Raw genomic sequence first — 72,089 nt, forward strand, 5'->3', positions numbered from 1 at the left:
GGTCGGGTCTTTTTTCAGAGATCTTATATTCAACCTGAATCCACCTGGTGGTTTCTACTTGTTAATCAGTCTTCCTGCTGGCTCCATGCACTTTATTACTACAATTTATGCAGAGTCAGAAGTGGACTGAATTTCTGTAACAAGGCAAAATTTCTCTGCAGTCCAACATGATTTTTCTCATTATATTTCCAGTATATTTATCCCTTGACCTTACAGTCAAGCTTTTTTCTTTGTAGGACTGATGTGTGCAGAGAAAGTCTAATCAGTGAGACCACAGCACTGTTGCTTTGCCTGTCCCCAGATAGCCCTAGGTTTATTAGTTTTATTCTGTTTGTTTTTAACATTTGATGCCTTTATTTTGGAATCTTTTTAACCCAAATGCTAAAGTGAAAATCATAAATTGAAATGAGTATTTGGATATTACTGGCCAAGCTTAGTAGCAGTAGGAAGATTTTAGCCTCTGAATAAATAGGAAGTTTGGGTTTTAAACTTCCCATTATGTGGACACGTGATCAAAAGGGCACAGGAAGTTCATCCTGTTCTCTAAGGAAGATGTAGTCAAACAGATTCCACGACAGCCATTCTGATAATCCAGATGCCATAAAATCCAGGCTGCCAGCCAGCCCTGAATTAATAATCTCAGTGAACAGGTCAGGTCTAAAAATGTTCAATATGGTAAATGGAATATGGGTGCATGCAGATTCAATTTGTTCTTCCTGTCTTGTTCCTTTGGACAGGAAGTATTTTGAAGTTTCAGTGAATTGTGAATCATTTGAGAATATCGTGGTGTTATATAAACCAGCTTTTCTATACAAACTGTGTATTGGGTGTAACTCTTCGAAAGGCTAAACTGCTCCAAGGATCTGAGGGAGTCTATGTCAGGACTGCCTTGGACTTAGTGGGCTGGAACTGAAATAGAAAGGTTCTTCACCATCTTATTCTTAAAAAAAAAATCACTCTAAACGTTATCCACTCAATAAGTGCTTTCCAATAAATGAATGAAATTAATGAATGTAATTAAAATAAGTAAATATTTTTTGCCTTAATTTTCTTTCATCCTTTTTTTTAATAAATTTATTTATTTATTTTCGACTGTGTTGGGTCTTCGTTGTTGTGTGTGGGCTTTCTCTAGTTGCAGCGAGCAGGGGCTATTCTTCGTTTTGGTGCATGGGTTTCTCACTGCGGTGGCTTCTCTTGTTGCGGAGCACAGACTCTAGGCATGTGGGCTTCAGTAGTTGTGTCACCGGGCTCAGTAGTTGTGGCTCACGGGCTCTAGAGAGCAGGCTCAGTAGTTGTGGCGCACGGGCTTAGTTGCTCCGTGGCATGTGGGATCTTCCTGGACCAGGGCTCGAACCTGTGTTCCCTGCATTGGCAGGCGGATTCTTTTTTTTTTTTTTTTTTTTAATTTATTTATCTATTTATGGCTGTGTTGGGTCTTCGTTTCTGTGCGAGGGCTTTCTCCAGTTGCGGTGAGCGGGGGCCACTCTTCATCGCGGTGCGCGGGCCTCTCACTATCGCGGCCTCTCTTGTTGCGGAGCACGGGCTCCAGACGCGCAGGCTCAGTAATTGTGGCTCATGGGCCCAGCTGCTCCGTGGCATGTGGGATATTCCCAGACCGGGGCTGGAACCCGTGTCCCCTGCATTGGCAGGCAGATTCTCAACCACTGCGCCACCAGGGAAGCCCCAGGCAGGCGGATTCTTAACCACTGCGCCACCAGGGAAGTCCCTTGCCTTAATTTTCTTAAAGCAAAGAGTTTTTGGATTTTTTAATGGCAGAACTTGAGTCATTCCGTTAACCTGGAAATTACTACTGTGTTTTGTGTAATTATTAGGAAGTGACTGAAATAAGTTTGTTCAGACCATGATTTTTAACCCCTGAAATAGTAAATATTATAAAGTTTAAAAAGAAATCTTTATGGAAATTTTATGTGCTTGGAAGAAAATCTGTAGGGAACATCTACTCTCAAACTATATAATAAAGAAATTAACAAACAGGCTGATCATGGGGGGCTAAAGAATAGGTAAAAGAAAACTCATGAATTTTTTACTTAAAAAAGTGCATTTGGCAAAAGCCTAAGTATATTAATAATTAAAAGTACTAATCTGTAGTTTCAAATTAAGAAGTTAGCACTTTGCTAACCTTCAACAATGCATTTTTAAAATAGCTTCAAGAAAGCCACCAAAGAGTGAACCATTTTCGCCTTTCATGTTCTATGTGAAAGTCCCCTTGCAATTTTGAGAAATAGTCTTCACACCCTTTTTACAGTACAGCAACATACTTGCGTTATACCCTAAAAGATGTTAAAACCATGCACGGGCAAAATTAGATCTAACAATTTTTTTTTTTAGCCGTCATTCCTAAAAAAAAATGATACTGAAGGTTAAACTGTTACATGTCATAATAGGTTCCAGAGACGCTGGGGGTTTAAGAAATCTGGAGTTAGGTTCAGGCTAGGTCATTTGGGGCCAATCTGATCGGGATGCCCTGATGCTCAAACCCCCTCTCCCTCCTTTTCATTATTCCTGGGTTAAAGATCCAAGTCCTTAACCCAACTTCCTGGTGCTACAGTCCAGCCCCTTTTCCTTCCCAGCCTCCTGTTACTGCACACCCCCTGCTTTCTGCCTTGCTGCTGTGACTATTACTTCTGTATATGCAATCTCCCCTTTCACTTTCCTGGCCTTTTGCTGTGTTAACTCCTACTTATCTTTCAAATCTCTGTTGTCTTTTTCTCAGGAAACCTTTTTCTGACCCTTTGACTAGGTCAAACCTCCCTTGTTCCTCTCCTGACCTTCTCTGCTGCAAACATACATATAATTGAGTGATCATTTATTAACCGTCTCCTTCGCTGTATTCTAAGCTCCATGAGGGCTGGAATCCGAGTCGGGTGTTGCCTGCCATTTTACCCCCAGCACTGAAGGCTCTGGCACATATAAGTAACTCAAACATTTTAAAGTAAGATGAATGAATGAATGAATGAGTCAGGCAATTAACCTTAGTGCCCAGCTGTAAAAGAGTTGCTGTTAGGATTGGATGATATGAAGTATCTATGAAGGCTAGCATATGGGAAGCTCTCAATAAGTAGCAGTGATAATTTCAGTTAAATTGGGCTTGGTAGTTTATTTGGTAAATGAATATGGTAAATGAATATTTAAATATGGTTTTGCCTCCATATTTTCAAAAAGTTTTAAAATTACATAGTAAGCACAATTTGATTTATGTATCTTATTTGTTTGTGCTTATGTAGGGATAAAAATAGAGATTTAGAACACGTTTTGATTGTTATTAGCTATATTCAACTATTAATAGTATTTCAAAGAAACCTTAACCTTACACTGATTTTTGTTTTCATGTGACCTTCTCAAAGTAGGTAGAGAACTTTAGGGAAGATGGGACTTATTTAGCTGATGTTGTTGTTTCTGACTGGAATGTCTCCTCATTGAATTACTTGTTCAGGAAACCTAGAGGCTTGAGAAATGTGAGTTCCTTCTTATTTGAGAGTGGATTTGACATTTGGGCTCTTACCAACACTGAATTTTTAAGTGTATATTTTGGGGATGGAGCCCTGTGTCTGAAATGGTATTAAAGCTCTATCCCCCGTTAGGAAGAAGATGCACATTCACTTACATTAAATGGTGTGTGGCAGAGGTACTTGCTGTACACTGGAAGGCTATGATGTTCCATTGTTCTAAATTCTTCAGGTTATTATGATCCTGTGAAGGTGAATGTGCGATGACTCAGAATAATAATATTTAAGAGTCTTGAACTATATAACAAATCCTATTCTCCAGCATTCTGGGGAAACACATGTCAACCACTCTTTCTTATTGAATATCAACATAGCGTGGCCTTCTGGGGGCAGAATTCCTCTCTTCATGGCCTTGGCCTGGGAGCCACTGGTTCTATCACTTTGCTCAAGGGTTTGAGATGAGAACTAGCTAGTTTCTGACTGCAAGGAGCTGACAGTCTAAATGGCAGGTGAGACAGATAGCCATGAAAATACTAGAAAGCCATTCAAGGGCATCTACTAAGTCAGTTTTCAACTGGCTGCTATTGGTGCTTGAGGGTTTGTTGGCTCAGCAGAGTTAGGGAGGATCCCAAAGGAGGCAGCCACTGAGCAGGGCAGTGGGCCAGTTGTTAGCTGTCTTTGGGCCTCAGTGTACAGGTCTATCATTCTCCCATTTTGGCAGTACATTTTGAGTGGTTTATTAAGAAGCTAAAACTCTCTGAATATATACCTAGAGTGTGGGTACAAAAGACCTTTATGTCTCTAGTACTGTAACTTTATAATGGAATTCAGATAAGATAGCTCTAGACAGAAGCTGAAATATTTGAATTTCCCTAAAGAATTCTATAAGTATATTCAAGACATCATAGGAACAGTGTCAACCTCAGGCAGGGCCAGGGTCTGTGGCAACAGACAAATGATGTTCTTCCCATTATTTGGCATCCTTTTCTCATGAACTTTACACAACTGTTAAAATAATTTGCTTTTATTCCTTACCTTTTAAACTACTTTTCAAGTTATTAGTGGATCATGATACTTCTGAAACCTAAGATAATACCAAATGTCCTGGGCCCATGGTGCCTAAGAGGCAAAGGGCATCTTCCATGTGGCAATCATTAGCATTACAGTTCAGCAGGCATTATAAATCAAATCACCCAGGATTGGGAGGGATTTAACATGCTTTCAGTAAGACAGTAGAGATTTTACCAAAGGTACTGTTACCCTACTTATTGAGATATTTAGGTTATTCAGAATATATTTTTTAGAAAAACTCTATCACGTCCTAAAGATGACCCACATTCTAATTTGATCTCCACAAAGGTTTTTTTTTTTTTTAATTAATTAATTAATTAACTTATTTTTATTTTTGGCTGCATTGGGTCTTTGTTGCTGCACGCGGGCTTTCTCTAGTTGCGGTGAGCAGGCTTCTCATTACGGTGGCTTCTCTTGTTGTGGAGCACGGCCTCTAAGCGCGCAGGCTTCAGCAGTTGTGGAGCGCGGCTCAGCAGTTGTGGCTCGCGGGCTCTAGAGCGCAGGCTCAGTAGTTGTGGCGCACAGGCTTAGTTGCTCTGCGGCATGTGGGATCTTCCCAGACCAGGGCTCAAACCTGTGTCCCCTGCATTGGCAGGCGGATTCTTAACCACTGCACCACCAGGGAAGCCCTGCACAAAGGTTTTTTAATGTATGATGCGTGTCTACACAGCCGAGTAGAATTATGAATTGAGCCTTATCCAAGATCTAACATACAGTTAACCTCATTCAATTGGAAAGTTGTATTTTTTTTCAAATAGCAAGGGTTCTTGCTTTATTTTCTAGATCAATGGTTCTCAACCCTGGCCATACATTAGCATAACTTGGGAGATTTTTTAAAAATTAGATGACAAGATCCTTCACATAGAGTCCATTTTAGGTTGGTCTGAGAGGGGGCCTTATATAAATTTCTCAGTCGCCCACTGCCTTAGTTTCTTCACCCATAAAGTGGGGATAAAATTATTTTCTATGTCCAAGCATCATCATGAGGGTTAAATGAATAATGCATGTGGAGTTTTAGAAGAAGTCTGACTTGTAATAACTCTTCTATAAATGAAAGTCATTATATTATTATAATGAAACCATAATAGAGATTCATAGCTCACTGAGAACAAGAATAGAAAATGCAGTAGACACTAAACAGAGCATGTTTAGTAGATGAAAATGCTAGAACAGGCTCACGCTTGCATGCAAGAGCTGATTATGGGTATCTCTTCTCATCTCCACATTTAGTGACATTAGGTTTGAAAATCAGTCATGGTGAGTTTATTTACAACACAGAAATCACCAAATGCTGAAATCAAGGGGCTTTGTTTTGTTTTATTTTGTTTGTTTTTTTTTTTTTTGTATCCCAGAGATCCAGTTATTAACAATATCACCGCAAGAGAGGATTGAGACAGCTGGCAGGGAGGTCTGGGGTGAAAAACATCATACACTTACTTCATGATTTAAATGGCCTGGGCTTGGACCAGGCCAGTCATGGCCATCTGTCATTCATGGACCTGGGGCCTAAGTTTTGAATCAAGAATCACCAGAGTGTGATTGAACTCTCAATCAATCATTAGTTCTAAGTGTTGGGGCAATTTATTTAATCCTGCTCTCAAATCTTAAGGATTTGAACTCATAGAAACAGAGAGTAGAATGGTGGTCGCCAGAGGCTGGTGGAAATGGGGAGAGGTTGGTCAAAGGGTATAAACTTTCAGTTATAGAATGAATAAGGATTCTGAGGATTTGATGTCCAGCATGGTGGCTATAGTTAATAATACTGTATTGTATACTTGCAATTTGCTAAGAGAGTAGACCTAAAGCATTCTCACATGCACACACACAAAGTAACTATGTGAGGTGATAGATTGTTAATTAACTTGGTTGTGGAAATCATTTCATGGTATATACGTGTATCAAATTATTATGCTGTACACTTTTAAATATATTACATTTTTAGTTGCCAACTGTACCTCAATAAAGCTGGAAAAGAAAAAGCAACTAGGGATTTGCGGGGATATAGCAGGGGCATAGGAAGCCACAAGATAAACCTGGTCCACCTAACTTTATTTAGATTCATGTACATTCTTTTTTTTTTTTTTTTTTTTTATTTATTTTTAACATCTTTATTGGAGTATAATTGCCTTACAACGGTGTGTTAGTTTCTGCTGTATAACAAAGTGTATCAGCTATATGTATACATATAATTTAAAACACTCAAGTGATATGAACACATTTGAGACCACAAACTAACCTGGTACTATAAGGTTAGCTTTTTTTTTAATAAATTTATTTATTTATTTATTTTTGGCTGTGTTGGGTCTTCGTTTCTGTGCGAGGGCTTTCTCCAGTTGTGGCAAGCGGGGGCACTCTCCATCGCGGTGCGCGGGCCTCTCACTATCGTGGCCTCTCCTGTTGCGGAGCACAGGCTCCAGACGCGCAGGCTCAGTAGTTGTGGCTCACGGGCCTAGCCGCTCCGCGGCATGTGGAATCCTCCCGGACCGGGGCACGAACCCGTGTCCCCTGCATTGGCAGGCGGACTCCCAACCACTGCGCCATCAGGGAAGCCCTCATGTACATTCTTAAAACCCAAGCCCAAAATGATGATGATGATGAAATCCCCCTGAATTCTACTTTAGGTTAGTTTTGGGATGCTCCAGGAGCGCGTTCAGCATCCTTTGCCTTTGTTGCGTACTCAGGTGGAAACAGATGGAAAGCACTGGAGGGTCTCCACACCTCAGTTTCCTCGTTGGTCAGAACAGGATGGTTGTCAGACTGATATGAGATAATGGATTTTAACCACATAGAGATTGTAGTTAGTGCCTCAGTTTTCAAGAACGTTTGCTAGGTCAGTTTGTGACTTAGGAACTTAGAGCTAAGTAAGCATCCAGCCCAGAGTCTGAACTTTGACCTTGGACCTCAGTAGCCCTAGAACGCCCTCAGACCGCTAGTCCTAATACAGTAGTCTCCAACATTTTTGGCACCAGAGACCAGTGTCGTGGAAGACAATTTTTCCACGGATGAGGGGCGGGGGGCAGCGGATGGTTCAGGCAGTAATGCAAGCGATGGGGAGCGATGGGGAGCGGCAGATGAAGCTTCACTCACCTGCCCACTGCTCACCTCCTGCTGTGCGGCACAGGTTCCTAACAGGCTGAGGACCGGTATGGGTCCTGGCCCCGGGGTTGGGGACCCCTGTCCTAATAGACTCAGTGGAGGCTGAGCTAGAGTCCTACTACTTGACAATTTATTTTTGCTGATCTCTAAGTAAATCAGCATTTGTTATTCTTCACTTTAACTTTTATTTGACTTGCTTTAACAAAAGAGACATAGTAAACATTTTCTGATAACGACTGAAACATTCTTCACTTATAGAATTACTTTCGTTTTGCATTAGATTAAAATGTGCAACACTGTTGTTTTGGATTATTTTCTATGATCTAATGTATAAAATCATGCATTAAAAATTCAATATGATACTTTTGGGGACTTCCCTGGTGGCGCAGTGGTTAAGAATCCGCCTGCCAATGCAGGGGACATGGGTTCGAGCCCTGGTCCAGGAAGATCCCACATGCCGCGGAGCAACTAAGCCCGTGCACCACAACTACTGAGCCCGTGCTCTAGAGCCCGAGAGCCACAACTACTGAGTCCATGCGCCACAACTACTGAAGCCCGCGCGCCTAGAGCCTGTGCTCCGCAACAAGAGAAGCCACTGCAGTGAGAAGCACGCACACCACAACGAAGAGTAGTCACTGCTCGCCGCAACTAGAGAAAGCCCGTGTGCAGCATCGAAGATCCCACGCAGCCAAAAATAAATAAATTTAAAAAATTAATATGATACTTTTAATTTCTTAATTTAAAAAAGCCAAACCACAATTGTATTATTTTAGCAAGAAAAAGAAAACTCATAATACTTAGCTATACAGTTAAGTTAAACCAGAAATTGATATTTGTACAATTTCTCCTCCTTGGAAGCAGCAGGTGTATAACATTATTATACATTGTATTTATGCTGCATGCACAGAAAATTGACTAGAGACCCTGAAAGTAGGCAAGATCTTTGGAACCCAGACTGGATTACCAAGCTGAGTACCCCTGCAAAACAAACTCTCTGTCTGAATATATGAAAGGTACTAAAAGAGAGTGAAAACCAGTTTTACTTTTTCTTTTTTAATTATTTTTTTAATTTTTGGAGGAGAATCAGCAGTGGAAGAAAAGATCACTTCCTCTGTAGACACTATGGGTTTCGGATTCTGTAAACTCTGTCATGTAACTTGACCCCAAAGCTAATGAAATCCTGTTAGACTTTCCCTGCCCTCCTTCCTGCTTCCACCTTTTTGATTGTCTCACCTTTGAAAACCTCGATTTGTACTTGTATACATGTGTGATCCTCCCGCCATTGTTTGGCTTTTTACCCAGGCACTTTTCACCTACATCCTCTCCTTCCCTGTTTGGCAGTCGGTTGGGCTTCTTCCTGCCTTGAATACCACATTCCCGAGTTATTCAAGCTCAGTCATTAGCACCCTGTCCCCCTACTAAAATTATGAATGAAAAGCCTTGTTGTTCTTTACAAATAACTCAGGCTTCCTCAGTCAGTCAAATTCGAATGGAAGTGACTGCCGGACAAAGGGGTGGGATGACGGACAGTTCTCACAGCGAGTCATCAATGCCCACAGGAAGTTTTTTAAGCAACAATCTAGGTAGAGAGGGTTGGGCGCTCCCGGAGGACAAGCCTACAGAGGGGGGGCTGGGGGGTGCTCTTTGTGTCCATTTGGATCTTAGGGAAAGAAAAAAAAAAGTCCGAGAAGACCAGAGATGACAATGTACAGAGTCAATTTTGCCCTTGCAAGAACTTAAGAATCCTTCCATGGAGACATCTACCTTGCGGTAATGCTGGTTGGAACTGACACGCACAGACAAAAGTGAAGGCACTGACCATTTACTGGGCTTTGAATGCTGAACGGTGCAGGAGTGGGTTACAGACTGGGGGCTGCACGACTCCCCGCTGGGAAGTTGCATTGTCCTGGGCCCCTTTTTCACAACAGGGGAAAAGGTAATTGACAGGCTGATTGTTTGGCCGGGACCCCCGCTGTTTTAAAATCCTGGAAGGCCCCAGTCACACGTTGTCAATAATAGCCATCGGAGGTGCGGAGTGAAGGACTGTTCAGGAAACAGTTTGAGCCCTTCAAGTGGACAGGCCTCAGTGACTTTTCTTGCACTCTGGCTGCCACAAGCAGCTCATTCAAAAATAACCTTCAAGTAATAAATCAAACTTGTTTCCTGAACTATACAAGGAACAGCTGGTTATTTTTCCTCCCTTTTTTTTTTTTTCAAAGACAAAAAAAAAAGATTTTTACTACAGGAAATCAAGCATGTCAAAATTTGGCAAAGCAATTTGGATGATTTAACAGCTAAACACTTCTCTTTTTAATGTTATGCTTTCATCGGTCTTTTTTTATTTTGGCTTTTCATTTTTGCATTCTGTTTGCTGCCGTGAGTGTCCCTTATCTGTGCTTTCCTCCCTTTTGAAAGGAAAATGAGTTTAGTATCTTGTCCTTAGAATATCTTTGGTAATTTCTAATGTGTTGGTCAAGACGCTCAACCTATTATACAGCTGAAATTTGTTTTCTTCTACAGAGAGAGTTTGGATTTAGACCTATAGCTCCACATATCTGTTTCTCGTGGGATCCATATATTTTGGAGTTCTGATGACAAGGCAGTTTTTCTTCAGTCTGCTGATTTAGGAACCCCAAGCTAGTACATATGTCATAACTGAAGTAGTCTGCTATTTTAAGAAAGTACATTTTGAGCGTTTTTGGTCTTTTTGTGTCTCTCTTTGTGCCTGTTTTTGTGTTTTCTTTGTGTGTGTCTTTCCCTCCTTGAATATGTTTGCCCTTCAGATTTTGGAAAAATCTGCCAACCTCTGACTGACCTTAGCAATAATCAGTATAAATATAAGTATAAATGATTAACATAAAACAATTCCCTTCTGTGATGATTACTGTTTATCTTTATTTTATAGATGCTTGATATTTCAAATAGAAATCCATTCCAAATGAAAGTGTTTATGATCTATCAGTGTGTACCTTAGAGATTAGCTTTTCACAACTTGTGGACATTTAGAATTAAAAAAGAAATGTATTTGAGAACCTGTCAGATTTCAATGCACTAGGTCTATGTCAATCAATTTAAATATAATTAAACAATAATGTTAGGATTAGATATTAAGATTATGTAAAACATCTATTTTACAGGATATTTTTACTACTATTTAATAAAAACAATTATAATTTAGCATTAAATGAGAAATTATAAATTATACTTTGGGATTTGGTCCTTTAATAAACTTATTTTTCTTTATTTTGTTGAAGAGATTATTTGTAATAAAACACTTGTAATGAAAGGTATGTTTACAGGAAGATAATAATGAAATTCAATTTGTAGTAGACTTAGGTCATTGTAGGCTTCTTTTCTTTTTTCATTTCTTTTCCTTGATATTTGCAATAAATGACAATGCTATAATAGCACAAATAAAGCCATCTTTGTGCTACACGATTTAACTTACACACTTTGTATGTATACAGATGTCTTGGCTGATACGAGTGTGAATTTAGCAGTGGGTGTGGTTTCCCTGTAAATGTTTCTTCCATATATGGCTGATATTCATACCGAACCTGTTTTGATGTAACATTTCTTTACTTTCAGCATTTAAGCTTCGAACATGTGATACGTGACTGGATGGAATTCCTGGAGAACTGTATTAACACGTTTCAAAGAGTTGAATCCTGAGGTTAGTACCATGTCAGAAAATTTGAGGATTTGCACAGTATTTATATGTAGGGTTCATACATGATTGTATAATATCATTCATAAGTGAATCAGAATATAAATATTATATTTAAAATAAGGTAAAATACTCAGTTCTGTACATGACTCGTTTCTTATTAAGGCACAGCCTTTTGTCTCCCTCAGAGATGCTCAGGAATTGATGAGTTAAGTGGACTTTGAACCTTCTGGTACCCTCCCGCAGCCTCACAACTCCTCCCCGTGGCCCTGTGGACTCTGGCCACAGGAGGGGCGGGTGAGATGGTGGGTGTAGACTGAAAGTGCTCGGTACAGACTTGCTTTCTGGCCTCCTGTTCAGCTGCCGGTCTCACAGCTTGCCCTGAGAATGGACTTCCTGTGCTGTCATTTACACTCACTATCACACTAAGCACTCTTTGTCACTCAGCTTTTGCGACAGAAGGGGGCGAGATAACACATCTAGACTGTTTGTGTTGACTTTGTGGATAAAGTCAAGGGCTGGAGTCAAGAACCCTGGGTCTTATCCTCATTTTGCAACTGCCTTTCCTGTGACATTGAGCCAGGCTTTGGACCTCCCCATTCCTCACTTTTTCCTCTTCTATCTAATGAGGATCAGTATGCAGTGTTCTCTTATTTTATCAGGAAGGTATGGTTGTTGAAAGATTTTCTAAATGCTTGAAGCCGCTAGCAAAAGGAAAAAGAAATCAGATAAAATGACCCTTTTTTGCTTTTTGGGGAGAGATGGAAAGGAAACCGTAGCTGGTTAATTACTCCTAGAAATAATTCATTCTCCAATCCTGTAGGTAGGGAATTTTCCCTCCTACTCACGTCAGTTTTTTCCTCATCCTTTTCTTTTGCTCTTTTCCTCTCTCTCTCTCTCCCTGCCTCTCTCTTCCTGTCTCCCCCTGCCCTTCTTGTCTGTCTCTTTCTCCCTTCCCCTCTACCCCTGCAATGTTTCCTTCATAGCAACATGCTGTGAGATCAAGGCGTGTAGAAATTAGCAAAGCTGAAGAATACCTCTAAAAGGCTTTGTCCGCTGTGGGTGAGCGGAGACACTGGGGACACAAGGAGGGCCTTCTGAGTTGACTGGGTGGGGAGTGACAGTAAGGGCTATGGAAGCTTTTGCAAATATATGGGACTTCAGAGACAGTTACCAGCTGGCAAGCTGGGTCTGTGGGGCCTGGGACCACTTATTTAGAGGTTCTTTTTGTGAAGAGATGGGGTTGGAAAAGGATTGGAACGTATAGTGAAATTCAGGGATTCTCTCAATGGGATAGGATGGAGGGCCTCTTCTGGCCACAGCTGTGGCTACATCCTTTTCCTTTTTCACTAAATTATACAACTGAATAGAGTGTAGCTTTGAGTGGAAAGGGGTTTCATCTACTGCAATTAGAGTGTATGAAATATCATGAATTGTAAAGAGTGCATTTTAATACATTTCACTTTTTAAAAACCTTTCGTCGTTGAGTTTTATTGCTGTTGTTTTATTTTGTGAAGACCTTGGTAATATAAATTACAAACCAGATATTAATTCACATAGTATTCCTCGTGGCATTTTAAGAAGGGTGTTGTATATTCTGGCTTGCTTATTTGATTTTCCAGATCCACAAATCTGTTCATATGTGCTTAGATTTTTCATTCAAAAGGCAGCAGTATCATTTTGGTGGTATATGCTTTTGATCTTTTGTACATACATGGTTTTGATATGGCCTGACATTGTGTTTATTTGATATTTCTTATTGAATCCATTGTATATTCATGGATGTTTCATGCTATTTTGCTACCTATTGATAGGCTTTTTTAGTGTGACTCCCCCCATTAAAAAAAAAAAGCAAGTAAAAACCTACTACATGGGGGATATATATATATATATATATAATATATGTATATAATATATATACATAAATATATAATATATATTAAAATATAATTTATAAATATATATATTTTACTTGTTTTAATAAGAAGGATATGAAAAGATACATACCAGTCTGTTTATAATACACAGGATCTGAAGGGGAGGCAGGAGCTTATTAACTTTTTAAACTTTTTTCCTGATTTGTTTCACTTTGTACAACAAATATGTATTACTTTCTTAATTAAAACATTAATAAAGAAAATGTTTCAATACTGATTTAATATAAACACTTAAAGAGGAAATTTAGTAGTCATAGATATAATTTGTATTTTACAAGGTTTTTGCCAATCTTGGTAAAATGTCTAAAAATCCGTAAAGAAAGGACAGTGCCTTTTGTTTTTAGAGCACACATACAAAAAAGCAATGGTTGGCGCTCCCTCTGCTGGTTTCCCTACAAGAATTAACAGGCCAACTTGGGAGGATGAAAAGATAACAACGAAAATTATGCTGAGTCTTTGATCCTTAAACACCCTTTCCACATACACATTTTATCCCTGATTGACAGCAACTGTCAAAGCAGTTTGTGAAAATGGGTTCTCTCCTGACATTTAATAGTGATACTGAAGTTGGGCTAGATAATTATAACCCTTTTTAAAAATGAATTGCTCCTTTTTCATATCATAAGCTAGGATGTAAAACACAACTATTCTTAATTTATTGGGAATTTTTGAGTGGGGATTAATCGTACATAACTAACTCTCAATAACGGGATCTAGTAGTTGGCTATTTGAACATTTTCACATTAGTAAGCAAAACTGATGGGGGAGTGACATTATCATGGGCCATTTTAAAAATTAAACCTTGTTATATCATTACTGTAATCTGTACATTCTTATATAAAACATATTTGAAAATTTCTTAGTTTAGTTAATATTGATATCCAAACTATAACTAAAGATTCTTAGAACTCACTGAATTCATCAATTTCCCCCCACCCTCGCCCCCGGGAACCCTGACTTTCTTGGACCAGAGTATGTTGAGCCATATATACTATCCATTGATCAAATATTGGTGTTAAATCATTCCTAAATCTTTATTGCATTCTGTGTTATATATAATACGGTATTCTGTGTCTTAAAGGTGTTTAATGTGAAGATTCTGTCTGTACATATTCAACTCCTTCCACTAGCTTTTGCCTTTAGGTAGGTGTCAGTTATGGTATAAACTGCTAGAATATACGAAACTATTTCCCTTAGGGATATATGCATTTAATAGGGAGCTCTGGAGAATCTATAAGCTTTCAAAAGGAGCATTTTTAATGGTAGGTTTCAGGGAGAGAGCTTTTGTAGTAAGACAAAGTAGACCAGAGAAGGGTCACCTCTGGAGAATGGACAGGCCCTTGGGAAAGGAGTGGAGAATTAAGACAGCTCCAAACAACAGGCAATAAAGAATGGGGGAGGTGCTGTTGATCAGGGAAGAACAGGAGCTGCATTTCCTTGGTAAGAGAACTGCTCTCCTTTTAAAAAGTCATCTCTGTGAGGGCTGCTCAGGGAATGGCGAAGGAGAAAGGAAATAATAGGGTAGAAGGCCAGATCTCATAAATCAACTTTACCCATCACTGATGAGCCAGATACCATAGTCAGATCAGCCTAACGCCCTGGAAAACACCAGGTAGAGATTTAGGCAAGTGACAATGTTAGGGACAGGCAGTTTCACGTAGCAGAGATCCAGTCACACTCCTGGAGTTTAAGCAAGGGAATTCTAGGCTCTAGAAAGAGTGGGGAGGGTGATGAGTGTTGGGGGTTCTGGGTAATTGAAGGTGCACACACTGTAGGACTCCAGTGCTGGAGGACCTGGAGGACCAGGCAGTGCCTGTGGTTGGACTCTAAGGTCAGGAGGATTCCTGGCAGGATCCGTGTTCTAGATCGTGGGATATGAGCAGTTAGGGTCAAGGCTGATTTGATAGTGACTCCAGTGTACTAGCAAATTCCTTCATCCTGAGTCTGGAGAGGGTTTGTATATGAGTGCATGTTCAGTTAAGACCTACAAGCCACACAGATAACGGTCCAAAGCAGGAATTTTAGGAGATATATTATTGGATGGGAGGTCATGCCCCTTGCATCTCAAACCATGATATATGGGCCAATGCACACTTAGCCTACTTATAAAGTCACTGTGCATTAGAGGTTAGGGATTAAAGAGACCAGAACAACTCTTCTTCAAACAACTTTTATATTATATTTACCATCAGTCCCTCATAATTGTTCTCTAATTTTTTATGTCTTTGTTTTTAGTAGTGTCTCTTCAGATGATATATTTTAAGTTTCTTAAATGCAGGACTGTTTTTTTCAGATCTTTTACATTTCCCTAAGAGCTTTAACTTAATTTTGTACCCAGATTATTCTAAATGACAGAGATGTTAGGGCTTTGTTTGTTTGTTAGTTTTATTTTTTCCAATATGCTCTATAGAGCAAATCCCCTGAGTTTCTACATGAAGGTGGGGAGGGAAGGGAGCTTTGATTTTACATATTTGGCTTTTGTATAGTATTTCCCTTGAAGAAAGAACTGCCCTAAAAATTTTCAGAAAACTATGAGTGTGTTTGGTTGATGATCATCAAATTGATACTCAGAAGCAACTGAATGTAGGGAACTTTTCATAGAAGGCCTACATTCTGAAATGGATTCTTTTTTAATTGATTTCTTTATGAATATATTCTTTATGCATTGTTAGTCCTATATGAATTTTGGTCCTATATGAATCAACTTAAAATTAAATGTGTTTCTTTTTCTTGTTTTGTTCATGAAAGTGATTTTAAAAGCCATGCTTCTTATTGTTAGAAGAACTATTAGTCAAAGAGTGCTCGTGTGTTCATAAACCTTAGAGTCCGGAAGTGGTTTGGAAAGAGAAAACTCTTATATATTCCCCAGGAGTTCCCCAACAAATAGATGATGTATTTAAATGGATGTGCATTTTCACTACGCTTGGACCACATCAAATCTGACACTAAACAAGGAATTATCTAAATCAGGCTAGGAAGCATATAAAGGCTAGTAGATTTATTTCAAGGCCCTTTTTAACCAAAGCTACCTTTTCGCTTTATTTATATTATCTGAGAAAAAAGTGTGAATTAGGTACCTTCTTCCTTGCCTTCCATTCTCTTCTGATCAGAGAGATAGAATCCTTTAGACATACCTACCCTGTTAACAGTAGCCATTAGTCACATGTGGCTATTGGGCACTTGAAGTGTGCTGTCATATATACACTAGATTTCGAAGCCTTAGTAGAAAAAAAAAGGATGGTGAACTAGCTCATTTATATGTATTTTATATTAATTATACATTGAAATGACAATAGTTGGGTTAAAGAAAACACTATTAAAATTAATTTCTTTTAATTAACTTCCATTTCTTTTTACTTTTCAGCATTCAAAAATGTTAATTTACATATGTGGTTCACATTTCTATTGGACAAAACTCCTGTAGACCAATAGTTCTTAAACTTTTTGGAATAATAATGTGTTCCTTTGAGAATCTGTTAAAAGCTCAATAAATCATAGAGAGATAGATACTGTCAGTTCTGCTATACCTAACATATGTGTTCCTAAGACTCACCGTACTGTGCAAAATCATGCACTGAAAGCTACAGGGCTGGGATTGGAGTAAACACTCAACAATTTTGTCAGTGACACATAAAAAAGATAGCAACATAGTAAAAATGGTAGCACAGTTTTATCCATGGTGAATGGTAAAGAGATATGTCAGTATTACAATAAATATGGCACTTGACCCTGAAAATGTCTCATTTGTCTGTCGGGGTGGGAGCTCCTACGAAACTGCCCCCCTTCCAAGCCTGCCTTGTTCCCGTGGCTGCCACCCTGTGTGCCAGAGGAAGAGAACATTAGGAAGGTAGAAAAAAAGTGAGGGAAAGAGAAATAAAGAGAGAAAAATGACAGAGAACAGAGGGGAACAACACAAAATAGGCTGAGAGGAAAGGGGAAAAAATGAAAGAGAAGGGAGGGCATGAGGCCGAAATGCAGGGTTGCCGCGTATGAGTGATTGGAAGGAGGTTACCTGAAATCAGATGGAAAGTTGGAAGAGCACATGCAGAAAGTTGGAACAGTAAACAGAACAGCAAATGTAGGTAGAGCTCATTGTCCTTGAGAGGTGTGTGCATTTTGCTGATTTGTGCAAAGCTCAGTTCAGCTGGGTACAGTTTTCTGTGTTGGCCTGGAGATGAAATTGGCACAAGCAAATCCAAAATTACTGTTGTGCTAAAATTTTCCCTAATTTATCAGTCACGTTGGAACAAATTCACGTTTTCAAAACAAGCGTTCTAGCAGAACTGACTGTAGAAACATACACCATGATAGATTGTCATGCACAGCCCACGTTTGCAACCTCCAGACTGGAGGAGTGTCAGAGCACGCCAAGCATTAGGAAGCAAAGCTGAAATGCCAGCATTTGGTTTTTTCAAGGTGTTATAGTCACAATAGATTATGAGAAGGGGGGCCTGGTGAGCAGTTTGTGGAGTGTTGAGTGGAGTGTAGAGAGTGAATGCATTATGGGTGTGGATCCATGGGGGTGGAAGACGTTGAATTTGAGATGCAGAGAAGGTACCCTTTCGATACCAACTGAGAATCATCTACTTACACAAGCCTTTTCTAATCTATGCTAGAATTGCCCAGGAACCATCCCAGTGACAGGAAATGAATGCTTGGCGAGAGGGAAATTCTAACAAGTAGTAGAGAAAAAGAGCAGATAACTGTCTTAATATTCTGCTTCTAGTTATTCTGGGCTTTAGTTACAATTCAAAGAATTTGGTTCCTGTGAATTCACAGAAATAGGTCTAAGGATCTGTCAAGGGGAAGTGAATTGAGAAGATCTTCAAGTCACTAAGAGTAGTGAAGTAACTTTGAAAATTAAATCAAACCATTGAAGGTGGTTGCCCATTAAACATAATGATACTAATGAAGATGATGATGATAATCTAATATTTACTGGGCTCTTAGTATAGCTGGGGACTATACTGTGTGTTTTATGTAGATGATTTTATTTAACATTCACAACATTTTGAGGAAAGATTTTTACCTTTCTTAGGTACCTCTTTTTATGGATCGAAGTAACTCTGCCAACATCACACTGATAGCAAGTAGCTGAGTTGGGGCTTGAATGCAGGCAGTCTAAAGCCAGTGTTTGTGCGGAAACTACCAGACTCTCGTCTTATTAGTGGTCTTGCTGGGGACTTTCCTTGTCTACTGTTGTATATTCTGGTACTGTTTAAATTTGTGTAATGAAATGCTATTACTTAGGTTACTTTTAAAACAGGAGAAAAATACACATAGACAGGTTTAAAAGAGAAAGCCTAGAAAAAAGAAATAAAATAAAAACGATTTTAAAAAGTGAAAATCAACTTTTAAATTCTACATCCAACATTTTATAATACATGTGTTTGGGTAGCATGACCTGAAAATGTTGTTACTTGATACACATGTGCAGGGGGCTGTCTATCCATTTGTAGGCCCCTTGGGGAGTTCCCGATGCCATCAAATGTACACAGGATTGCCAACAGTAAATTATAGTAAGAGTGGGTGGTATAATCAATTTTAAATTGCTGTTCAGTTTTATAGAAGAAATATTTAATATTCAGCTATTAAAATGTTAAAAAATGCCATTCATTATTTTCAGAAATGGGTAGAAGTAATCATTTTTCACATGTCCAGTTAAATTGTCTTGTGTGTCTGATACAAGGATGTTATGCTGTACCAAAGGTAACACATTATTGTAAAACCCTAAGTTGCATGTTTGTTCAAGTTATTTCCATTTGCTTATCTTTGCTCTAGATTCTAATTTATAAGAAGTATATAGTAAGATATTTCATATTTAAGTTAAATCTATTTTTAAATGAAAAAATTTTTTTCTGTAAGTAACAATGGGTAGTGCCAGATTTTATTCTCTTGTTTTATAAAAAAGAATAAAATCTATTTATCTATTGTTTATTTATTATTTTTCCAGATACTTGGTTCTTGTTAGTGGATTAGAAATGGTAGATTTTAGAATGAAAGTAGTGTTACCAAACCAAACTTGGGTCTACTTGCCCACCTGCAGTAAAGCTAATCTCCTGACCCTGGGTTGTGGTGAAGGAAAATACAGCATGTATTGCAGGGCACCAAGCAAGGAGTCCAGGCAGCTAGTGCTTAAAAGGCCCCAACTCCCTGAAGGCTTTCAGAGAAAGGTTTTTAAAAACAGGGTGAGGGAGGGGGTTTTTGGGGTGTGTTATCAGCACATGGACATTCTTCTGATTGGTTGGTGGTGAGGTAATTGGGAATCAACATCATCAACCTTCTGGTTCCAACAAGTCTGGGGTCTGCGTGCTTGTGGGCAGCATACAGTTAACTTCTTCCACCTGGTGTGGGTTTCAGTATCTGCAAAACAGCTTAAAGGATGTGGCTCAGAATATTATCTAAAGCCTTTGAGGAGGAACTAAAGGTCCTTGGCTTTGTTTAATGGCTAAAGTATTATTTTGTCTTGTTTAACTGTTTTCCTGTCTTTCTGCATTTTCTCACTTCTCTGATTAAATTTACTCTTTGGAACTTGGGGAAGGCCCAGGAGGCTAAAGTTTTTTAACAGACAAGAGGCAGGCGTAGGACATGGTGGGGGCAGCGGGGAGTCGGTTCTGGGAAGGCCCCATAGGGTCCTGCTCGGTTACAGTAGAAGACCATCTCTCCTCCCCACTCCCCCCAACTCTTTTAATCCCAAGTTTCAGATGCTCCATGACTTGGGAGATGTCATGTCACAACATTTTTTTCTGTTCTCTGTTGTGTGAGAGGAAATAAGAATACACATTTGCAAATGAGATTTTTCTAAAGAACTCTGTTTTTTTTTTAGAATCACAGTAGGAACACATTTTCTCCTATTATTGGATAAATACCCAGTGAAGTACTTTCTCTCTTCCTCAGATTCCTCTTCAGACTTCCCTGGAGGAGAACTATGTACCTAACTTTGTTCTCTGCATCACCTTACCAGGCCCCCCAAACGTTCTTGGCTGCACTTCCCAGAGAGATGGAATGTCTGGGACTGCTCAGGGGGGCCTGTCAGGGACAGCTGCTCTGCCCTGCAGCACTGGCCACAGCTCAGCTGCCCTGAAGGGAATATTCCTATCGCTTCTCAGGTGGTGTAGCTGCACAGCTCCTGCCAGCAGCCTTGGCCAGGGGCCATAGGAGAGAAAGGAGGGTGGGGAGAATCTCCTTCACTAGCCTAGAGATACCTTCCTGAGCTGAGGGCCTCAAGAGGATTTAGTTCATTCCCTAGTGTTATGGAGGAAAAATAAGAATGATGGGTGGGGCTGATTTTTAATAAAGCACCATGCTTTTCTGAAAAATATGATACTGATCATTTGTAATAAAGGTTTGAGTTCTAGTGCAGCAAAGTTGTTGCCCATGTATTTGTGATATCAGGCAAGTGGACATTAGACTGGCAGTTTCCCTCTGAGTCTGGTGAAAAACGTTTCTCTTAGAGGCTGAGTCATCTTTCCAGTCTTGATCATGAATGAAAGCATTTCTTGGCTGCCCTGGCATTTCCACTGAGCTTGTCCGGGGGACCAGGAAAATGGCGCATGACCAAGCTCTTCCCTTAGCTAGGGAGAATAAGCTGCTGATTGCAGTGAGGGCTGATTTTCCTCTCTGACCTCTGTTCCTCATCCCCCTCCTGCCCTCTCTGCCTCTCCCGCTGGCTCCAGTACATGCTCACACTTAGGATAAGTGCCCCAGGCCAGGGGCGGACAGAAAGCAACACACTTGTGCTTGGCAGGGCGAAGCCCTGCAAATCCCGGCAAGTGTGCTTACAAGTCAACTCTTGCCCCCGTCACAAATGGCTGGGGAGGGGACCGGGGTTTATACTTTCTTCAATATCTAAATATCAGTCTGCCCTATCCACCTTTTGGAAACAAATTTTAAACATACAATAATAACTCTAGCATCATTCTTCCACCACCCCAGTGGATTGGAATGGAAGGATAAAGGGGAAATGGTTTTCCAGGTCAACTTCTGTGTGCACTAGAGAAGATAAAAAGCCAGTGTGCTAATTGAAAGTCACCAAGCATATCAAGATAGGTAATGTAGAAGAAGGCAGTGAGTCTTGGGGTACTTATTAAATATTTCATCCTACCTCTTAACTATTAACAAAGCACACAGATCAAGCAGAAGAATGTGAGTATCTGAGGCTGGACGTTGTGAGGCTCAACGTTGTGGAAGACACAGCCTGTAGCAGGCCCCCTGGTACTTTCCCCTGCCCTTGGATAGACTCTCCTCTTCGAGAGCATGAGTGTATCCTGGAAGAATGCCGGGGACCTTGCCCAGCTGTAGGTCATCCACTTTCTAGAGGACAGTGGGAGGCCAACGAGGTTCTGAGGCCAACCCAAAGTTTTGGGTTTTTTAAGGATAGTGTAAGAGAAAACTTAATTTTCCTCCTCTACTCTCAGTAATTCTCTGACACCAGAGGTTTGGATTTTTCCCACACCAAGTAATCCTCCAATTCTCAGTGGACATTGACCGAGTCTCCTATAAATTTGACTCAATTCTGACACTATCTACCTGGAGATAGCATCAGATCCCACAAGTCAAGGGCTCAGTCCCACAAGACTGCCCCCACCTCAAATGTCAACCGCTACATCCAGATTGCCAGCTGTACTTCTGACCAACCAGGGTTTCCATGACCCCCTCCACAGGTTTGATAACTTGCCAGAATGGTTCACAGAACCCAGGGAAGTGTTTCCTTACACTTGCTGATTTATTATAAAAGGATACAACTCAGAACCACCAGATGGGAGAGATGCATAGATGCACATACATGCCCCATGTATCGGGCATGGGGTGTGGAGCTTCCATGCCCTCTTAGGGTGTGTCACCTTCCTACCACCTTCATATGTCTACCGATCTAGAAGCTTATCAAATCTTGTTGTTCCTGAGTTTTTATAGAGCTTAATCTCCAGCCTACCACACCCCCACCTTTGGGGTGGGAAGCTGAGTTCTCCCAGACCAGGAGGGTACCAATCACAACAGGTATATTGTACACATCTGCGTCATATTTACTTTATATCTCTGTCTCCAGTCCCATGCATTGAGGTGGTTTCCTGTGCCTAAAGAAAATATTTGAAGACCTAATAGAAATTAGACTGATTTGGTTATATAGAAAGCTCTATAGAAATCAGACCTCAGGCCTGGAAAAGATGAACCACATTATTCAACAATGGCCTCAAGATAACTCATCCCACATGAACGGGTAGGAGATCCAGCACTCCCTATCATGGGAATTGAATTAGTTTGCTAGTTCTGCTATAGCAAAACACCATAGACTAGACTGTTCTCTTATACAACAGAAATTTTTTTCTCACATTTCTGGAGGCTGAAAGTCCAAGATCAAGGTGTTGACAAGGTTGATTTCCTCTGAAGCCTCCCTCTTTGGTTTGAAGATGGCCACCTTCTTGCTGTAGTTTCACATGATCTTTCTTCCTTGTGTGTACATGTGTGTGTACACTTGTGTGCCTGTGTGCCCCTGGTGTCTCTCTGTGTGTCCTAATCTCTTCTTATAAGGACTCCAGTCTTATTGGATTAGGGCCCACCCTAATGGGGAATTACCTCATTTCAACTTAATGACCTCTTTAAAGGCCCTGTCTCCAAATACAGCCACATTCTGAGGTACTGGGTTTAGGGCTTCAACACATGAATTTGGGGGAACAGAATTCAGCCCATAACAGGAATAATTTCTCTTTGTTCCTCATTTAGATCACCTGAGCAGTAGTTGACCTAGGCCTGGACTTTCCTTTTGAGAGGCAGAATGGTATTCTTGGAAGGAGCATGGACTATGAAATTAGACCTCTAACAGTGTGAATCCTGATTTGATCACTTACTCCTTTTTCACTTTGGGGTCTCTGGGCCTCTACTTCCCCATTTGTAAAATCTGTGTAACATCTGCTTGGGGATTAAATGAGATAACCTGTGTGAAGTGCCCGGGGCAACAGTGTTGGCGATAAGCTTAGTTCTACTTCTCTCCCTTCAAAAATAGGTAAAAGCTTCTGTTACTATCAAGGGAAGACATTCTTCTCTGGCTCCTCTAGTGGGATTCAATACATTTCTCAAAGGGAAAGGAAATGGCAAAGTAGGTAGTTGGAAGTAGTTGGAATACTGATTGTAGGTGTGCCATGTATTACTTAGGCTTTTGTGGGTTGGACTGGGGATTAATAAGCATTTAGAGCCCTTTATTTTAGGGAATGGTATTCAGTTTGGGAATAGGAAATAAGGTATCAAGGGCTAGTGCTTGCTGTTAGCAGATACAAGAGTTGGGTATGGAATTAAGGACCCAACTATATGATTACTGAATAAACAGCAAAGCTAGTCACTAGGATGGAGCAAGCATTGCTTGGGTTTGAGGAACAGCTACAGCTCAGTGGGTTTCAAAGAAAACCACATTTGGGGCCACAAGACAACTGTCAACTTAAACCAATTGGTGGATCTAGGACTTAATGCTATATTGCTAAGCAGAACTGCGGGATGTTCACTTGCATTGTAAGCCTTTAGAATTTGTTATCAGAGTGAGACTGGGAGAGGTAGGAGCTGGATTGTGGTCTTCTTCTTGAGGGCAATTAATAAGCATTTTCTGAGCATAATTAGTGCTCCCACACTTTGCCCATTTATGTCATCATAGAAATAACAAACTGGACAATGTATAATTTATAGTTTATCAGCATGTTTCTTTGACTCTCAGATCACTTCTAGAAAACATGTCTGGTGATACCTTTTTTTTTGCTATCACAATGCTTTACAGTGCAGCTGCATGAAGAAAGAATAAAGAAATGAAGTTAAGTAGAGAACTCAAACACACTGTCTGCTGGTAATTTTCCACTACTTAAGAGAAAATGTCACTTTTCTCCCAAACAATCCAATCCTGACTCTTATCACCAATGTACATAACATGATTGATATTGCATATCTGCTACGTAAACATTGCTTTAATATTTTTCATTACTTTTGCCCAAATGACTCGGAGTAAATGTAGTATCTGGCACAAGGTGCTGGAGCCGTGGCAGTGTTTCAAAGCCAGTGGCTTTGTTGCACAACCTGGAACTCTCAGAACTTTGGCATAGCTGGATTTTTTTCTGTTTCTTAAAAAAATTTCATTGGTGATTTCACCTTTATTATCCATGAAGCTCTATTGCCTAGTAATCAGACACTAAATGCTAAAGGGAAGCAAACATATACTTTTAACTCCTTAATGGGGTAACGATAAAAAAATTTATATTGATATGTGACTAGTGTCCAGTAGTTGGCAAAATATTTTCATACACACACACACATACACACACACACCATTTTGGGGAGAAATAGGAATTCATTTTGGCAGGAATAAAGCTTATCTTCTAACAAAAGAGGGGAATGTTATCCCCTCATTATCTTTCTGTAAATGTCCTCATATTCACTGATATTAATATTTGGAGAGAATTTTTAATTTTTTTATTATTTTTTATTTTTTAGGCCACACCATGTGGCATGTGGGATCTTAGTTCCTAACCGGGGACTGAACCCATGCCCACTGCATTGGGAATGCAGGGTTTTAACCAGTGGACCACCAGGGAAGTCCTGGAGAGAATTTTTTAAACCTTCTGAATCACAGTTGTATTTTTATTCAACAAAGGCAAGCTATCTGAACTCTTCCTACTAAGTCAAGCAAATTTCAAAGATGTCTATATTTCCATGTGATACTACATGGAGCTGAAGTACACAATTTTTTTGTTATAGTGGAAAATTAAATGGAGGAAACTGTTTTGACTCCATCTTTAACAGTTCTATTTAAAAATAACTGTTATATACAAAAATAAACAAATAGGACCGAATCAAACTTATAAGATTTTGCACAGCAAAAGAAACCATAAACAAAATGAAAAAGCAACCTATGGACTGGGAGAAGATATTTGCAAGCAATGAGACTGACAAGGGCTTAATTTCCAAAATATACAAATAGCTCATACAACTCAACGGCAACGAGAAAGACAACCCAATCAAACAATCAAAAAATGGGCAGAAGACTTAATAGACATTTCTCCAAAGAAGACATACAGATGGCCAATAGGCACATGAAAAGATGCTCAACATTGCTAATTATTAGAGACATGCAAATCAAAACTACAATGAGGTATCATCTCACACTGGTTAGAATGGCCATCATTAAAAAGCTTACAAATAATAAATGCTGGAGAGGGTGTGGAGAAAAAGGAACCCTCCTATACCACTGGTGGGAATGTAAGTTGGTGCAACCACTATGGAGAACAGTATGGAGGTTCCTCAAAAAACTAAGAATAGAGTTGCCATATGATCCAGGATTCCCACTCCTGGGCGTCTATTCAGAAAATAAGAAAAAAAAAAAAAAAAAGAAAATACAAAAACACCAATTTGAAAAGATACATGCACCCCAAAGTTCATAGCAGCACTATTTACAATAGCCAAGATATGGAAGCAACCCAAGTGTCCACCAACAGACAAATGAATATAGAAGATGTGGTATATATATACAATGGAATATTACTCAGCCATAAAAAATGAAATAATGCCATTTGCAGCAACATGATGGACCCGGAGATTATCATACCAAGTGAAGTAAGTCAGAGAATGACAAGTATCATATGATGTCACTTATATATGGACTCTAAAATATGATACAAGTGAATTTATTTACAAAACAGAAACAGACTCACAAACATAGAAAACTTATGGTTACCAAACAGGAAAGAGAGTGGGGGTGGGGGTAGAAATTAGGAGTTTGGGATTAGCAGATACAAACTACTGTATACAAAATAGATAAACAACAAGGTCCTACTGCATAGCACAGGAAACTATATTCAATATCCTGTAATAAACTATAATGGAAAACAATATGAAAAAGAATATATATATAAAACTGAACCACTTTGCTGTACACCAGAAGCTAACACAACATTGTAAATCAACTATACTTAAAAAAAACATAAAGTAACTGTTATATCACCTCTCTATGTCAAAAAGAGATGAGTATATATGGAATGATCCTAGCTCTTGTTTTTTTTTTTTTTTTTTTGGCCACACACCACGCATCTTGCTGGACCTTAGTTCCCCAACCAGGGATCAAACCTGGGCCCCAGCAGTGAAAGCGCCAAGTCCTACCCCCAGGACTGCCAGGGAATTCCCAATCTTAGCTCATTTAAACCAGTTAACAGAGTTTTCCTATGCCTACAAAGTAGTTTATGATAATTTTTCCAAATAATTAATTTTTAAAATAAAAGCTTGAGTTATTTAAAGACATCTCTTTAATGTTAATTCATAACGCTCACAATGCAATCATCAATTTTGTGAGACAAAACAAAACAAAACTTCACACTAACAGTATTTAAACAGGTTGGGCATAAATTTCCATGATTGGAAAGCTAAACAGAATCACACAAACACATTGGCAATAATTGACAGTTATTTTTCTCTCCATCATCACTATCATCAGGATTCGTCACTTTAAAAAAAAGTCCTATTGAGCAGAACTCTTCAAAAGAAGTTTTCTCCCTATAAAAATATCCCCCAGTCCTCATAAAGTCCAAAGTAGTCCAGTTTTCTTCATGCATGGAGGCCAAACTGTTTATCACAAATTTAATGAGATCAACTGAGAAGAGTTTGAATAAGAGGCTAACGCACAAGCTGATCCAGTGGAACTAGAGAATGATTGAGTAAGAAGTCTCAGTGTCTGGCTTCTAGCTCTGAGTTTGCCACTTGAAAGTTGTTTGATCTTAGATAAATCATTTTACCCTCTACATCCACCCTCAGGGCCTTGGTTTTTACATCTATAAAATGCAGACTCAATACTTGGTTCTGCGTACTTCGTAGCATACTTCTGGGATCAGATGAGATCATGTGTGCAAAGTGCTTTCAATATTACCAAGTGTCATGAAAATGTAAGTGGTTATTACTATTTTTTGAGTAGTGGTGCAAAGCTTGGTGGACTTGCTCAGAAAACCCGAGTCCAAGTTTTCCTTCTTCCACTTACTAGCTAGGAGTTCTTTGAGCATGTAAGTGGACCTTTTTCCTTACCTCCAAAAAAGGGGTAAAAATACCTACTTCACATATATAATATATAAATATACAATATATAACGTAGCTATAAAATCCAAAGTAGTTATCTTCATGTATGGAAGATTGTTACATTGTCATGACTGCAATCAGATAAAGCAAGAAAGAATTTGTGTAAGAGGTAATATGCAAATTGTAGTGTTTTTTAAGCTGTAAAAACGGTAAAAAAAAAAAAAAAGAGCTTTTTAAAATTGCAAATCTTCTTGAAAATGTTAAATCCACTTGTTGACAGCGGCTGAATTTTTCTATAAGATGAACCAGCAGTGAAAGCAGGCTTGAAACATCATCAGCATAGGACTTTGCCTGATGGTGAGCAAAAGCCAGTAGTGCTTATCAAGGGACTGGGGGAGAGACTTCCTACAAGGTCACCAACTCCCTTTGCTGCTGCTACTGGGACCTTCTGTTGAAAGCCAGGCAGAAGGATCTAGGATTTCTTTGTATGAAAGAGTCAAATCTGGCTCATCAAGAGATGACATAGAAAACAATGAACACATAAGTGAAAATCTTTAACTTAACTCTTAAAAACTAAAACAGACTTTAAGAACTTGAATGAAAGTGACTGATAGGAAATAGAATATGCAGTCATTAATGACAAAAATCAACACAGCGGTTTCTAAATCTAATTATTAGTATATCATTGCTCATATCTAATGTTGATTTTTGATATTGGTAAACCACTGCTAATATTGCTTCTGATATGGTAACATGGGAAGGGAAGGGAATGTGTGCCAGATAGATATATTGGAGCAGCTCCCCACATTTGCACTGATTTCAAACAGGGTTACAAATGCTCCACTGCTTTCCTGCCTGTTTAGTTTTCCTCAGAAAGTAATTCTCATAGCTCTCCGGTTCTCTAATCTTCCTACTTCAGCTCTTTAACTTAACTTTGTGGCCAGCAACCAGCCTACTTGGCTTTTGGTATGTTTTAATAAATATTGTGCTGTTGGGTGATAGAAAGCAGGCAAAGATCATCAACCAGATAGCCTTTTATGGTTGTGAAAATACCACTGCTATTGCCTTTTTTCTATTTTCTGTTTTTGTGCTGTTTCTGATAAGAATGCCTAAAGTGAGAGCAGAATTACCAAGAACCCCAAAGATTCAGAGCTCTGTAGAGGACCAGCTAGCAGTTACCAGTGGGGAGAGGGAAAGGTGGAGGGGCAAGATAGGAGTACGGGATTAAGAGGTACAAACTACTATGTATAAAATAAATAAGCTACAGGGATATATTGTACAGCATAGGGAATATAGCCAATATTTTGTGATAATTATAAATGGAATATAACCTTTAAAAATTGTGAATCATTTTGTTGTACACCTGAAACATATAATATTGTACATCAACTATACCTTACTGAAAAAAATGAATTTTAATGAAAAAATGAATTTTAATGAAAAAAAAATTTAAAAATTCAAAGGAATCCTATCTGTGAAGCTCAGCACAGAAGAGGTGTCTGGGGAGCTAGTCATAGCAGTCTCCCTACTTTCTTGCCATAATTCAGCCAATGCAGTGTGCTTGCTGCACCGCAAGGGTACCCCATCCGAGGTTCTGTGTTAACCTCCTCTGCAAGATTAACGTGATGACAGATCAGCAGATGTAGTGCCTGGAGAAGAACAAACACTTCATTTTCTGGTGTTTTGAACTCCTCCAAGAAGAGTGACATAAATGAATGAATGAATACATGAATAAATAACAGTGAATGCCAGACAGCATTGATACTTCTGACTGGGAAAGATACTTACAAACCAGTCACTAGCTGAGGACACTTTCTTTAAGATTCCTCAACAATCATTGTCCTGTCTTTTGGTAATAGCACTTTAACAGTTATAATTTTATAATTTCAGTACACTGTCCATTTTGAATAAATTTTTTTATAAAGTATGAAGTTTGGGTCAAGTTTTATTTTTTTACTTATTGACATCTAATTGCTCCGCTGTCATTAGTTGAAATGGATATATATATATATATATATATATATATATATATATATATATATATATATATATATATCTCCATCATTGAATTTCTTCATGGGTAAAAGTGGAATTCATAGTGTTTCATTTTAATAGGCATATTTTTTCCTTTAATGCAGGGAATTGTTTTCTATCATGCTTTTGCATATTTTTTATTCCATTTATTGATTTTAGGGAGAAATACAAATCACCAATTTCTGATATATCCATCAATGTAGAGGTAACTCGATTAGTGTAATTTCACCCCTGAACTTAATCTATCCCAGAGAGCAATCAGTGATGCATTGGAGTTCTACACTTTGGATGAAATAAATTAAACCTGATTGGCTTGGTTTCCACTCTTTTCCTTGTGGGGAATAAAAGTCTGAGGGAAGCAAGAACCAGGAAGCAGGATAACTTCTGCTTTCCATGCAGTAATTCCTCCTGGATCAGACCACCCACCTCCCATCACAAAGAGTAGAGTTCTCATCAGTACTGCCTATATCTGAATTAATTAGTCTGCCTAATTCTAGGGTTCAGTTAGCAGGCACATTTGGCTGTCACACTAACTTGCATCCTCTAGCTTTGCCTCTGTCAATCATAAAGGTGATATTTTGGTTGCCTAAGGGCTGGTATGTCTTTTTTTTTTTAATTGTGTAATAATCTCAGCAGGAGAGAGGGGTGCTATTTATCAAAGCCCTCTGAAATTCTTAGCATTTGGTATATAGGTTAGAAATATTGCTAGATATAACAGAGAATAGAACTTGCCAATAAAAATTACACCCAAAGAAGATTTTGGTATAGCTTTAGACATTTGATTTCTTTTTAACTTTTTTTAATAATCTTTTAAAAAAATTTATTTATTTTATTTACTTTATTTTTGGCTGTGTTGGGTCTTCGTTGTTGCACGCGGGCTTTCTCTAGTTGTGAGCGGGGGCTACTCTTCGTTGCGGTGCACAGGCTTCTCATTGCGGTGGCTTCTCTTGTTGCAGAGCACGGGCTCTAGGTGCATGGGCTTCAGTAGTTGTGGCTCATGGGTTCAGTAGTTGTGGCTCACAGGCTCTAGAGTGCAGGCTCAGTAGTTGTGGCTCATGGGCTTAGTTGCTCCGTGGCATGTGGGATCTTCCCGGACCAGGGCTCGAACCCATGTCCCCTGCATTGGCAGATGGATTCTTAACCACTGCGCCACCAGGGAAGCCCTAGACATTTGATTTTAATGTGTATGTAGATTGTTTTGACCTTGGCACTTTGTAGAAGTTTATATTGTGCTAACTTTCTATTTCTACTGTTTTAGGCACGTGGTACTTGACTTTGGTCTGTGTATTAGTCAGCTCAGGCTGCTATAACAAAATACCATACACTGGGGGACTTAAACAACAGATGTTTATAAACAACAGATGTTTATTTCTCACAGGGACTTAAACAACAGAGGTTTATTTCTCACAGTTCTGGAGGATGGGAAGTCCAAGATCAAGATGCTGGCAGATTCAGTTTGTGGCATGGACCTTCTTCTTTGCTTGTAGATGTCTGCCTTCTCACTGTATCCTCACATGCAGAGAGAGGAAGCTCTGGCATCTCTTCCTTTTCTTATAAGGGCACTAATCCCATCATGAGCACTCTACCTTCATGACCATGTCTAAACCTAATAACCTCCCAAAAGCTCCTCCTCCTAATATCATCACATTGAGGGGTAGGGATTCAACATATGAATTTTGGGGGGACACAAACATTCAGTCTATGACAATCTTCAACTGTAACTTATGGAGGCTTGATGCACAGGTAAGTGATAGTTCTAAGATTCATGAAGCACTTCAGGATTTAAAAACAAAAACAAAAACAAAAAGACCAAACAACTACCCATGGGCTATTTGCTTCCTTATCAAGAGTGTACAGAGACATCTTAGGTGTCAAGTGTGTGCAGGTCTATGAGACCGTAGGCTTATGGGAACCAGAGTTTCTTGGCAAGAGCACACAGGCAAAGTGGGCCTGGACAAAGGTGAATAGATCCTAGCAAATAGACTGTGAATTGTCATCATCAAATAACAACCACTTAGGGGGCCAGAACCAAACCTGTGAGCAGGTTTCAGAAATGGTCTTAGAGTGCAGACTGATACAGATTTTTATGCACTTAGCTTTTCCTAAGCACATTGGTTGAGGTATGATATATTAACTGCACTAGTGGTCCCTATTTTCTGTGCCATCTGTATCTATGCCCTTTGATAGTGTTTTCCCTATCTGATTCTGCAGTTGCTCACATGACTTTCTTCAGCCAATGGGATAGTAGCAGACACAATACAAGCAGAGGTTTGGAAATGTATTTGAGTGATTCTACTTCCTCTCTTGAAATCCTGCCATTGTCATGAAAACAAGTCTGTGTAGTTTGCTAAAGGATAAGAGACCACATGAAGCCGAAATGAGTCACCCCAATAATACTAGCTTAGACAACCTGGCTGCTGCTCTACTTTTTCAGTTGACCACAGACATGTGGAGGAATCCAAATGAGAATAGCTAAACAAAACTCAACAAAACAGTTAAACTGATATGTAGTTTCATAATAAATAATAAATAATATTGTCTTAAGCCTCTACATTTTAGGATGATTTGTTACACAGTGATAACTGACTGATACAAGAAGCAAAGTTCCAAAGATAGAGAAAAGAGGTTCTTTAGGGGCCTTTTAAGTATTTTTGGCCATACCTCTGCCCTTGTAATTGGTTCTCTTGAATTGCAAGGCAGCTGAGATTTTGGGTTTAAATTCTTAGTTTCAGGCCCAAGTAGTCAGTGCTAGATAGACTGACACAAATTCAGCTGAATCTTCCTTAGAGGATTAGAGGGGAAAAAGCATAATTGAGAAAAAGACATTGGAGGAAGAAACACATTTTTGAGGCCTGGAACATTGCATGGCACTGTTCTTTATTAGGACCCTGAGGGCTCAGTCTTAAGAAATATAAATAGTTGCTTCATATTAGGAATCTGGTAAGGATGATTTTTCCAGCTAAATGTGGAGACAAGATGAAAACTTAATTAGGAGGCTTTTAAAAAATGCCTAAGCCATTTCATAACAAAGAAAATACCCATTGAGGTATAAGGCTGAAAATGCCTGGTCACAAGAATTTGTGGGTGCTGTCTCACCAGATAGAATTGATACTAAGTTCAACAAATTGAGTGAACAAAAATCAAGAGATTTTGAATGTACTCGAAAGGATAAAAAGGCACCCTGAATGAGGCCAGGTGACTGGGGCTGACTCCACTGTAAATTCCTAATTGTTGCAAGAAAGCAGCATACACATCTGGATGCACTAGATTATGGTGCAGTAACACACAACTCCAAATCTCAGGGCTCTTCAAACAACACAACACAACAGAACACAACACAACTTTACAGTATTTCTTTCACTTGCTAGATGTTCTACATGGGTTAGAGGGCCTCTGCTTATTGCAGTCTTTCAGGGATGTAGGCTGATAGGCACTCCATCTCAACACATCCATAATCACCAAGGCATGATCACCAAATGTAAAAAGGGAATGTGGTGAATTACATACTGGCCTTAGCGCTACCACATGGAAGGAACATATGGCACTTCCATTCACGTCTTACTGGTTTAAGCAAGTCACACTGGAGAAGGAAATACCATCGTCTGTTTTGCCTGGGAGGAGAGAGGAAGCAGAACACACTTTAATATCTTCCACAGTTGTTCTATGAAACACAATATTTGATTCAGTCTTCTTTTTATGTGCAAAATACATCTATTCTCACCCCAAGGAAGACAACCAAAAAGCCCCACAGAGTAAGGAAACCAAATGCAAAGTCTAGGGTATCTAGTGATGTGCTGTAGTCTCTACAGCAGGTTTAGAAATGGTGCTTTTTGATCCAGAGACTTTAAGACTAAAGTGGTAGATTTTCTCTTCATTACACATCCAATACTCAGTGATGGTTTCGGGATAGGGTAACTGCTGTAAACATTCCCACTCAGAAAGGGGATGATTGGGAGACACACAAGAGAATAATTCTAAAAATCCCACCGGATAGACATTTTGAGAGCCCTTCCACTGGGAGTGAGCACTAGCCGTCTTACAGTGTGTGCTCAGTTAGCGTATCTCATAGCCTCCATCCACCTCTTTACTCTCTCTGTCCTGAGAAGTTAGAGTGGCATATCACTGATAATTTTGGAAAAATAAATTAGGGATGATTAAGTCAGCTCTACCCCTCTTCCTCATGGGAGTGAGCGGTCTTTAGGAAGCAGACATTCACCTCTGTGCTGTCAGGCTATCCCTCATTAGGCGCCCTGTCCTCCTACCTGTCAGGTGAGATGTCTACCCCGATTCAGCGTTGCCTAATGGATAAGGTCAGCATGCCAACTACTGCGATTCAGATAGCAGGTCTATTTAGCTACACAACTAAGCTACACGCTTAGCCTGTATCAAAATAACAGTCATATTTTGATTCTATCACTGACCTACTTCTTTTTCTCAATTTTCTCAGATGGGAATGATTAAACAGGTTTCTCTCAGAGAATTCAACAGTTGGGTTTTCTATTTCAGAAATCCCTGGTAGCCTTATGTTGGAATGTCTTTATCGTCAGTATTTATGTTCTTTTCCTTAATTGCTTCGATCTGTTTGTCTTATTGTATTCATTCATGGTTATTTTTCAGGACTTAATGTTGGAAATTATATTTTAGCATGCATATTCTATTTCTGTTTCTAATTATTTTTAGTTCTATAATAGTGTTATTTTCGTACTAAATGGATTTTTCTGCAGACTTCTCTTTTATGTTATTTTGCTGATATTTGAATATAGTCCAGATAGAGAAGAGAGATTAGTTCATTTCTGCAGATCTTGACCAAGTGAATAAGGGAGATGAGGGAGGTGGAAGAGTAAAGATAACTCCTACAAGCCTGGCTTGAATAACTGAGTGGTACTAATCGCTGATATAGAGATTTCAGCAGGAGGAAAATATTTTGATTCCAGAAATAAATTCCTTCTGCACATTGGACATGATTGCTTTTCCAGCAACACCTCAGACCTGAAGAATTAGGAATTTTCACAGGACAGACCTGAGTGGGTCTTCAGTGGGAGGGAAGGGAATTTAAGAGACATAAACACTGAGTTTCAACAGAGAGGGTTTCCAGAATGTTAGGAAGCAGTGCTAAAAAATGATTGGAAGAGTGACAAAGACTAACTTAATACGTTCCATGCTTATCTTTTTAAATGTCTTTTAAGTATCCTTTTGAGGGGATAAATGGTTGGACACTAAGTGGTTTTCAATATTTTGCCATTTTAAATAATACTCTTATGAGTATATAAATATAGATGTCTTTTTTTTTCTCTTGGATTTTTACATAGAATAAAGTTCCCATAAGGAGGGTTTATTTAGTAGAATAATGAATACAATTTCTTTTACTTTGTAATGGCAAATTGTTTTCCTAAAGATTGCACAATTTATGTTGCCAGCAACACTGTGTGGGTATATATTGTCAACCTTGCACTACCTGATTTTAAAAGCAATAATTAGGCGCTTCCCTGGTAGTCCAGTGGTTAAAACTCTGTGCTCCCAATGCAGGGGGTGCAGGTTTGATCCCTGGTTGGAACTAAGATCCCACATGCCTCATGGCATGGTCAATAAATAAATAAATAAATAAATAAATAAATAATAAAAGCCATAATTAATAATTATTATTAGGCAAAAGCTAGCAGATAATTTTAAAGGCAATAATTGTTATTAGGCATAAATATTTTATTGTTTTAAAATATTGCATATTTTTGTTACCGGTGAGACCTTTAATATTTTATTTATTTACTCATATTTCCTTTTATGTTAATTACTCATCCATATTTTTGGTCAATTAAGTGTCTGCCTTATCATTTTAGTTTTGGTTGTTCCCTAAAAAGTTTTAGTTTTTGTGTAGTTAAATTTGTTAATTGTTTTCTTTTGTTGTTTCTATTATATTCTAACCTTAAAAAGTCATCACCTCACCAAAGATCTGATAAATATAAATTTCTCTTTTAGTTTTCTATGATTTAATGGATTTATAAAAGGCAATGTACTCATTGATCCAATAGAAAATATTGTAGTGTATAATGTGAGGTATATCTCTACATTTTGTGTTTTGCGAAATTTTTAACCGTTAATGCTGTGAGAGATTTTTATAGTAATAAGAGCAGTCTAGGAATCAGTGGTTTGCTATTTCTAGAGCGGGGACCATATACTGGGCACTCACCCTGTTGTGGGTGTCAAGTTTCAAATGGATTGAATTGGAAGATGTTTTAAGAACTCTTTCGAACTTGAGGTTCACAGAAAAGATGAGTTTAGAAGGGAAAATAAATGTGTCTATTTCTTATTTATGGGAGATTTCCTAAGAAGAATAAACTGTTCATTGCTGTCCGAATGATTACTAACAGAGGATTGTGATGAAAGGTAATTAAAAAAAAACTAAACTAATGATTTCTTTTATTAGAAAGTAATTTTCTTTTAAGAAGAAGTAATCTGCCTAAAGTCACAAATCAAACTCCTCACACTTGATCTGATGTTTGTCTTTATAAGAGACTCTTTGAAATACTCATCATTATCCCCGACTGCTTGATTTGCCACAGAGAACTGGTTAGTGATGTATCTTCTGGTCATTTAGAGAGTAAAACTTCTTTGGTCCTCTAATGAATTCTTTCTCTTAGTCAGGTACAAACCTCTCTTCAGTGGAAAATAGTACTCAACCGTCCACAGTTTGAAGCAGTTCCTGACAGAATTTTTTTTACAACCACTTTAAATTCCACGTAGAGTGCCATTGCACCACGCCTGTATTTCCTGTATCTGGAAGCAGGATGGGGCAAAAGATAAGATAATTTACTTGTTGGAGACCACTGTGATGTAAGAAGCACTAGTTATTATTTCCCTTTACCAACAAAAAAACCTGAGTTTTGAAAGGCTAAGATCTGATCTTTGCTGTCAGTAGCAGAATAATTTATTTTATTGAACAAACATTTATATAGTGGTCATTACATGCCAGATAATAACAACCCTATTATGAGATGAGTATTATTTTTATCCTGATTTTAAGATGAGGAAGCTGGGGCTCAGAGAGGTTAACGTGGCTAGCACAAGCAACACAGCTAGTAGGTGACAGAGCCAGGATACAAAGCCAGGCAGTCTGGCTCTGGAGAGTGTATTGCTCACCACTTAGTAAGGCCAGAACTGGGAACAAAATCTCCTGACTTGTGATTTAGTCCTTTTTCCAGTAAACTAGGTAAGTACACATTGATTCAGTTATCTATTGAGTAACAAACGCCAGATCCACATTTCTGTCCAATGAAACGCCTCTATCAAGTTTTCATCAAGCATTCTTACCAATCATACCCCTTGCACTTGATCTGTTGCTGGTTTTTATAAGTGACTCCACTACAAAAGAAAAGCAAAATTAATTCCCCTCTGTAAGGAGCTGAACCATTGGTTCATGAAGTCCTAACGTACTGAAAATTTGCACCTGAAGTACTGAAAATTTGCCTTCTTTAAAGGATACAGTTGTTAAATTAGGATTTCTTGCTTGGCTGCTTCAAAAAGATAAAAAAGGAAACCAGACACAAATGTGGTCAATCTAAAAGGGATTGGAAGATCCGAATGCTTTCTCTCTTACAGGCAGTTGAAGGACAACACCAGCTCTGTTCTCATCAGTGTACTTGTTCACAGAGGATACTAGGGCAAGGTCAACCCCTGAAAAACCAAGAGAAATAAAAAGAGTTCCTAACACTATGTTATGTCACAGACTATGCAAGAGAGTTCAGATAATCAGTACAATGATTTTTTTCCCACTTCTACTTTAATCTGGATTTGATTGCTGCAACTATAAAGTATCAACTAGCTTAGAGAGGGAGCCATGAGGTTATGAATATTATCCTCTAGACAGATTCCACTGGATTCCTCACTTCCTTCTTGAATGAAGTGCAAATCTGAAAGCATTATGCTAAAATGTATCATCAGCTCAGGTTTCTTTGAAATATCTAATTTTTAGGTTTTTCTGATATAAACAATAGGAGAAAATGGAACACTAGTTAAAATGTCAATGATTGTAACATCCCAGAGGTACCAATATTGTTATTACAATAGCATACCCTCTCCTTGTAGTAAAAGATTTACTTCACTGTATAATGAGCTCAAGCATTTCTTTAACCAGAACTTTGAGCTGCTTCCTTAGGAGAAATGCAGCATATGGTTTTCCTCTTCCACTTTTTAATATTTTGGTCTCCGGTGAATCCGCATACAAAGGCTTCTTTCCTTTAGCTGGAGTCCACAAATGAAAGCCTTTTCTTTTTCTGATTGTAGATTAGCCTGCCAAGAAACAAACACGAGCTGGAGAACATCACTTTAATTTATTGATGGGATACAGATGACAAGGAAGCCCGTCCTCTTCTAGGCTTTTGGGAACGCTGCAGGCTGACCCAGCACAGCCGAGTTCCTACGGCAAAGACAGATTTTGCCAAAAACCGAAGCCAATAGTCATTGCAAACCTCTGAACCAAAACATTCCTTTAGTGCTTGAATTTCCTTATAATTTGTGTCGATTCCCTTTTTGTCAATGAAGCTAGCAGTGGATAACTAGCTTAGTGCAATCAGACAAAACAACTGTGCCATTCATTCAGTAATTAGATGATAGCCTTACTGCATGCTTTATGGTTTCCGTTCTTCATTCTTTCCTTTCTTTTCAAGTCCTTGGAGACAAACTCTGGGATGTTTGGCAAAGCAGAGGCCCTGGTTGAAAAATATCCTGTCCTTTTTTATTTTAGGGTTGCTAATAAGTTCTATTCTCAGAGGCAAAACATTAGATGCACACAGTGGGAGGATCGGCCAAGTTAAAAAAAAAAAAGGTTTGGTTCTTCTGTATATTTCTTTTTGCCTCGCTTTACAGTTTTGCCTTTCTCGAGACAGAAGACGGTTTTCCTCTTCTTTTATCTATCAGTACGCAAATGAATTTGATACTCGAGCTAAATGCTTATAGCAGATCTTACATAAATCACTTTTTAAACTTTCAGACATAAAAATTTTATGAGACGTGAAGCAGACAGAAAGATAGGAAAAAGAAAGGGAGAGGAGGGCCGCATGATTAGCATTAACCCGCTTTGAAGTGTGCACAGCAGATTACATTTCTGCCTGGTAAATTGGGCTAAGCATTGTTGTTGTACTAATGCTTTTGCTTCTTTTTTTCAAACTTTTGTTTGTTTGTTTATTTCCTAAACCATAAGTAGAGAAGGGAGGAAAAGCTTCTACGAGAAAACAGGGATGGTATTTCGGGTTTTGTTGCCCTCACTGGCTTGAAGATGTAGTAGTGTCAACATCCACAAAAAGGTGCCGTTGGCTGCCTTCCCTGAAGATTATCTGGCCCTGTTGGTCAGGAGTCTTGGTTGCAGGGGATATAGACTGAGCTACTTGAAGGAAAAGGGAACATTTTTTTGGCTGCTCTACCTACACTACAGAAGGATAGGAAAGGGGTATCTTGAGGGGTGACTGGAATCAGGGACCTAAAGCCTTATCAGGAATTTTCCTTCTCCTTCTACTTCTCATCTCTGCTTCTCCTTTGGCTTGATCTCTCTCTCTCTCTCTCTCTCTGTTTTTCCTGGGCCACCTGGAACCGCAGCTAGAAATGTGTTAAAAGATAATAATCTAAAAAATAATACAAATGAATCTATATACGAAACAGAAACAGACTCAGACACAGGAAACAAATTTATGGTTACCAAAGGGGAGGGATAAATTAGGAGTACGGAATTAACAGATACACACTACTATATATAAAATAGATAAGCAACAAGGATTTACTGTATAGCACAGGGAACTATATTCAACATCTTCTAATACCCTATAATGGAATATAATCTGAAAAAAATATCAATATATAACTGAATCACTTTGCTGTATACCTGAAACTAACACCATATTGTAAATCAACTATACTTCAATAAAAAAACTAAACTATATTAAACATCTTAAGAGTTTATGTGAGCAAAACTCAATTGGAATAGGGCAGTACCAAACCAGAAGTGGTTAGAAGTACTCCTCCAACAGCAGCTCAGGGAAAGACTTTTATAGACAAAAGGCAGAAGCAAAGTAAGGAAATTTTTGGTTGGCTAAATCTTAAAGCCTGGTTGGCTGTTTGTGATTTGCTGTCTTTAGGTTTCAATTTCATAACCTTGTGGCATTACAGGCTTAGGTTTTGGTTTATTTATATGGCCCTCCTCAGTCTAATGACTTCCTTGTTTAATTAATTTAACAATGGACAATGGAATTTTTGGCCTCAATTACAGTTCTTAGATCAAATTGTTGAAAAAAACTACTCTCTTCTCAAACTTTGGTTTACCCAGGGACATACTTTGATTTGCCTGGTTTGAGGCTTTTCCTTCCTCTTGGAACAATCATTTTGGACATTGGGATGAAGCTTTATAACTGGTCCAGTCTAGGTCACAAGCCCATTCTTTATCCTGAGGCTAAGGGCATGGGCCATGTATCCAGAAGAAGGTAAGAAGGGTTGAGCAGACAAAAATAAGAGCCACTAGAAAGTTTGTCTATGTTCCTCAGTTTGTCCACTTGAAAAGCATATTTGTATTTGGGAATGCCGTGAGTTGAGATTCTCTCCTGACAATATACTAAAAGTGACTATACCAGGTAGATCTTAGTTGTACCATTGCGGGAATGGGTTGGGTGCTGGTGGTGGTCAATTGAATTGCAAAGGAAATGACGTTTATGGTTCTTTGTCTGACATATGAGCACAAAAAAATTTTATGATTGCATTGGGGATAAGCTCCCTTTCTACTCCAAGGAATATTTGAGAGTTTTCTTAAGTATTACCCATGGAAAAATAGTACATTATTGTTAAATGAAAGTCAAATTTTTCTCATTGTTAAAATGGAAAACAAGTCAGCTTGAAGGTGGGGTGTAGCGTGTAGGGTGTGAAAGGGAACATAAAACTGTCCCCTTGCTCCAGAATAGGGAGCAGCAACCTTTTTCTGTAGATGGCTACATAATAAATATTTTTGCCTTTGCAGGGTAGCCAGTCTTTACTTCAACTACACAATTCTACACATGCTCTTCAAGTGGGAAAGCAGCTATAGACAATCTGTAAATGAACAGGCATGGCTGTATTCCAACAAAACTTTATTTACAAATGCAGCATGTGGGCTGTAGTAGTTTATTGACTCTGACATGTACAATATAGGCCTAAGAGATGTGTAAAGTGAAATATTAAGTAAATGCTATGTGTTACTAGCATTTTGAATGTTCTTGAGCAACCTAAGAGTAGATTTGCAGAAGTAGCTGGGTCAGAAGCTTGGTATTAAATAAATATGTTTAAAATGGTAATTCTTAAGTAAAACATAACCCCAATTAAACTACTTACATTACTGAAAAGTGCTTGCAGATTCACTGTTTATTCTATGATGTTAAACAATTTTTCAAGAATGAATATAGCAGAACGCATCAGAGCCCCTGGATGATTTCATGGAGTAGAGCCGCTCACCCACTCTGAACCACTTGCCCGCCTCCAGAAAGTGATGTGAAGGAGAAGGCCCAGGTGGACGAGCATCAGCACAGGGGCACACTTTTCTCCTGGTGCAGGAAGGAGAACAGGAAGCCGTGTGGCTGACAGGGTCTTGTTGCTCTGGCCAGGTGTCAGGCCTGAGTCTCTGAGGTGGGAGAGCTGAGTTCAGGACATTGGTCCACCAGAGACCTCCTGGCTTCACGTAATATCAATCGGCGAGAGCTTTCCTAGAGATCTCCATCTCAATGCTAAGACCCAGCTCCACTCACCAACCAGCAAGCTACAGTGCTGGACACCCTATGCCAAACAACTAACAAGACAGGAACACAATCCCACAATTAGCAGAGAGGCTGCCTAAAATCATAATAAGTTCACAGACACCCCAAAACACATGACCGGATGTGGTCCTGCCCACAAGAAAGACAAGATCCAGCCTCATCCACCAGAACACAGGCACCAGTCCCCTCCACAAGGAAGACTACACAACCCACTGAACCAACCTTACCCACTGGGGCAGACACAAAAAACAATGGGAACTACAAACTTGCAGCCTGTGAAAAGGAGACCCCAAACACAGTAAGTTAAGCAAAATGAGAAGACAGAGAAATACACAGCAGATAAAGGAGCAAGGTAAAAACCCACCCGACCAAACAAATGAAGAGGAAATATGCAGTCTACCTGAAAAAGAATTCAGAGTAATGATAATAAAGAGGATCCAAAATCTTGGAAATAGAAGGGAGAAAATACAAGAAATGTTTAACAAGGACCTAGAAGAACTAAAGAGCAAACAAACAATGATAAACAACACAATAAATGAAATGAAAAATTCTCTAGAAGGAAGCAATAGCAGAATAACTGAGGCAGAAGAACGGATAAGTGACCTGGAAGATAAAATAGTGGAAATAACTACCGCAGAGCAGAAAAAAAGAAGAAAGAATGAAAAGAATTGAGGACAGTCTCAGAGACCTCTGGGACAATATTAAATGCACCAGCATTAGAACTATAGGGGTCCCAGAAGAAGAAGAGAAAAAGAAAGGGACTGAGAAAATATTTGAAGAGATTATAGTTGAAAACTTCCCTAATATGGGAAAGGAAATAGTCAATCAAGTCGAGGATGCACAGAGAGTCCCATACAGGATAAATCCAAGGCGAAACATGCCAAGACATATATTAATCAAACTATCAAAAATTAACTACAAAGAAAAAATATTAAATGCAGCAAGGGAAAAACAACACATAACATACAAGGGAATCCCCATAAGGTTAACAGCTGATCTTTCAGCAGAAACTCTGCAAGCCAGAAGGGTGTGGCAGGACATATTTAAAGTAATGCAAGGGAAACACCTACAACCAAGATTACTCTACCCAGCAAGGATCTCATTCAGATTCAATGGAGAAATTAAAACCTTTACAGACAAGCAAAAGCTAAGAGAATTCAGCACCACCAAACCGGCTTTACAGCAAATGCTAAAGGAACTTCTCTAGGCAGGAAACACAAGAGAAGGAAAAGACCTACAATAACAAACCCAAAACAATTAAGAAAATGGTAATAGGAACATGCATATCGAAAATTACCTTAAATGTAAATGGATTAAATGCTCCAACCAAAAGACAGAGACTGGCTGAATGGATATAAAAGCAAGACTCGTATATATGCTGTCTGCAAGAGACCCATTTCAGACCTAGGGACACATACAGACTGAAAGTGAAGGGATGGAAAAAGATATTCCATGCAAATGGAAATCAAAAGAAAGCTGGAGTAGCAATTCTCATATCAGACAAAATAGACTTTAAAATAAAGACTATGACCAGAGAGAAAGAAGGACACTACATAATGATCAAGGGATCAATCCAAGAAGAAAATATAACAATTGTAAATATTTATGCATCCAACATAGGAGCACCTCAATACATACGGCAAATGCTAACAGCCATAAAAGGGGAAATCGACAGTAACACAATAAGAGTAGGGGACTTAAACACCCCACTTTCACCAATGGACAGATCATTCAAAATGAAAATAAATAAGGAAACACAAGCTTTAAATGGTACATTAAATAGGATGGACTTAATTGATATTTATAGGACATTCCATCCAAAAACAACAGAATACACTTTCTTCTCAAGTGCTCATGGAATATTCTCCAGGATAGATCATATCTAGGATCACAAATCAAGCCTTGGTAAATTTAAGAAAACTGAAATCATATCAAGTATCTCTTCTGACCACAATGCTATGAGACTAGATAGCAATTACAGGAAAAAATCTGTAAAAAATACAAACACATGGAGGCTAAACAGTACACTACTAAATAACCAAGAGATCACTGAAGAAATCAAAGAGGAAATCAAAAAATACGTAGAAACAAGTGACAATGAAAACACGACGACCCAAAACCTATGGGATGCAACAAAAGCAGTTCTAAGAGGGAAGTTTATAGCAATACAGTCCTACCTCAAGAAAGAAGAAAAATCTCAAATAAAAAACCTAACCTTACATGTAAAGCAATTAGAGAAAGAAGAACAAAAAAAATCCAAAGTTAGCAGAAGGAAAGAAATCATAAACATCAATCAGAAATAAATGAAAAAGAAATGAAGGCAACAATAGCAAAGATAAATAAAACTAAAAGCTGGTTTCTGAGAAGATAAACAAAATTGATAAACCATTAGCCAGACTCATCAAGAAAAAAAGGGACAAGACTCAAATCAATAGAATTAGAAATGAAAAAGGAGAAGTAACAACTGACACTGCAGAAATACAAAGCATCATGAGGGATTACTACAAGCAACTATATGCCAATAAAATGGACAACCTGGAAGAAATCAACAAATTCTTAGAAAAGCACAACCTTCTGAGACTGAACCAGGAAGAAATAGAAAATATAAACAGACAAATCACAAGCACTGAAATTGAAACTGTGATTAAAAATTTTCCAACAAACAAAAGCCCAGGACCAGATGGCTTCACAGGTGAATTCTATCAAACAATTAGAGAAGAGTTAACACCTATCCTTCTCAAACTCTTCCAAAATATAGCAGAGGGAGGAACACTCCCAAACTCATTCTACGAGGCCACCGTCACCCTGATACCAAAAACAGACAAAGATGTCACAAAGAAAGAAAACTACAGGCCAATATCACTGATGAGCATAGATGCAAAAATCCTCAACAAAATACTAGCTAACAGAATCCAGCAGCACATTAAAAGGTTCCTACTCCATGATCAAGTGGAGTTTATCCCAGGAATGCAAGGATTCTTCAATATATGCAAATCAATCAATGTGATACACCATAGTAACAAATTGAAGGAGAAAAACCATATGATCATCTCAATAGATGCAGAGCAAGCTTTCAACAAAATTCAACACCCATTTATGATAAAAACCCTCCAGAAAGTAGGCATAGAGGGAACTTACCTCAATATAATAAAGGCCATATATGACAAACCCACAGCCAACATTGTTCTCGATGGTGAAAAACTGCAACCATTTCCACTAAGATCAGGAACAAGACAAGGTGGCCCACTCTCACCACTATTATTCAACATAGTTTTGGAAGTTTAGCCACAGCAATCAGAGAACAAAAAGAAATAAAAGGAATCCAAATCGGAAAAGGAGAAGTAAATCTGTCACTGTTTGCAGATGACATGATACTATACATAGCAAATCCTAAAGATGCTACCAGAAAACTACTAGAGCTAATCAATGAATATGGTAAAGTAGCAGGATACAAAATTAATGCACAGAAATCTCTTGCATTCCTATACACTAATGATGAAAAATCTGAAAGAGAAATTAAGGAAAAACTCCCATTTACCATCGCAACAAAAAGAATAAAATCTCTAGGAATAAACCTACCTAAGGAGCCAAAAACCTGTATGCAGAAGACTATAAGACACTGATGAAAGAAATTAATGATACAAACAGATGGAGAGATATACCACATTCTTGGATTGGAAGAATCAACATTGTGAAAATGACTATACTACCCAAAGCAATCTACAGATTCAATGCAATCCCTTTCAAACGACCAATGAAATTTTTCACAGAACTAGAACAAAAAATTTCACAATTTGTATGGAAACACAAAAGATCCCAAATAGCCAAAGCAATCTCGAGAAAGAAAAACGGAGCTGGAGGAATCAGGCTCCCAGACTTCAGACTATACTACAAAGCTACAGTAATCAAGACAGTATGGTACTGGCACAAAAACAGAAATATAGATCAATGGAACAGGATAGAAAGCTCAGAGATAAACCCACGCACATATGGTCACCTTATTTTTGATAAAGGAGGCAAGAATATACAGTGGAGAAAAGACAGCCTCTTCAATAAGTGGTGCTGGGAAAACTGGACAGCTACATTTAAAAGAATGAAATTAGAACACTCCCTAACACCATACACAAAGATAAACTCAAAGTGGATTAAAGACCTAAATGTAAGTCCAGACACTATAAAACTCTTAGAGGAAAACATAGGCAGAACACTCTATGACATAAATCACAGCAAGATCCTCTTTGACCCACCTCCTAGAGAAAGGGAAATAAAAACAAAAATAAACAAATGGGACCTAATGAAACTTAAAAGCTTTTGCACAGCAAAGGAAACCATAAACAAGACAAAAAGACAACCCTCAGAATGGGAGAAAATATTTGCAAACGAAGCAACTGACAAAGGATTAATCTCCAAAATATACAAGCAGCTCATGCATCTCAATATCAAAAAAACAAACAACCCAATCCAAAAATGGGCAGAAGGCCTAAATAGACATTTCTCCATAGAAGACCTACAGATTGCCAACAAACACATGAAAGAATGCTCAACATCACTAATCATTAGAGAAATGGAAATCAAAACCACAATGAGGTATCACCTCTTGGTCAGAATGGCCATCATCAAAAAGTCTAGAAACAATAAATGCTAAAGAGGGTGTGCAGAAAAGGGAACCCTCTTGCACTGTTGGTGGGAATGTAAATTGATACAGTCACTATGAAGAACAGTATGGAGTTTCCTTAAAAATTAAAAATAGAGCTACCATATGACCCAGCAATCCCACTACTGGGCATATACCCTGAGAAAACCATAATTCAAAAAGAGTCATGTACCACAATGTTCATTGCAGCTCTATTTACAATAGCTAGGACATGGAAGCAACCTAAGTGTCCATCGACAGATGAATGGATAAAGAAGATGTGGCACATATATACAATGGAATATTACTCCACCCTAAAAAGAAACGAAATTGAGTTATTTGTAGTGAGGTGGATGAACCTAGAGTCTGTCATACAGAGGGAAGTAAGTCAGAAAGAGAAAAACAAATACCGTATGCTAACACATATATATGGAATCTAAAAAATTAAAATGGTTCTGATGAACCTAGGGGCAGGACAGGAATAAAAACGCAGACATAGAGAATGGACTTCAGGACGCATGGAGGGGGAAGGGTAAGCTGGCACAAAGTGAGAGAGTAACACTGACATATATACACTACCAAAAGTAAAATAGATAGCTAGTGGGAAGAGGCTGCATAGCACAGGGAGATCAGCTCGGTGCTTTGTGTCCACCTAGAGGGGTGGGATATGGAGGGTGGGAGGGACATGCAAGAGGGAGGAGATAGGGGGATATATGTATATGTATAGCTGATTCACTTTGTTATACAGCAGAAACTAACACCCCATTGTAAAGCAATTATACTCCAATAAACATGTTTTAAAAAAAAGAATATGGCATTAAGATTCAAATCTGATGTAAACCCTTGGAATCAATTGTGTTTTTCACAGGATATGGGCATACATAACTTTTTACCTGTTTTACTTCTGGGACAAAATGGTTACTGACAACATATGTTGTTGAACAAATTTGTTCCTTTATTTGTAATGCTTGTAGTCATGTGAACATGCAATTATTACTTGACATTTGAAATATGTCTCAGTTGAAACGTGAAACTTTTTATGAACTGAAAAACTTGGAAATCCTTCAGGTAGAGGATTATAGTTATGGTATAACTTTCAATATTTCCATTATATCCTTTTATTTTTAATCATTTATTAGATAGCCATAAAAAATCACTTCAAGACTAATCTTCATGTTTGTGTGTTTTTAAATAAATTTATTTATTTTATTTATTTTATTTCTGGCTGCGTTGGGTCTTTGTTGCTGCGCTCGGGCTTTCTCTAGTTGCAGCGAGCGGGGGCTACTCTTCGTGGCGGTGCGTGGGCTTCTCATTGCTTTGGCTTCAGTAGTTGTGGCGTGCGGGCTTGATCAAGCCCCTTGATGTGTTTTCTAAATGTGATGATTATACCAAATAAAGAAATATATTTTCCATATTTCATCAATTGTAAGATGCAGGTTTTTTTTTTTTACATCTTAACATCTCTGGGGACTTACCTGGTGGTGCAGTGGATAAGAATCCGCCTGCCAGTGCAGGGGACACAGGTTCAGTCCCTGGTCCAGGAAGATCCCACATGTCGCGGAGCAACTAAGTCCACGAGCCAGAACTACTGAAGCCTGCACACCCTAGAGACCGCTTGGCTTAACTTCTGAGCCCATGCACCACAACTACTGAAGCCCACATGATCTAGGGCCTGCATGCCGAAACTACTGAGCCAGTGTGCTGCAACTGCTGAAGCTCGTGCACCTAGAGCCCCTGCTTCGCAACAAGAGAAGCCACTGCAGTGAGAAGCCTGCGCACCACAACAAAGAGTAGCTCCCGCTCGCTGCAACTAGAGAAAGCTCGCGCAGCAACGAAGACCCAACGCAGCCAAAAATAATAATAAAAATAATATAACTTTAAGGAAAAGCAAACTAACATCTCTGAAGTTTGGGTTCTTCTAATTATGGAAGACACCTTACAAATTGACACAATCATGAAACAGTTGTAATTACCTGCATATAATTGGTCTGAACCCCTTTCTTGGAACCTTAATGGTTAAGATCCAGAAAGTCAGCATGAAAATTTACAGTATGAGGGTCAGTATCATGGAAGAAAATTCTTGAGACAATGATGGAGTGCTCTTTTAAGGAATGTGCATGACAGCGTTGACGTCACAAAGGAGTCTTGTGTGGAAAGTCATAGATATCACTGAGGCTGAATCAAAATGTGATTTAGAAGAGTAGGCTCTGAATGCAAAGCTTGGAAATACTTTTCTGATATATTTTGCCGATATATATTTTTTCACATACGCACAAGAGTAATATACAATAAAAATCTGTATCTAAATAAGTCTAAAAGAGCTCTTCCAATAAGTATAAAACATTCTAAGGGATAAAAAAGAACTGTGTCATAGTTTAATTGGAAGCATTTTTTTCCTTCGTGGTATATGATATAATAATATGCAATGACTTATGTGTTAGATGCAATGATTTAAAGTTATATATATGTATATATTGATATATGTGTTTAAATTAGTGAATGACAACTCTTTTTTTTCCTCAGTACAACTTCATTTCTTATATTTGAAGTGATAATTTAAAAATCTTTACTATTCCTATTAAAGAAAAGCTACCTTGTTAACTGGAAAGGCACGGAAACTTCATTGTCCGCTCACTCACTGAACTCTCACTAAGTCCTCTAAAACACAACTTGAAAAGATCCAGCATGAATGCTTAATTTCAGTACCTCAAATTCAAGACCAAAGACACATTTTTCGAAGATCATGGTAGAATGTGATTATCAACATCCCCGTCAGCCTCAGTATCACATTCATGTTTTCTTTTCAAAAAATTTTCATGATTTGTTAGAAATATTTTGCCATGACACCATTTCAGTGGTAATAAGGATAGTTTTGGACCCAATGAATGATGGATTAATCAGAACATTTTGAAAGGCATGTGAGACAATACTGAGGATTTTATAGTTGTATGCTACTCTCTTAATTGTGCTTAGAAGGAAGGATATCAACAGACTTTAACGTTGCATCTATTTATACGAGGCGAAGTAAAGAATTAAATGTAACATATGTTCTTTGTGTGTATGTTCCCCTGGAAAGACAATGTAATTGGGGACCCGCCATCATGTTGTGTCCCTGGCCCTGTTTCTGCTCTTTTTAAGTCCAAGTCCCTTTCAGATCACCAAGTGCCTCATAGTGTATACATCGCTGATGTGATATCATGCAGCCCTATGTCTCCATGTGCTAGGTTTATGTTTTTTTTCCTCATTAGCCTTAATCAAATCTTTTTTTTTGAAAATACGCTTAGACTTTTCAACTCCACCTCTTCCTACCCTTTGTGAAGGGTTGCTAACGAGATCTGTTACCAAATAGCACTTGAGGTGATATGAACCTAACCTGGATTTAAGCAATATCTGCAGGTGGATTGCTTAATGCTTTCCCTTCTCCTACTGCCCTTTTCCTCTCCCCTCTCATTCCAAAAATCAACAAGCCCCGAAACAGAAAGAGGCTGGCTATATTGTACAAGTGCATCTTGCAAATCAGGAGGTACAGATCTCATTGGAAGCCTCCTCCTTGGATCTGTGAGAGATTCTATACTGTCTCTCATAACAAATTCCTTCGATTTAGAAAAAAATTGCCAGGAATCTTGCATTCTTCGAAACTGTGAAGAGGGTTACCTCAGATCCAGCCTCAGAATTGAGCCTGTGCTTGCTTCCAACACTAAATAGCTAGTCTTTGCCAAGAACGTGGCTCCAACTTTTTTTCTCAGATATTTCTCCACATAATTAAAATGGTAACATAGACGGTCACTAGGAACAGTGTGACAACTCATATTATACAAGGATAGTGAGGCCAGAGCTGCTAAAACTGGGCTACACAGCTACAGGTCTCCTTGAGACATGGCTGTATACAGCCAGTTACCTCAGGGCCTCGCACCTTTTAAAAATTGATCTAATTTTCCAAAAATGAACTGAAATTATTTTCTGGTTATGAAAGTTCTATGTGCATGTTGAAGAAAAGTTGGGGAAAAAAATAAACTAATGAAAACAAAACATCCATAATCTTACTACTTGCTGTTTTACATGTTAATACATTTCCTTCCATGATTTTCTCTAGCCTTGTTTTTGTAGATATTTAAAATCAGACAACTTTTACAATGCATGCAGCTTCATTCACCTAACATTCTATCACAAGGTTTTCCAATGTCTTTAGGAAATATTCATACACACATTTGTAATAGCTCTATTATAGGCCATCATCCTGAAAAAATATTAACTCTTCCTTAGTATACTGTTCATTTCATTTGAAGACTTTGTTGTAGCCAAATTTGTAATGTTGAATCCAAGTCCTAGTGATGGCTCACAAGACTCCAGATGACCTGGTGTCCAGGTACCTCTTTCTGAGTTCATCTCCTAGGACTCTGTCTCTCCTCATCCGACTCTGGCCTTCCGGGCCTCTTCTCCAGTTGTTGAACCTGCCAGTCTCCGTGCACCTCGGGCCTTCCCAGCTCACCCTCTGCCAGGAATGTTTTACCCCGGAGAGCTTTATGGCCTTTGCTTGAACTTCACCTTCTCAATGTTTTTCCTGTCAACACTAAAACTTCCACCCACTCACATAATCTCCCCAGCTTTATTTATTTATGTCCTTTTTTTCTTCTCCATAGTATCTGTCACCATCAACACATTTTATATATCTATGTTTGTATGTATGTATTTATGTCTATTGCTCCTACCCCCAACTAGAAGGAATTCCACAGGGACAAACTTTTCATTTTTATTGACTTCTGTATTCCTGATCCATAGACCAGCAGTGCCAGGTCTTTAGTCTTCAATTAACTTGTGTTTAATAAATAAATAAGGGACTTCCCTGGTGGCGCAGTGGTTAAGAATCCACCTGCCAATGCAGGGGACACGAGTTCGATCCCTGGTCCGGGAAGATGCCACATGCTGTGGAGCAACTAAGCCCGTGTGCCACAACTACTGAGCCCGTGTGCCACAGTTACTGAAGCCCGCGTGCCTAGAGCTCGTGGTCCACAACAAGAGAAGCCACCGCAATGAGAAGCCCACGCACCGCAATGAAGAGTAGATCCCTCTCGCCGCAACAAGAGAAAGCCCATGTGCAGCAGTGAAGACCCAAAGCAGCCAAAAATAAATTTTAAAAAATAATAAATAAATGAATTAAAAAAACACTGTAGTAAATGTGTCTGTAAAAGGAACTACCATAATATAGGATATTTCCGTAAGACCCCCTATGAGTGGAATTTTTAGATTTATGAATATTATTTATAATTATTAATAAATTATTTAGAACATTTTTGAAAACTACTCAAAGTTGAGGTATTCCCATGCAATGCTTTTATTTTTCAACTGAATCAAGGAAAATTAATTGTCCTTTTTGGTTTTTTCTTTGCTTTTGAAAGACCTAGATAATTCAGGTAATAACCCAAATCAATCTCTTCCTTTACCTGATAGAGTGGGTTCAAAAAACCAATTAATTCCCTCCACGACTATTTTTTTCTCCAATTCTCTTGCTATGAGTGATGAATCTCCAGAATATTCACATGAAACTTCACTGTTAATATGTCCTGACCCACTATTTTATGCATGTCTTTATTAAAAAGAGTCTTAGCATTATGGAAGTACCCATTTTCAAGATCAAATTTAGAACTTTGGAAATATTGGTACCTAAGAAAAATTGGAACAATTGCTCCTGTAAAAATATATGTTTAGAGTGGTGGGAATATTGTTGGTGTTCTTTCAAAAGCAGAAACTAACATTAGAAATGTTACAGTTTTTTCTTGTGATGAGGACATTTTTTTTATTTTTTGGCCACACCATGGGGCATGTGGGACTTTAGTTCCCCTGACCAGGGATTGAACCCGCACCCCTTGCAGTGGAAGTGTGGAGTCTTAACGCTGCAACACAACTTATCTCTACTTTGGTTAATTTTGTTTTGGCGCCCAGATTACATATATGAAACAGGGACAACTTTCAAACTTCTTGGTAGTACATTATTAAAATCCTATTAATAAATGCCTAGCTATCCATGCCCATCAGTATTCTGCTGCACTTATCTGAAATTTTCTGGAAAGAATTCTTAGAACCTGTCCTTTTTAAAAAACAAAACTTAATGAAGTTACTTGACCAACAAATGTGTGACCAAGTTTGCTGTAGGTCGGAGCTAATGTGATTATTTATGTAAAACCATAATCCATTAGCTTTTGTGTTCTCCAGATTAATTTGTTGTATGGAATATAGCCCAGTTTTGTGTTCTTATTTCCTAATACTTCTGGAAGTACTTGAAATGAGGTTCCAGATTGTCTTGTCACTGAGCAAGGTGAGAGGGTTTTCTCCCTCCGTGTGACGACTCCTTCTCCCTCTCCTCCCCTTTTCCTCGTCCCCTTCTTCCTTCTGCGCGTGCACGCGCACACACACACACACACACACACACGATACATATATATATATATATATATATATATATATATATATATATATATATATATATATATATATATGTATGTCAATAACTGAGTAGATACCATATCAACATCAGGAACTTATCAAGTCACTTCAGCAGGAAATACCTTTCATCTCACTTGATCTCACTGTATTTTAAAATTATTGTTCCTGAGTAAACATGTGAATCCCTGAGGTGAATGTGCCTTTCTGATGACATCTTACCTCTTCACTGTGCAAATCTTTCCTTGGATCTTAAAAGTAGTGAGGGACTCTTATTCATCTCCACTCCAGTTGTGCAAATAGGTTGCCTCTCTCAACACCCATTCCAAACTCCTTCTCGCTTGACTTCTTCTACAAGATTGAGAGGAAAAAGTAGCACTCAAGATCCCATCTCCTGTAAGCCAGAGCAATGATGTAGCATAGTTCTAGGCAAGTAGATGGGGAGGGAAGTTCTGAGGGAGGCCTTCCCTCCTTTTCTTGACAAATAGAAAGGCAAACCTTGAAGGAAAGGTATTTTACCCTCCCCTTTGCACACTTCCTTTTTCTTGTCTGCAATGCCAGAGGTTTAGCAGCTGTTTTATGACCATGAGGATGAGAGTCATATGCTAGAGAATGGCAGGACAGAAAAATAAAAGCATCCTGATTCCTAGGGCAGTGGGATTCTTGTTATTTGAGAAACATTCGCCTCTTCCTTTGGTCATTGTTTGCTTGGTTCTTTGATATTTACAACCAAGCTCGACCCTAACTCACCCACACGTCTTACTATCACCCCTCTCCTCACTGTACTTGTTTTCTTCTGAGGTAGTGTTGGGCTGTCATATCTTCACGTCCTACACTCTGAGGGGCTACCAGCCAGAGCAACTGATGCTTTTCTATTCCCACTTCCCACTTGAGGCACAGAATGTCCAAAAAAAAAAAAACCAGTGGAGTGGCAGGGATCATGGTGAGTGCAAATTCTAACTTATTTTACTGCTACCCGATCTCTTTCATTTGTTTATTTTGAACTCTTTTGCGCAGAGAGTAATTTTTGCTGTCCTCTGCACAGCTCTCAGTCACTGAATGCCTCTCTATGGTAACATGATCTGCATTTTTCACTTGTTTCACCTAGAAGTATACCCAAGCAACTATTTTTATATTAACTACAGATCTATAATGAAAATATCTCATAATGTAATCATGGAGGGGCAGATTTATTATTTAGAGCCATAATCACATTCCAGAGGAGCAGGATGATACAGGATTTGATAAATTTGGATTATGCAAATGTAGGCCTGTAATGAAATTTGGACAAGAGGCTATAAGAGAGTGAGGAACATCAGGGGTTACACAGAAAGAACAGCTAAGGAAGAGAAAGGGCCACATGAGGAAGGAAAGGCCAGAGAGGTGGTTTGGATTGGAGACTTAAATTGGGTAAAACGGTCACGGGGAAAAAATATCACAGCCATTCGGGTAGCCAGAGGACTTTGGAATAATATGGATGTAGTATTTAGTTTGAATGGATGCCCTGCTTGAATGTAAAACCTCGTATATATCTTCCCCCATCTTCAGTTAAATTTGCTACCTTCCTAAATGATTTGGGGAGGGGAACTACTGTCGCCCTTGGTTCAACCCATGACAGATAGATATTGGGAAAGTAGAATAACTCCATAAATTCAACTGAAACTGCTGCTGACAGCCGACATTCTAAGGCTTCCAGAAAATCACTGAAACCGTGTGGAGTAAGGTTTGAGGCAATGCCTGCCTTAAAGAGCCATGTAAAACCCAGGTGGTGTGTTAGTTAACCATTCATAAGAATGATTAAATGATATTAACAGTTAGAAGAGTCTATCCTAATAGAAAGGTGTAGAGTTTTGCTCAAACATTCTTGTAGATTTGAGAAAGTTTGGGGAGAAAACTTTTGTTTTTCCCTAAAACTTTGCCCTTTTTTTCCTATATATAATGTAAGCTTAAGAGTGGAGGAATGGGGGACTTCCCTGGTGGTCCAGTGGTTAAGAATCTGCCTTCCAATGCAGGGGATGTGGGATCAATTCCTGGTCGGGGAACTAGGATCCCACATGCCACGGGGCAACTTAAGGCCCCATGCCACAACTACTGAGCCTGCATGCCATAACTACTGAGCCTGCGCACCACAACTACCAAGCCTGCGTGCCATAACTAGCGAGAAGCCTGAGCGCTGCAACTAAGACCCGATGCAGCCAAAAATGAATAAATACATAAATAAATACATAAATAAATAAATAAATAAACCTTAAAAAAAAAAAAAGAGTGGAGGAACTATGTCTGTTTTGCTTTCCAATAGATTCCCAGGATCCAGGGCAGTGCCAGTCATACAGTAGTCTCAATAAACACTTTGGTTAAATAAAATTAATTTAGAAATACATTTTAAAGATATGAAATTAGGAGAATATAGAATTGATAAGGAGCTTTGACTTTTTTTGCTCCAAGTGCCATTTAAAGATAATACCTTATTTAAAAATTCTATTGGAGGCCCAGAATGTACATTTCTATAGATGCATTTAGATCCTTTGATGAAGCAGCACAAAACTTTCTACAGTATCCTACTTCTACATTGGATGAAAAATGTCACTTTCGGTTGTCAGTTGTCACTTTTTTTTTTTTTCACGATTGGTTTGCCAAACCTCATTCATGGTAGAGTTTTTGTTTCTTACCCTTTGCATTTATTTTGAAGCTAAAATACAATGCTATTTTTAATGAATTTGGAATTCATGGTTCAAGAAATTTTAAGCAAGTCAATGTAAATATAAGTAACTATAAATCATGGAAACTTAGAAATAATCTGTTTTAATCACTTTGACTTAAGGCCAGCCCACTCTGAAATGCTGTCACAATTGCTTTTATCACATGTTCTCAGCGTTGTTAATAGAAAAGCACAACTGATATACATACTTCAAATAAAAGATTATTAGTGTCTGAATATAGACTACTACGTATGCAAGTATTTTCTTGAAAAATCCTGGTATTTCTCGGTATGTTTTACTGCAAACTTCTTTCTCCCCAATTTTTCCCACATACTTCATTATCTGAAGATGACTATGTCCCTCAAAAGCAATAGAGGCCATCAGACAAACACTTTCTCAATTGAACTTTATGTTTTCCCTTCTAAATTATGAATCAATTTCAGTGTTTTCCATTGGTTTCAAAATCCAAGAGAGGTGATGGATTGTATCAATGTAAATATCCTGGCCACTATATTCCACTATAATTTAAAAAAAATCACTGTTGGAGAAACTGATTAACGTGTACAATTTATCTGTTTATTTTTTTAAACAACTGCATGTGAATCTACAATTATCTGAATAAAAATTTCAATTGAGATAAAATCCAAGAGAAGTCTGTTTCCAGGCAAGAGAGGTTGACTTTGGAAATGCAGGCCAGTGGTGATAGTTAATGTAAAATACAATCTGGATTATTAATTAATTGATTAATTAATTAATATGTTGCAATATGCGATGTCTTTCTGCTACCTGAAGATAATCCCTACCACTTTACTTTAGATTTATCTCTTCTTTCAATGAGAGGATATTTCTCCTTTGAATAATTCCTGCTTTACCAAGTCTTCCATTTTTCTTTTTTGAATATTATAGTGGCATTACTTAATTGTTCCCCAAATTTATTGTTTTATTGCAACTTCCAAAGCTGCTAATTTCTGATTTTGTGAATCTGTGTGGCTTCTTTCAAAATTAGGCCTCCTGGAAGTCGAGAGAAGATATTTTGTTAAGGAATGTCTTCTGCCTACAGACTGTTATCAAACATGACTTGAAATCTGATTATCTGGTTTCTTGTAGGGTTTGGAAATACCAAATTCCTGACCCCAAGCTGAGGTTAACATAAGCAGAAACAGGGAGGGAAAGGACTTAGTAAGAGATAAATTTAGGGTACAGGAAGGGCCTGATTTACCAACCTTCTTCCCAGGTCCTCTGTTGAGCCTTCTTGGTTCCCCACCAGGAGGCAAGGGGCCCATTATATTTGCCTTGTCAGTTCTGTGGTTTTGGGTGGAAACTATTATACTGAGGGCTAGGAGTATGGGAGAAACCAAACCTGGGCCACTAGGAAACAGAAACTTCTAGGCCCAGGTCTGGGTTTAACAACTCTAACCAGATAACATCTGTGGCTTTAACTACTAGCCCTGTTATGGGGCAGAAACAAATTGGTAAGAATCTTTCTCAGTTACCTTAGAGACCAGTATTACCAATAAAATCCAACCAAGCCTGGCTAAAAATAGCCTATATTTGCTCAACCCCCATCTATTCGTAGACCCCAAATTCACACTGTGAGAATGTTGACTGCTAAAGCAGTCAGCTGTCAGACAAAGCAGCCATTCCACTGTCCATCTCTGATGTTACAATGGAGAGAAACGGAATGAAACTCCCCAGAAAGCTGTCCTAGGAACTGTTCCATTTAATAATGAGTAGAGACCACTGTTGACTTCGATTCTCCTTTTCCCCCAAGTGGGAGGTTTTATTGCAATGATCCTGTTCCCCCCTCCACTAGTAGGTTCTGGATATTATGTTGTGGACAGCTGCTCAGTTGCTGTAGGTACTTGAATACTTCCTCTTGGAAAAGATTGCCCCTGACACAGAGACCCTGGGCATGTCCTAGATGAAGTAACTGGAAAGGCTTTTGAGTTCACTTCATTTGGGGGAAGCAGGGAGTATATTTCACACAGGCATCAGTATTTTTGAAAGTGTGCATCTTGGATGAAAGGTGTATTTGGATGCCGGTTGTTGTAACCAAAGGCGTGGACTGTAATGGAATCACCTTTTGGTTTTCTCCCTGCATCTTTGCCCTCCTTTTCCCTTCTCCCACCAGCAGTCTCTCATTGGGGAAACCATGAGGTCCCAAGGAAGCTGATCCCATTGCTGACTCTAGTGACTAGTTTTCACTAGAGAAGCAGAAACTTATCAAACCATTCTTAAAGCTGACTCTACTTCTGGATCATTTTACTTTAAAGAGTCAATAAATTCTCTTTGTTGTTTAAGCAACTCAAGTTGGATTTCATATTTGTCACATAACAGAAAAACATATTCACTGCTCAAATCTCTTTCTGAAAAGAAAAAAAATGAATCGTTAGCTTCTGTCTCCTTTTATTTTTTATTTTTTTTAATGTCTTTATTGGAGTATAATTGCTTTACGATGGTGTGTTAGTTTCTGCTTTATAACAAAGTGAATCAGCTATACATATACATATATCCCCATATCTCTTCTCTCTTGTGTCTCCCTCCCTCCCACCCTCCCTATCCCACCCCTCTAGGTGGTCAAAAAGCACTGAGCTGATCTCCCTGTGCTATGCGGCTGCTTCCCACTAGCTATCTATTTTACATTTGTTAGTGTATACATGTCCCTGCCACTCTCTCACTTTGTCCCAGTTTACCCTTCTCCCTCCCCGTATCCTCAAGTCCATTCTCTAGTAGGTCTGCATCTTTATTCCCGTCTTGCCACTAGGTTCTTCATGACCTTTTTTTTTTTTTTTTAGATTCCATATATATATGTGTTAGCATACGGTATTTGTTTTTCTCTTTCTGACTTACTTCACTCTGTATGACAGTCTCTTGGTCCATCCACCTCACTACAAATAACTCAGTTTTGTTCCTTTTAGCTATCATTTTATTATTTTTCTCTTTAAAACTACAGTTGTTGAAAATATAATGTTTGCTTTTTCTCGGCAATTCCTCTTCTTTTGTCTACTTGACAAACCACTGATTTCTGCTTTCCACCTTCATCACTGTGTAGACACAGCTATTGACAAGGACATAGATGGCTTGCAAATAGTCAAATCAGTGGACATAGTTCAGTTATTAACTGATTCTTTCTCTTCATTGGTGTCAGTTGATACAAACATATTTTCTTTCTTCCTTGACCTTCTTAAAACCCCTCTCCCATTACTTTTTTTTTTTTGGCCACACCTCACGGCTTGTGGGACCTTAGTTCCCTGACCAGGGATTTAACCTGGGCCGTCGGCAATGAGAGCGCAGAGCCCTAACCACCGGACTGCTAGGGAATACCTCCCATTCCTTTTTCAAATTTAACTTTCAAACAGCTTCTGCTCAATCTTTTTGCTTTCTCCTCTTCTTTTTATGTTGTCCAAAGTTTCACTGATGCTATTTCCCATTCCCTTGGCTTTTAAGCTAGTCAAACCTTACCCTACATCTTTATATAAATTATAAACATTTTCCTAGTTTTTGCCACTCCCCAGGACTCCTTCCTCTCCCAATAGTCTTGTTTCTAACCTAACTCTTACCTCTGTGACTTGAACCTTTATTTTAATCTCTGAATACCTTGAACTTGATATTCTTACATGTGTTTGCGTTATCTAAATTGCAGCATAGTCCTATGAATTTATACTTGGCTTATTATTTTCTTTCTCATTTTTTCCTGTTGCATTGGTTAGGAATTTCCTGTCCTATTTGGTCCTTATTAGTCAGGGTTCTCCAGAGAAACAGAACTAATGAGGTATGTATATATATATATATATATATATATATATATATATATATATACACACATATATATACACACACACACACACACACACACACACACACAGAGATATATACAGAAAGAAATTTATTTTCAGAGATTGGCTCATATGAGCCAATGAGACAATTTTTTTCCTCTTTGGCTGTGCTGTGCAGCTTGCGAGATCTTAGTTCCCTGACCAGGGATTGAACCTGGGCCATGACAGTGAAAGCCCAGAAACCTCACCACTAGGCACCACGGAACTCCCCTCCAATGAGCCAATTATTAAGAAGAAATCCCAGGATCTGCCATCCACAAGCTTGAGGCTCAGGGGTACAGTTCCAGTCCAAACCTGAAGGCCTAAGAACCAGGAGCGCTGATGGCCCATGGGAGGAGATGGATGTCCCAGATCAAGCAGGAAGCACATTTGCCCTTCCTCTGCTTTTTTGTTCTATTCAGGCTCTTAACAGATTGGATGATGCCCACCTGCATCAGTGAAAGCAATCTTCTTCACTCAGTCTACTGATTCAAATGCTAATCTCTTCTGGAAATACCCTCACAGATACATCCAGAAATAATGTTTACTAGCTATCTGGGTATTTCATAGTCCAGTCAATTTGATGCATAAAATTAACCATCAGAGATCTATAGAATACAATCCTTTCTTCATCCTTCCTCCACCTTAAGACAGGGAAAGATGGAAGGATTGAACATAGATTTATTTTCCTTCTTATCACCTCTTGTGCATCAATTAAAGCTAGCTATGTTGCGGCAATAGTTAAATCCTAGGAGGCCAGTGGAAACTAAGAGAAAGCTGGAAAGGTGGTTTTATAACTGTAATCAGTTTTTTACGTCAACACAGCCTGCATCTTTAACCAGTGGTATTGGTTTGACCTGAGGCAACAAAGATCAAAATAGGGTTAAAAGCCAAGGAAGGAGCTGGTAGAGTCCCTTGTTGGTCAAGTAGATCCTAAGTGGGTGGCTGGAATAGGGCTCTGTTTCTTTAGAACCCATACACTCAGGGTGGTCTTGGGGGAAAATGGAGAAAGCCCACATATAGAATAGATCTATATGGGAGTGTTAGTGACAGATAGCTAGTCCCTTCTTTGTGCTGCTTTTAGAGATTTGCCCTCTGAAAGAATTGTCTGCAATGTAGAGGGGTGTGTTATTTTTCAAACCTTGCAGGTAGAGGTTGCCAGCAAAGAATGTAGGGCCTGGATCTTGGGTTAGAAACTTGAGGCAGGTGATAATTATTTGAAATCGTTACTCATCGAGAAGGAGCTGCCAAAGACAAGCAAATGATTTTCAAGGGGCTCTACGTGTCCAGGGGAACTAGAAAGAGTAATTGAAGTCATACCATCTCATCAAGAAAGGAACTGTGGTCCAAAATGATGTGATTTATTTTCTAGGCTTTTCTTCCTAAGCTCATCTCTTAAATTATGGTATTCTCCAGATGTCCATCCTCGACCCACTGTTCTCATGCTGTGAACTCTTCCAGAGTGATCTCATTTCCTCTCATGATTTCAGTTCCTGATGACTTCAATTCTCTATCTTTATCCTTGACATTTTCCCACAGATTCATACTTCCATCCATCTGTCTGCTCTATATCTCCCATAACATCGTCTTAAAGACTCAAACTCAACTTTTATAAAACGGTAATTACTCCCATCACCACGAATATACTCCCTTCCTCATCTGTCCAACTCCTTTATTATTATTATTTCCCTCTTCTTCATTGTGTTCGGAAGTACTGAAAACACCTCATTTATCCAGGCTAAAGACTGTCCTCTGTGACTCTTTCTTCTCTTTATCCTACCGTTTGATAAATTCCTATGAATTTTAACTCCTATTTTTCCACCCTCTCTTCTCCTTTCCATCATGACACCCTTGCTCGAATTCAGGCCACTATCCTCTTTTATCCCAAATTATCACAACAACCTCTTAACTGGTCTGTGTCAGTCAGAATTTTCACTGTAAGGAATGGAAAACGACTATTTGGCTAGCTCAAGCAGAAGAGAATATTCCATACAGGTTTGGGAATACTTAGAGAATCAACAGGCTAGTTGGAGAACATGATTCAGAAAATGCATGGGAACCGATGGGGTCTAGTCAGCTGGGGACACAGCCAAGGTGAAGTATCAGAACAGACTGTTTAGGAAGTCACCACTAGCACTGGCCCTGCAGAAAAAAAGCACCATTCTCACATTTGGTCCTGCCAACACTCTGGCCCCTGGCCCCTGCTGTTGTTGAATGCCACTAGCTGTCCCTTCACATTATTTACTCCATATTCAAAACCCTGAGTGTGAGTGTCAAATCAGCCTACCCTAAACTGCATGCCAATGCCTTAGGCACTGGAAGATGGGGAGAAAAAAAACTTTGTCCTCCTTCAGTTGCTGTGGGGCATTTCTCTTAAATAGGAAATATTGAAAAGTTGGGTAGCAAGAATAATAACAAAAATAAAGGTCCAATAAGTGAACTCTCCTTCTAGTCATTTTTCCCTCTAATCCATCTTCCTTTGGAGACCAGGGGGAAGAAAGGAGACAGAAGTACGCATGAGGACGTTGCTACAGAAATGAGGCAAGAAATTATGGGCTCCTGAAGTAAAGTTGTGACAGAAGACTGTGGAGAAGTGGGCTAGATGAGAGATATATGGGGGCTTGAATCATCAGGGATTTGTGATTTATAGATGTGTGGGGTGAGAGAGATAGAGAAATTGAGATTTCTTAAGCAATCAGGAAAGGATGAGAGATTTCTTTAATTTTGGATGTATTTAATTTTGGGGCTTGTGGGAGAGTCAGTGAAGATGTTAAGTAGATAGCTATGTGAGTCTGGGGTTCAGAGGACAGAGCAACACTGGAAATATATTCTTATGAGCCATTAACATAAAATTGACAATTAAAGTGGTAGGAGCTGTTGCAATCACCCAGGGGTAGCACACAGAGTAAAGATGCCCAACTCCATTGAAGCCTGACAAACAGGTCTCTCTCTGGCAGCCATTCAGAGACGCTTGGACCACATCACCTCAATTCTTTCAGATTTAGCACTTGGCTCACTGCTTCTCTTGTGTTGACATTAATCCTGCCAAACTCTTGGTGATTTCAATGTACCTCTCCTGAGTTTATTTCCATCACACTGGTCTCTCAAATCCTTGATCTACTCATTTCCAAAGATTTTGTCCTTAACTCCACATCAGCTACTCACTTTCTGTTGTCAGACCCTGCATTGGTGTTTTGCAACCAGGACCAGTTGTCTTAAGCAGCATTTCTTTTAAATGAAATTGAAAATATCAACATGCTTCATATATACTTAGTGTATAAACTGGGTTATACATTAATCCTGTCTTATTGTATACAGGATTTACAATTGTTCACATATGGTAAAAGGAGAAAAGGCAGATTAAAAGGAGGATGGCAAGCTTGGGTGGGGTTATTTTGAATTTTTAATGGATTACAAAAGCCTGGTCTTCAAACAAGGACAAGGACAGGAATAATGTCTTTGAGTAGTCAAGAGGAAATGAAATTCAATACTCAAAGTATTATTTGGGCTATTCTCTCTTTTTACTATATGACCGATTTTCTTTGTCCACAAGATTATTTTCATCTGCATAGAAAGATGGAGTAAACTCTTTTGTCTGAAAAAAAAAAAATGCCCCCAGGTGACTGTACATCCTACTCTACACAGTTTTCTGTGCTCATTATTTCCTTTCCTTCTTTCTTTGCTGCTGATTGGACCACGGCAGTTAGACTCTCATCTTCACCTCTCTTATTAAAGTTACAGAGATCTCTGTTTTACAAACCTAAGACCATTTGATCTTACTTAATTCATAAGCCATGTTTGACGTTGCTGATCACCATCTATTTTTTGAAACCCTCTCCTTGCTTAACCTGATTCTTTACCATCTCCCCGCTCTCCCCACACTTCACGGGCCACTCATCTGTAACATTTCACTGTGCTACCCACTTCCTCCTGCTCAAAATAGGTGCTTCCTGTGGCTTCAGTGTCACCAGCCCTTCTGGTTTATTTGCCTCCTCTTTGGAGACTATACAGTTTTCTTTACGAACTTCTCTTATTATTATTCTTTAAATCCTCAAATATCATGGTTCCTTCAGAGATCTCTTCTTATTCATACTTTTGCCATGGATGGACATTATCATCAGTGTTGGGATGTGGCAGTGAACCAAATAAGCAGGGTTCGTTTACATTAAGTACGATCTGGTGGGAAGCAACAGAAAATAGACACATAAGCAAAAAATATGGAGGCAAGTGGGACAATGGAAAATAAAGCATAATGAGAGAGTACAGAGTTACTTGATGAGGAGGCCGTTTTATGTGGGTACCAGGGAAGGTCCTGAAAGAAGTGAGGGAAGTTACAGGTTATAATTTGGAAATGAGCATTTCAGAAAGATGTAACAACAATATGCAAAGAACCTCAAGTTAGGAGGGTGCCTGGTATGTACAAGAAAAAGCAAGGAGGCCAGTGTATCTAGAGTGGAAACAGAGAGAAAGAAATGGTAAGGTAAGGAGTGGGTGAGAAGATAGAGGACCATATCAAGGGGATCCTTGTGACTCATAATAAAAACTTCAGATTTTACTCTGAGATATAAAACCACAGGAGAACAGCTCGTGCAGCTCAATATCAAAAACAAACAAACAACCCAATCAATAAAATGGGCGGAAGACCTAAAGAGACATTTCTCCAAAGAAGACATACAGATGGCCAACAAACAGGTGAAAAGATGCTCAACACCACTAATTATTAGAGAAATGCAAATCAAAACTACAGTGAGGTATCACCTCACACCAGTCAGAATGGCCATCATTAAAAAATCTACAAACAACAAATGCTGGAGAGGGTGTGGAGAAAAGGGAACCCTCCTACACTGTTGGTGGGAATGTAAATTGGTATAGCCACTATAGATAACAGTATGGAGGTCCCTTAAAAAACTAAAAATAGAACTACCATGTGACCCAGCAATCCCACTACTGGGCATATGCCTTGAGAAAACCATAATTCAAAAAGACACATGCACCCCAATGTTCACTGCAGCACTATTTACAATAGCCAGGCCGTGGAAGCAACCTAAATGTCCATTGACAGATGAATGGATAAAGAAGATGTAGTACAAATATACAATGGAATATTACTCAGCCATAAAAAGGAACGAAATTGGGTCATTTGCAGAGACGTGGATGGACCTAGAGACTGTCGTACAGAGTGAAGTAAGTCAGAAAGAGGAAAAACAAATATTGTATATTAACGCATATATGTGGAATCTAGAAAAATGGTATAGATGATCTTATTTGCAAAGCAGAAATAGAGACAGGTGTAGAGAACAAATGTATGGATACCAAGGGGGAGGGGGGGTGGGATGAATTGGGAAATTGGGATTGACATATATATACTATCGATACTATGTATAAAATAGATAACTAATGAGAACCTGCTGTATAGCACAGGGAACTCTACTAAATGCTCTGTGGTGACCTAAATGGGAAGGAAATCCAAAAAAGAGAGGATATATATATATGTATAGCTGACTCATTTTGCTGTACAGCAGAAACTAACAACATTGTAAAGCAACTATACTCCAATAAAAATTAATTTAAAAAGTTCTATTTGATTCACCCTACTGCTTATAAGGTATTTACTAATTTGAACAATAAGGCGTCATGTAGCTGGAATCAAATTGATAGTTCTGCCTTTATTTTAAAAAATACATGATCTTTTTTGCTTTAAAAGAAACACAGGAGAGTTTTGATCAGCAAGGGCCTAAGTCTTAAGGTTTAATTTTGATAAGCGAAACTGAATGGCCTTAGTGACAGTTGAGTGGGGGAGGAAAAAACTGAATGAGTAACCAATTAAGAGGTTACTGAAATTGGTCCTATGAAAATATGGCAGTTTGCACAAGGTGGGTAGTGAGAGAGATGATAAGCACTGGTCAAATTCAGGATATATTTCAATGATAGAGTTGACAAGAGTTCTTGATGATTTGTGTGTAAAGTTTGAATTTTTGGACTGAGCAACTGGTGGAATGGAGCTGCCATTAACTGCGATGGGTGTGACTAGAGGATAAGCAGGTTAGGGGAGGGTACTGGGGTATCAAGAATTTGTTTTTGCTCACTTTAAGTTTGTCCTACTTGTTAGACATCCAAGTGTATATGTCCAGTAAGCAGGTGGGTGTATGATTCTGGAGTTTAAGGGAGAAATCCATGCTGGAAATATACATTTGGCTATTTTCAGATGAGAGTTGAAGCCATGGAACTAGAGGAGAATCCAGAATCACCTAGGAAGGGAGTGTTAGATATAAAATGTGAAAGTCAGGGCCCCCATCCCTGTTTTTGTCTCTTCTAGCAGGGGTGGCCCTACTGAGCTCCCAGTCTTTGCTCTCATTCCACTCCTGTTGCTTCCTGAGCCTCAGCAACGTCAATGCCATTAACTCTGATGTCAGTGTGGAGCCCTCAAGTGCCTCTGACACTGAGTAGGCATTGGAGCTAAAGCTAATGGAATATCAGGAGGTTTCTAGTTAGGAGAAATAGATTGGACTTCAAAGGGTAAAAGACTGCATTTAACACTTGGAAAGGTGCTCAACATCGCTCATTATTAGAGAAATGCAAATCAAAACCACAATGATGTATCACCTCACACCAGTCAGAATGGCCATCATCCAAAAGTCTACGAATAATAAATGCTGAACGGAGTGTGGAGCAAAGGAGACCCTCCTACCCTGTTGGTGGGAATGTAAATTGGTGCAGTCACTATGGAAAACAGTATGGAGGTTCCTTAAAACACTAAAATAAGGCTATCTTCTAGAGGCTTTAGGGGAGAAGCCATTACCTTACTTTTTCTAGCTTCTGGAGCCTAGCTTCTGCTTTCCTTGGATTGTGACCCCTTCTTCCATCTTCAAAACTCATTATCCCAATCTCTGGTTCTATTATCACATCTCCTTATTCTAACTTTGACTCCTCCTGTTTCCCTCTTGTAAGCCTCATGATTATATTGGGCCCACCCAGATAAACCAGGATAATCTCTCCATCTCAAAGTCCTTAACTTAATCATATGTGCAAAGTTCCTTTTGCTAGGTAAGGAAAAATATTCACAGTTCTAAGGATTAGGACATAGGTGTCTTTAGGGAGGGCATTATTTTCTCTACCACAGTAACTATTGACCTGACTTTTAATTATATAGATTAATTTTCCTATTTTTGAATGCAATGTAAATGCAATCTTTATACAAACTTAACCTTAGGTGTCCAACGTCGTTCACTCAACATTGTATTTGTGAGGTTTATCCACATTATTGTGCACAGCAGGAGTTTGACAATTTTTAATGCTGTATGATATTCTATTGTAGTAATATACCACAATGTATTTATCTGTTCTACTGCTGATGAGTTCTTAAATTTGTATTGTTTTTAGCTATTATGCATAATATTGTTATAAATCATCTTGTGCATTTCTTCTAAAAAAAAAAGTAAAATAAAATAAAAAGAGGGCTATCATATGATCCAGTAATCCCACTCTTGGGTGTATATCCAGAAAAGATGAAAACTCTAATTTAAAAAGATACATTCACCCCAGTGTTCATTGCAGCGCTATTTACAATAGCCAAGACATGGACGCAACCCAAGTGACAATTTACAATAGCCAAGACATGGACGCAACCCAACAGATGAATGGATAAAGAAGATGTGGTATATGTACATGATGGAATATTACTCAGCCATAAAATAGAATGAAATATTGCCATTTGCAGCAACATGGATGGACCTAGAGAATATCATACTAAGTGAAGTAAGTCAGACAGAGAAAGACAAATATTATATAACTTATATGTGGAATCTAAAACATAATACAAATGAATCTATATACAAAGCAGAAACAGACTCACAGACATAGAAAACAAACTTGTGGTTACCAAAGAGGAGAGGGAGGAGGGGAGGGATAAATTAGGAGAATGGGATTAACAAATGTTTACAAACTACTATATGTGAAATAGATCAGCAACAGGGATTTACTGTATAGCACAGAGAACTGTATTCAATATCTTATAATGACCTATAATGGAAAATATTCTGAAAAAATAGATACAACTGTATTACTTTGCTGTACATCTGAAACTAACACAATATTATAAATCAACTATACTTCAATTAAAAAAAAGACTGCCTTTAAAATATGGAGCCGGAGCTTTGTCCATGGAGCACTGCCAAATCCTTTCAGAGGCTGCCTTGCTAAGAAGGAAGTGGGAGGATGAGAGCTATTAACAATGCAAGGTCATGCCGGAGGCTCCCTGGGACGCTGACACCTTTGTGAAAATGCTTGCAGGATTATCAGGCTGGGCTAGACTCCTGATGAAGGAGTGTATCCAGCTCCCTGGTGGATCTTTTTTTGTTATACCCAAAGAGAATCATTTGAGGAATGTGTGGGAATTGGAGCCTGGAATTACATACTTTTGGTCTCCCCCATTTTGGCTTGTGGTAATATTAAATCTTCTCCCTTCGTTGCTGCTCCTATGTTGCCTTTGGCTAGCATCCCGTCTGAGGTCATGTGCCTTCCGGGTTCTGACAGGAGGTGCAAGGGGCTAATCTCCACATCAGCAGTGTCAGTGGGAGCCTACCTGGTGGCATGGATATCGAGAAGATGCCAGCTAGCAGAGTCACACTTATTGCTTTAGAGTTTGAAGTCTTATCTCGACTCATCATCTTCTCAAAGGCCCGTATTTGTGTATTTAGGGAAAAGGATATGTTTTAATAAAGTTAAGGAAGTAATAAAATACAACAAATAACAAAAACTGATTGGTATCTTCTGAATGAAGATACCAATCATCTGAAATATATAATAACAGACTGCTAAATTAACTATCTACATGTGCTATCTAAATTAACTATCTAGAGTGTGCTTCCGTTTGTTAAACTGTCCAATGAGTGGGATGTGAAATATTATTGCATTACTAAAGGGTTTTAGTTTAAAGTCCAGATACAAATGGAGGAAGAAAATTAATTGTAAGGATATTGAGAGTCTCACAGAATCACTGGGAAAGCAGAACAAAGAGTTTGAGATTTGATGTAGCAAGAACCACAACGTAAAACACATCCTATAACTCTTCTGGAGAAAATACAGTGACTACTGCTGTGATCTATACCTTGATGTGTGTCCCACCTACACTAGATACCCTAGTTCTGCCATCTCTGAGAAGCAGATACTGATGTCGTCACTATCACCTGCATCAGAGCACATTTTCAGCTGTCCCTTCTTTTCATAATTTCTGATTTACAATACAGGGTGGGTACATCTGACTAGCTCAGCCCAGGAAATGTGCCCATACCCCAGCTGCAAGGAAATCTGGGTTGGTGAGTATCTGGCATCTTTTGCCTCTATGGTAGGATATGCCACCCATCAAGATTTGTAAGATGTGAAATCCCCTAAAGATACAGAAGAAGGTCAGATGCTGGGCAGCCAAAAAAGTGACGAATGTCTATAAGGTGTATACCCTTTGGCTATTGAAAATAAACGTATACTTCCTTCTATACATATACTTCTATGAGAGAAAATTGCTTCCATGTAACATAAGAAAATTATTCTGTATAAAACTGAGGATGCACCCCTGTCTTTTGACTCCTAGCAGTTATTGCAACCAGCTCAGGCCACACTCTCTGGGTAACACCCATCCTCCCTTTGTTCTTCCAGGATCCCAGCCAGTGAGTCTTTCAACTATAGATTGCGTTGTGACATGAACTGCTAATAAAGACGCAGACATAGAGAATGGACTTGAGGACATGGGGAGGGGGAACGGTAAGCTGGGACAAAGTGAGAGAGTAGCACTGACATATATACACTACCAAATGTAAAACAGATAGCTAGTGGGAAGCAGCTGCATAGCACAGGGAGATCAGCTCGGTGCTTTGTGAACACCTAGAGGGGTGGGATAGGGAGGGTGGGAGGGAGACGCAAGAGGGAGGGGATATGGGGATATATGTATTCGTATAGCTGATTCACTTTGTTATACAGCAGCAACTAACACAACATTGTAAAGCAATTATACTCCAATAAAGATGTTTTAAAAAACTAGTAGGGGAAAGGGGACAAAAAGAATAGGAAAATGGAAGTGTCTAAGTTACAAGAATACACGTGACACAGAGAGGAAGTCTTTTTTACAATTCACAGAGGAGGGCTCACAGACACCATCCTCCTCTCCCATTCTTTTTTCTCTCGCATCCAGCCCTATCCTCCAGGGCATGAAAACAATCGCTGTCTTCTTAACAAGACTTTCTCAATTCATCACAACCTTTTGTACATTTCCTTTCTCCATGGCCATCATCTTGGATCAAGATGTTGGAGTACTTCAATAGCCCCTGAACATTTTTTCTTTTCCCTCCCTTTCTCCCCACTAAATTCTTTCCATAAAAGATGGTTATCTTTAAAAATACACATCTGATCATGTTACTCCCCTGCTTCCAGTGACTTGTAATTATTCTTTGGAGAAAGTCCACAGTTCTCAGCATGGCCTAGAAGATTTTCCCCTTATGACCTCTGGCCTTTCCAGTCTCATCTTCTGTCTCCCCCTTTCTCTTTGTGCTCCAATGACACTGTTCTCTCTCAGTTTCTCAAAAACCTTACTCTCCTTCTAGCCTCATGGCCTTCTAATGACATTCCCTTTGCTTGTTCTTGCCTTCTCATCCTTCACCTCCCTGAGTCTCAGCAAAATTTCAAATCTTCATGTCTGCATCACACATTTGCCCCCAAACCCAGACAAGCAAGGCCCTTACCTCAACTACTCTTCATACTAGTGACTTTCACAATATTATTTCTATTATTTGCTAAATACCTGTCTTGACCCATAAAACCCAAGGTCCATGAGGAAATGGCCTATGTCCTCAGTGCCTCGGATACTTGCAACCTGGCACATGACAGGTGCTCAACAGGTAACCACTGAACAAATGGAAATGTGAAAATGGACCGTGTTGGTCATTCTTAGTCCGGAAATTCTATGTGGCTGCTTTCAGGTTTGTATTTTCTCCTGATAAAACTCCTCAATTATTTAACCCTCTGATTTCTCAGGTGACTAGTTTTGGCTGGGAAGGTGTTAATAGAAGAATTCAGTTTGCATTAGGTATGAAGCTCATATTTGCCACGAGAGATGGGACAGCTTTGCAAAGGTCCAAATGTCATTTGTTTCCCAGCACTAAACTTTGGCAAGGATAGTTCTCTGCTAATTCGAGTGACCAAGAATTCATGCAATTTCCTCTGAAGAGAATTATCCTTTTGAGAGCATGAAGAAATACTTTATTCTTTCCACCGAAATCTAATCGTTTTACCAGGCTCCATTTCTTCTTGCACCTGATTTTTCTTTTTCTTGTAGCCCCAATTCTATCTGCTTTGGATAAACCTCTCATATTTAAAAATTTGCCTTTCAAATGCACGATGTCCTAGGATGTGTATATTGAATGACCAGAAATAACTCAGTGACATATTCTTCTTGCTTATTTCATACATATTTCCAACTTATGACTCACTGGTTTAAAGAGGACAAATGTGAACTAAGAGCAAAACAGAGGACTTGATGTACTTGCGCCTGAGAGGAAGATGAATCACTGTGTCGCTGGCAAAGCACCCACTCAGGGCCGCCTGTCTCATGGGTTTGAATGACCCCCACTGTTCCCCATCCCGGTCCCACTCACAAGCTCACATGCAATCTCACACAAACATACATCCAAACGCCTCTCACTTCTTACTTTAGAAGCCCCGTGGAACTATTTTAGGCTGGAAGGCATGCACATAATAAAGAAACTGACTGTCTTGGAGGCTAGAACGTGATATATGAACACGTCAGAGGGACCCAAAATGGTAGCAATGGCATTTTCATTCTCAGTTTTCAAAGAGTTTTATTTTCCTCTCTCCTTCCACCATCTGTTTTTCTGACTGTAGCAAATGTCATTCCCTATGGAGTTTAATAGGATATGAGACAGGATTGTTTTACAGTGAATTTTGATGTAGTTTCATGATTTTCCTAAGAGTAGTTCTCCTTCCTTCCTCCCTCCCTCCCTCCCTTCCTTCCTTCCTTCCTTCCTCCCTCCCTTCCTTCCTCCCTTCCCTCCCTCCCTTGTTCCTTCTTTCTTTCTTCTTTCTCTCCCCCTTCTTTTTTTTAACCCTCTCTCCCTCCTTTTTCTTTCCTTCTTTCCATTTTAATCAGAAAAGTTGAGCTAGCTTTGACATGACATTAATCATACCAACTGAAAAATAACTCGTATAGGTTTGCTTCTAGATCCTGGACTGAAATCTGTGTAAAGACAAAGTTCTTAAATATGTGAACTTTTATTTATTTATTCTTATAACAAACACAAATTCCCAACGTGGCGTTAGACCGTTAAGCAGTAAATTCCCATTGAAGGGACAAGCCAAGGATCTTAACTTCCGTTGGTGCGGGTGTGTGTAAAAGGAGCCAATGGGCAACGCAGAGCCGAGGCAGCAACGAAAGGGGAAAGTGCAGGAAGCAAGGGTGAGGATGCACTTATATGTCCTTCCCACGTGATAGGCAGGCTATAAACTCTACACGTATGAACTTATCTACATGTCACCACAACTACATGCTTGGCGGTATCGTTGCTTTCTCCATTTTACACATGAGAAAACTGAGGCATAAAAGAGTGAAGGCCACACGGCTACTAACGATTAAGTGGCAGAGGTAAAGGATCCATACACGAAAGGGTCATGTTGGTTTTGTATGCTGTCTTCTACATCTGTCGCTCAAGTATAAATCTGTAGCATGATGGACAGTGTTTAGGGAAACATTGGAACAGTCTTTTATTGTCTTCATTTGAGGGGAAAAAAACCCCAAAAGGTTTTAGAAAGTCCCTCTCACCATAGTAAAAGGAGGAGAACTCTAGAAGGCAGGAGTGTGGTCTACGTGAGAGCGTGGCTGTGTGGCGTAATGGGGAACGGTGGAGAGAAGCAAAGAGAGAGCCCGGCATATTGAGAGAACAAGATGCAATCACTGGGCTGTATTGCTGGTGACTCTGCCATTGAAGAGAGACATCATGACGTCTGTGCCGGAAAAATTCCACTGCCTCAACTTTCCCTTTCCTCTCTAAGACTGATTCAGTGAATTTACTCTCTCTCTGGGAGAATGACGATCAAGAAAGCACAAGGCTCCATCTGTTGAGAGAAGCTCAACCGTGTGGAGTTGCTGGGAAGAGAGGTGTCATGGGAAGATGTTATTTTAAATGTAACAACCTGTGTTTCTCAGGGAAGGGTAAGACAGGAAGATTCATATTTTGTAGACACATTTTAGGGTCAACTACTATGCTTTTCTTTTTCTTTTTAAAAACTTCTCTCATGACAGTAGGGTTTCTTCTTCAACAAGGGCTTCAATACTTAGATGTAATTAAATGATGGAGTCAACTTCTTGGATTTAGGATCCTGTTCCTCTCTATTGCTTCTCTCCTATTTATTCAGGGAGTCTGATTTTGCTCCCAGACTCT

This window comes from Balaenoptera borealis, assembly GCF_965194805.1.
Source record: "Balaenoptera borealis genome assembly, chromosome: 18".
Taxonomy (NCBI): Eukaryota; Metazoa; Chordata; class Mammalia; order Artiodactyla; family Balaenopteridae; genus Balaenoptera; species Balaenoptera borealis.